At 37.5% G+C, this 72,089-nt stretch overlaps 3 protein-coding genes and 2 long non-coding RNA genes across 5 annotated transcripts; 3 read left to right on the top strand and 2 right to left on the bottom strand.

Annotated features, from left to right (window-relative positions):
* Positions 1 to 2,419: 2,419 nt before the first annotated feature.
* Positions 2,420 to 3,074, bottom strand: LOC149933593 (uncharacterized). The gene is made up of 4 exons (XR_016473085.1): positions 2,945 to 3,074; positions 2,783 to 2,893; positions 2,539 to 2,679; positions 2,420 to 2,479 (listed from the first exon to the last, which is right to left on the bottom strand). It is a non-coding gene; the product is annotated as an uncharacterized LOC149933593 (long non-coding RNA).
* A 15,686-nt stretch (positions 3,075 to 18,760) lies between these two features.
* LOC149933592 (uncharacterized) lies at positions 18,761 to 19,909 on the top strand. The gene has a single exon (XM_090157350.1). It carries the CDS (start codon positions 18,761 to 18,763, stop codon positions 19,907 to 19,909), a length of 1,149 nt encoding a protein of 382 aa, XP_090013476.1.
* Positions 19,910 to 23,991: 4,082 nt separating this feature from the next.
* LOC149933591 (uncharacterized) lies at positions 23,992 to 37,621 on the top strand. Its single transcript, XR_016472939.1, has 3 exons — positions 23,992 to 24,110; positions 25,740 to 25,910; positions 37,460 to 37,621. It is a non-coding gene; the product is annotated as an uncharacterized LOC149933591 (long non-coding RNA).
* A 4,041-nt stretch (positions 37,622 to 41,662) lies between these two features.
* LOC149933590 (uncharacterized) lies at positions 41,663 to 43,132 on the bottom strand. The gene has a single exon (XM_090157349.1). It carries the CDS (start codon positions 43,130 to 43,132, stop codon positions 41,663 to 41,665), a length of 1,470 nt encoding a protein of 489 aa, XP_090013475.1.
* Positions 43,133 to 58,188: 15,056 nt separating this feature from the next.
* On the top strand, positions 58,189 to 70,892 carry LOC149933589 (uncharacterized). The gene is made up of 4 exons (XM_090157348.1): positions 58,189 to 58,372; positions 61,265 to 62,581; positions 62,627 to 62,833; positions 70,423 to 70,892. The coding sequence occupies exons 1-4, from the start codon at positions 58,189 to 58,191 to the stop codon at positions 70,890 to 70,892; spliced, it is 2,178 nt and encodes a 725-aa protein (XP_090013474.1).
* The last annotated feature ends 1,197 nt before the right edge of the window (positions 70,893 to 72,089 follow it).

Below are 72,089 nucleotides of genomic sequence, written 5' to 3'. Positions count from 1 at the left end.
GTGGAGATTTTATCAGCTTCCCTTTATCCGAGGAAAGTTAAAGTGATACCGGAACTATCGCTCGCTCAAGCCAAGGCGCTACAATATGGAACCGCTAAATATCCTGTAACTCGTTCGGAGTGCACCTCATTTTCTATACCCGCTGGTCTTATGGCTAGTGTGCAAGATCATTTATTTACCGGACAAGCACCCAAGAAAGTTGTTATCGGGCTTGTGGAACAAAAAGCGTTTCTAGGAGATTTGAAAAAATCACCGTACAACTTTCAACATTTCGATTTATCAAGCATTGGATTGTACATTGACGGTAGCAGCGTCCCTCATAAGGCGTTATCTCTAAACTTTGAGGAAAATCAATATATTCAAGCGTATTGCAATCTTTTCATTCAAACTAATCAGTGGAACGTAGATGAAGGGAATCAGATAAGTCGACAAGATTACCCTAACGGAAATTGTTTATTCGCGTACAATTTAACCTCGGATCTTAATAACAACGCTAATCACTTGCATCTTGTAAAAAACAGTAACCTGAGATTAGAATTAAAATTTGCAAAACCGTTACCGGAGACGATTTCCATTCTAATTTACGCTGAGTTTCAAAGTTTGATTGAAATTGATAAAAATCGAACCGTGATTTTCGATTACAGTAATTAATGGATTCGCTACAGATAACTAAAATACTTGAAAAAGATTTAAGTACTAAAAGTATATTTCGAGGCGTGTTCGCGGCTGACAAGCTACCTAAATACGTAAAAATATTCCCTTCTCTATTTATTGTAAATACCGATACGAGTGCTGAACCTGGAGAACACTGGGTTCTAATATATTTTTCTCAACATAAAAATTGTGAATTCATGGATTCCTTTGGAAACCCGCCAGATTATTTTAAATTTAATGACTTTATTGAACGAAACAGTAAAACTGTTACTTTTAATTCTAATCAATTACAGAGTAATTCTAGTAATACGTGTGGAGCATTTTGTATCTATTTTGCTATAAACAGGTGTAAAGGAATAGAAATGTATAACATTGTGTCTAGGTTTAAGAAAGATAAATATGTAAACGATAAAATGATTAAAGAGTTTATGTGCAAAATGTATTCAATAAAATAATTTTTTATAATTTATAGCAATAGCAGTTTTTTATATATACATAAATACAAGCATTCATTATAATTTTTCAATATCTTTATGACCGTGCGCTAATGTACGAACCCCGCAGGGTAGAATATATCTCTTATCATCATTTGGTGATAAACAAAGTTTTCTAGTATTTAAAGTAAATAGCTCATACTTGAAACTAGCTATACGCATCATCTCGGCTGACATGGTTTCTTGATTAAAAAGACAACGTTCATAGTCTTCGTGGCGGATGACGTTTCTAATAACGTTCATGACAACGCCCTTACAAACCTTTTTATGGTTTAAAATTGACTCTAAAGATTTCCCCAATCGCAACTCCTTTTCTATCTCTTCAGCGGTCTTAGACTCCCCGTACAATTTAATAGAATAAAGCTTTGGACGAAGTCCTACAAAACTTTGAATTAACTGTGAATTTTTCTCGTCTTTAAAATAGCCGAGAGCTTTTTTATTCTGATTAGAATGAAGGAAATGCGAAGGTGGATAATCAGAGAAGTCAAAGCGGTTTTTATGAACTTCAAAGTCTTTATAAACATCATCCGTCTTAATGTTGTACGTTAAACTGTCTGTAAATATTTTATATATTAGTACTATTTAAATAAAAAATTCATATTAAATTAAATTACCAGTGTCTGTAAATAATAGTGATGCTTTGTTCCCGTACGTATTTTTTATGAATCCATAATGGACCCGATACATGAGCTCCTTGGATAAATCTAGAATGGTGAATCCGGTAAATATAGGCCGGTTAAGAACAATTTTAGCTCTCTTCTTATGAGCGCCGGCTAACTCTACATTAAAGATGGTAAAGTGTTCAAACTGCGGGGAACTTGTAACTTTTAACATTCTTTCTGGTTTATGAATCAACTCGAAATTTATATGCTTCCGTAAATTTTCCATTGTTTTTCTAAAGAATTAAATGAAGTAAGGGAAAAAAACAGCAATAAATTATTTAAATTGATTTACCCGAAAACAGAGTTAACCATAAGTTTCTAGAAATTCTTTTCAAATGAGCTCTTGGATAATTTCCTCTGTTCAGTGTTGAATCTAACATATTTTTCTAACCATTTTCCTTGAGTGAAGGTTAGAGCTCGATGAACCTTGGTTATTTTCAAACCTAATTCTACATAATATTTTAAATTGCGGTAATGTACTATGTATTTCTCTTTATTATTTAAATTAGGAAGAAGTTTTGGTAGACTTTGATTCTCCTTAATATTTAATTTTCCTAAGAGATCTTTGGAGTATGGAGATAGCATATCACGTGTAATAACTTTAGATTCCACCGCTACTGGGAGATCGTTATGTAAGTCATGCAACTCTGGAGAATATTCAAGATCCACCTGCAAAGGAAACAATTCTTTAAAAATATAATTCAATAATTATAACACTTGTTATTTACCTCTAAAATGTATCCGTTTTCAACGTTATTGGGAATACTCAGAATATTTTCACCGAGTGTTTGCAAATCATCCTCCTGCACCCACTGGAAGTCGCCTAGCGGTAGTGGTTCACACAACAGCACCGTACAAATTATTCGCATCTTCAATTAAGTTAAATTAAGTTAATTAAAATAATTAAAATTAAAATAATTAAAATTAAAAAATATTAAAAAAATTATTATTTTTTTTTAAAATGTAAATTACCTAAATAGCATATATAACTGCTCTCTTTAGACGAATCATATGTGTCGGGCATATATTTGTTATTCGCTTCAGAATAACGAGTTGAGATCATTGAAACACCGCCTCGAATACCTAAAAATTCAATGTAAATACAATAATATTTAAAATATCAAAAAGCGTTACCCTTTTCAATAAATAAGTGTTGATCTATATCAAGTATGAGATCGAGGCGAACATCGGTCATCTTCAAAGCTGCTTGCCAGGCTAAACCTGGTGCGGTGTAAGCGTGAGCGGGATCTAATTTATAATGAGTTATAGATAATGTTCTAAAATTTTCAAAAATGTCGGCTAAGAGCAACGCATCGCTTTTCTCATAGAGGTCGGTGTATTCCCCTACGAAAACCGAGGTTAAGAGATTTGAAATATTCATACTATAGTAATTTTACCTAATGTTTGAATATTAAACGCTGTCCAAACATTTTGGGCGTGTAAATAATCGGATTCTAAAATATTTTGATTTTTCAATGAACTGAAAAACCCTTCTCTAGATGGTAGCATCGTCTCGTCAAATTTCTTTTCATCGTCCATATACTCGTACGGGTAGACTCGCTTCCGCAAGAGGAGCTGAACTTTATCACTTTCAAAATATTTCTTAACAATCTGAAATTTACTGGCTCCTTCCAAAACGAGATTAGATACTAGAGCATCGAGGCTATCACTTAGAAATCGATAAGAGTCTAAAAACCGAAATCTCCCTAAAATAATAATAAAATTAATGTTAAGGCTAAATTCATAATTAAATATATTTTACCTAGTTTCAGCGAAATATAATTTTCACTAGTGGAAGGAATACAGTCAAGTGTCTGTTCCTTAAAATGACCAATCTCCTGACATATAAGATGTAAATCGTATCTATGAAGATGAATTATTATTATTATTATTATTACTATTCCTGGTTAATTAAATTAATAAATTTACCTGCTAAGGTTATGAAGGAAAATGGGAATAAATTCTGGAACTTTCTTCTGAAGATTACAGATGTTATGCGCTGGCCCCCTATATTTTCCGCTGAAATGACAATGATCTCGAACAGCGGGCATATTTCCCTGATTTAGCTGCTTCTGACAAATGTAGCAATGCGTAGCAGCTTGAAACTGCTCCTCCTCCTCCGGGGTAATAATCATTGGTACATTTGTCTCAATTAGTTCCATCAACTCCTTCTCTAATTCCAGAATAGACTCCAGAAATCTTCGGGTTGCATCTTGTCCTCGATAGCAATCGGTTCGAACAGGTACACCTATAAGTATCCTATTGTAATATGTCTAAAAGGGAATTTTGTCAAATAACTTACCGTTAGGTCCAACAAGCACCCACGAATACGTGCAGCTGATGTGCATGTTTACTTTGCTGGTATTTAAATCGGGATCTAGATCACATCCTTGAACTCTCGGTAGGATTGCTTCAAAATCGGCGTAAAATACATACTGCACCTAATAATTTCATTTCATTAAGAGTTAAATTAAATAATTTTTATTTTTACTTTTTCCGTCCACTCATATTTATCAAAATAAAGCGTCTTCTTCTTGGTAGGGAAAACTGTTTTTTGGACGCCGTGAGTGGCGCATTCTTCGATATGCGCATCACGTCGCTGTTCAGCGTTGTTTCCGCTGAATCGGTGAAGACACATTCTAATACAGACAATAATTAGTAGATTGCAAACTAATATATTGGAAATTAAATTACCTGCAATAATAACTTGTACTTCTGTGTTTTGTTAGATGCTGTAACAGTTTTCCTAGGTCTCGTATAAGACAGTAATGTCTATTCCCATCGTCAATATCTTTAGTTTCGTCGGTGATGTATAGCAAATCAACCTCCCTTTCCTTACCACACTTGTTGGAGCTTACGTAAAGAGGGAATATGTCTCCCGAGAAGCCGAACACAGATATTGATAAATTATTCGTTAATTCAAATTTTTTAAGTTCCGTAGCGTTTAATTTGAAAGGAAAAGATATATCAGTGGTATCAAGTTCGTTTTCATAATGTGTATATTTGGAAACCCTGTTAGCGTGATGAAGCTTAGAAACTGGGTGAAGTTTAGCTAAAATTGACCAGAGAAAACATTTCTCATCATTTTCGTTTCTAATATTAAGAATCGCACGACGTCGAGATAGTTCCATATACGATGACCCCCGCAACGGTTGGTAAGATGCTACATTTAATTCTACATACAGAACACGGTCAATTACCCAACCCGATCCTATCAAAAATATAATGTTTTAGTTCAAAATATAACTTACAAATTTAAGTACATACCTGTCGCTTCAAAGTTTTCCGCTGCTGACTGTACTGTTTCAATGCAGTCATTCAGCTGGCTTTCAATGACGTCGGGCGTTAATGTTGTTTGCATAGTGCTCCGGAAATATGGTCGTACTTCCGCTCTTTGTTCCGCACCCCCTAAAGGTCTCATATAAACGGATCTTACGAGTAAGAACCATTTAATTCCACGTTTACTGGTGAGTCTTTCCATTAGAAATTTACTGAAAGCGGCTCGGTAACGTCCGATAAACATCGCCGCATCAATATCATAGTCTTCGGCATTATAACGAATAGACGCTAGCGTATCATTCAAGGCCTGGACCATACTTGGGGATGCTGGTGGTGTTTCATCAAGTATTGGTGAGGCGGGAACCGGTGATGGTGTTAGGTTGTTGGGTAAAGCTGATGTAGATGGTTGGATAGATTCCAGTTGAATGTCTTGAAGCAGACTAGGTGATGGTGTACGGGAAGATGCTGGTAAACGTTGCATTGGTGACGGTGTGCGAGACAGGTCCATGGGTTCGGAGGGCCGGGTGCGTTCAAGTCATGAGTTCGTTGATGGCTCTTGAAATGTTCCAATCTAGCCACATTCTTACCACATACTTCACAGACAAACTTATGTCTATCACCGTGTACTTCTCTAACATGCCGATTTAAGTGGGACTTGGTAGAAAAACTTTTCGCGCATGTAGGGCAAATATGTTGGGCTTTAGGCATCTTGAATATAGCTACCGCAGTTAACCGTGGAATGACCTCCCACAACGCTATACAACCCCTTTTATAGTATATTCAAGTATCATTTGAGAACGATACGTTTCTCATACTTAAAATATTCGTTTGAAATAGTCGTGATATAGATTCAAGTGTCAAGTGTATTTAAGTACTACAATGATATTAAAATGAAGTAAAAAAATATTTCCATTCTACTTTAACAACGAATATTCAATGACGTCAAAACACTCTTAAATTCAAATTAACCGCGTCCCCCGGGTAATCCACGCACGCGCCGCCCAGGTTATCACTTTCACATCATTTCAACTTATTCCGTACGATAAAACGTGATAAGATATACGTTCAAATGTCTTTCGAGATAAGCGTAGATAAATAAACAAGTTGACCTGGACACAATATGTTGATATACGGGAAAACAAATCGTCGCGAGAAATACCTCAAATACATTGACTTTTCGACGATTTTACCCCAATTTCACCCCTTAAATCCCGGACCCCGATCCCGACCCCGGGATCGGCGCCAGACCCTCACTTTCCTTCTACTGATGTACTTTAGAGAATGCTGATTAAAAGTGTTGCTGGGCCGAAAGCTCAAAAATCTATATTTTCGTCACCATTGCCATGTCAATGTCATTAACTCGCAAGAAGCCTCTTTGCCAAACCCATTGTAGCTTCGGGGACTAAAAATAAAAGGATTGCGCACACGGAAAATACGATAAAGCAACCTCAGGCTGCGATTAGTTAGAGAAAGAGAGGAAAAATAGCTTTTTAAATGGTATTAATAATAAAAGGGGGATAAGATATTTAATGCGTTGTCTAGGGAATATTTAATTAATTAGCCTTATAGCTTAGGTTAATGAAACTGTCGACATTAAGAAATAATTAAAGGTTTATTTATACAAACATATTAAAACTAACTTAAAACTAATCTAACACCAACAGTAAAATAATTTACATCTAATCTTAAAACAAAAAGAGAATTTTTGGCTGTTTCCCCATCTTAATTAAAAGTTTATACGGTACCGTAGCGTTTATCGTTCGGCGGTTGGACGACGAACTCTTAGAGATGATCTCTCGATCCGTAGCGTAGAGGTCCAGTCATAATGGCGGCTCGTTGGCGTAGAGGTTCAATTGCAGTCGGTTCCGAGGTTATTCTTTTGCGGGATACCACGTATCACTCTTTCTTTCTCGCGCATAAATTTAACCACGAGTTCGCGAGAACATAGCTTGACTTTTCAGTACTCCATCCAAACCTCAACTGCCTGACCCTTTCTCCTTTTTGGTCCTTCCTTTCTGACCTCCTGCTGGGCGCTCGGGGATGACCGCGCGTTCGCCAAATATCTTGGTGTCCGAGGATTCGAGGGAGAGCGGAAATTTACTCTCCAGGTGCGGATGCGATGCGTTGACGTGTCACTTGTCATCACCAATGTTCGGTTGATATATTTTTAAAACGTTTAAAGGGAACCAGCTTTTAGGGGGGAAACTTACTTAATATATCCATAAAAACCGTTACAAGGGATTATTTGAGGGTATTAAGAAAACAATAATAAGAGCACGCGTGTTCTAATTAGTAGGTTGCTTTATCGTATTATACGTGTGCACTATCCTTTTATTTTATTTTTAGTCCCCGAAGCTACAATGGGTTTGGCAAAGAGGCTTCTTGCGAGTTAATGACATTGACATGGCAATGGTGACGAAAATATAGATTTTTGAGCTTTCGGGCCAGCAACACTTTTAATCAGCATTCTCTAAAGTACATCATATCCAAATTTCAGAAAAATGGTTGAAAGACCATTGTCTATAGACGGTGTGCGGTGTCCTTTTTATGGGGGTGTTGTGGCCGATTCTATTTTACGGGTATGTATGAGCGATCCTGTTTATTGTATTATACAAAGTATATGAACCCAAGTTGAATTTCGAGTTTACTAAGTGTGTTGTGCGGTGTCCTTTTTTATGGGGGTGTTGTGGCCGATTCTATTTTACGGGGTAGTTGTGGCCGATTCTATTTTACGGGGGTGTTGTGGCCGATTCTATTTTACGGGGGTGTTGTGGCCGATTCTATTTTACGGGGGTGTTGTGGCCGATTCTATTTTACGGGTATGTATGAGCGATCCTGTTTATTGTATTATACAAAGTATATGAACCTAAGTTGAATATCGAGTTTACTAAGTGTGTTGTGATTAGAAGTAAATAATCAGAAATTATGGAAATGACTGCGAGAAATATCCTCTCATTGTACACTGTTAGGAGTTATAAGTAGCCTAGCTGAAAAAAATTCACCAAAAGAGTTTGTTTGTATAGAGGGCTGTAACGTAATTGATTTAATTTAGATTATGTGAACTCCGTTCCGTGGGGCTTGAATGGAATCTAAGAGATACTTTTCAAAGAGTATAACGTAATAGAATTGTACTGGAATTGATAACACTATAGCTACGGTTAAGGATTAGGTTTGAAACGGTTTGGAGCGGTGATGTACGTGGGAATTGAAGTCTTTCTCTTTTGTATCGGTTCCGCAGCAGTCAGCACGATACGATTCCAGAAGGTACAAATGTAAAGAATAAATTTGGCTGTCGGTCATATGGCGGAAGAAAATCAAAATATGAAAACGAACTAGCTGTGGCACGCCGCACGCCCGTAGGGCGGGCCTTCAGCTAGTTGCTTCCATTTAGTCGAATTTTCCCTAAGCGTTGTTTCCCTTAGTTCCCTCGTAGAAGTGTAGTCAACCGGGAGAAAAGTCAGATAGAACAAAGGCAGTTCGAATTGCGTTAAAGTATCAAATCGCTGGCGTCGCACCGAGAAAACATCGGTGACCCACGTTACTTACTGCTAATTTACTTATGACACAAAGGAAATACGTTACTTAATATTTAAAGTAACTTACGTAACTCTTTTTGAACATTTTTTATAAATAAATTAAAAACGCAAATCGTAGTATACGTAAAAATACCACGCGTACGTAACGTGCGCGCGAATAAAGAAACAAAAATTGTCGACGACCTGACTGACGAACGAACGAACCACCCTACGTTTATTATATATAAACGAACAAACCACCCTACCAACAGCTTTTTATTATATAGATATTATATAGATGTATCTTTCTTTCTATTGTTATTTTTATACTGACACGGTAGAAATTAAACGTTTAATTGTTAGGCCAAAAACGCATCGCAAATCTCGTGTGAACAAATCAGATTTAAATCGTTTCGGAAACGGTTTTTTCCCAAATCGATTCAAACCGATTCAGACCAATAGTCTGTTAACGGACCAAAGTCGGACCGGAATTTTTAACACTAAACGGTACCGGATTTTAACAAAATATGAAACGGACCGGAATGCTTTTTTCTCAACGCGTAGCTTTCAGCCCTCCACGATAAGCAGTTGCAGTCAAAATATTCGAGTAGAGCTCAGGGGCGGATCCAGACCCATCTAGTAAGGAGGGACGATCATAGGCGCCCGCAGACAATTTTGTAGGGTGGGACAGAAAGGCTGAGCTCGGCGACATATAATTGCAAAATAAATGGAAAATTCAATATATGGAGCGCGAAATTGTAACAAGGGCTGGGGCTCTAATTTTCGTTAGCAAATAGTATGCTCTAGTCTTTAAAACTTGAAAAAATTTAATAATAATAATAATAATAATTAGCTAGGCTAATACCCAAGGCACCACCTTAGGCCTAAGTCATCAAGCGACTTTTGAAGCCTTTAATTCAGGTGGCCGGGTTACAATGCGTAGGAGGGGGGTGGCAAGCCCTTCGTGCCACGCGAGCCAACAGCTCCCTACACTAACTATTACCCTTAACCTCAACAAGTTTTTGTGGAAGGGGAAACCGAAGAACTCGGGGGAAAACCCCTTAAACCAGTGGGGAAAGAACTTGCAAACTCAACGCAGAATGAGTTGTTCCGAGTTTTCACTCAATGCCACAAGCTGGGATCGAACCCGGCTCCTCTTGCTGCGAGGCGAAAGTGCTTATCTTATTTAAAGATAAGTAGACAGAAAAGCCGGAACAAGTCACGTGTTTGGCTGCCACTTTACTCTGGTATTTGCCTACGCAAATACACAACCACAACCAATCAAGGTTTTAGACACATTACTACATTGTAACAACTTAAAACTAAACTCTGTAGTCTTCATCAAATAAATATACTTCAATAACCTGAAAAATTGATAAAAAAAATGTTTTGCAAGTATTCTAAGTGGGGATCGAGAAGCTAAATTATGTATTTCATGAATAATAGGTTTGAAATTAATGAATTTCCCATTTCGTCCAAGTACTATATATTCTTTTTAATTTTAGCAGGTTTCTTTGAAACTGAATAGATTGGAAAACTACTGCTAGTATTCCTGTTTTTATTTTGCCATCTCTTACCAATGAGGTTTTCAGTAAACTCTGCCATTCCTAAATGTTTCCGAGCAAAACATTTATGGCTACATGGTAGCTGATTTTGGTAATGAAATGAGCATGAGCATTGGTCTATCTGATTGGTCAATGTATATTCAACTCACTTTTTACATTTAACTGTAATTGGTTTATGTTTAATGTGTAAGCATCAGTCCGAATTTCCCGACTAACTGTTTAAAAACCATTCGCGCAACTTCAGATGTACAGCATGTCGCAATTTGTTTGTGAACAGTACTCTGTATACCTAACATCTATAAATTTCTTAGTTTCCCTATAATTTTGATAACTTATGTCATACTCAATGGCTTGGTAAATTAAATTAATTCTTTAACTGTTTGTTGTAGTTTAAGAGTTGACTTAAGAATTAGTTATAATTTTTGTTTATTTCTCTCTAACCTATTAATTATTGAAAAAAATGTTAGAACTCAAAGTATGTAATGGGAATCACGAAGAAATATACAAAGATATTTTTAAACAGAAAGCCGTCCCAAATGGTGTAAATTGGTGGTCTACCAATTCCATCCGACACATTTCATGTTGCCTTCTAAGCCAAATGAAGAGATGTGGAAGTTGTATTAAACTACAAAGTTACTTTCGTGGTGAGATATTTCGGCAGAAAAAGGAGAAACGTAGAATATCATCTTATAAAAGTATAGGCAATGAATCAATCCTCGGTGAATTGAAAAAGACAAAGGCAGATGTAAGAAACCTAAAGAAAAACTTAGTCGAAGGGAGAAAAACAGGAGAGACTACTGGTGAAAAAGCTGATGATTGGTTAATCAATGTTCTTGAAAAACATTTCACGGAGAATACAGAAAACCTGGACTTTCCAAAGCTCTTTTTGGCAACTCAACTGAAAATGAACCAGTTAAAAACTAAGAAATGTAGGCGATGGGACCCTGTGGTAGTTCATTGGTGTTTGTACATGTACCATAAATCACCAACGCTATACAAGTCACTGGACTCCTCGGGTATTCTTAGCTTACCAAGCTATTCAACTTTGCTTCGACATACACCTGATGTAGGGAGGAAACCCAACTTCCAACCAGCTACGTTTAATAATTTAGCAGAAGACGTTAAATAACATACGCTGTTAGACTACCAGAAATATTTTTCGTTAGTGATAGACGAAATGAAGATCAAAGAAGATTTGATTTAGAGCAAGGAAACTGGAGACTTAATCGGCTATACCAAAATCAGCGATCCATTGGTAAAATTGCCACAGTTGAGTATGAACTATTTTTTAGGAAAGAAAAACCAATCGCAACACATGCATTGGCATTTATGGTTAGAGGAGCCATGACGAATTTCAAATTTCCCTTGGCTCATTTTCCGACAGATACGCTTACCGGTGATGAACTTCATTTTCTTGTGTGGGGAGCTACATGTCTTGCCCTGCTCGAACTTAAGAGGTTTAAAATGATTGCGGTGCGTCCACAAATAGAAAGGTTTCCACGAAGCATGATCAAGGAGGAGATTGTTACAAGTGTACAAACGTTCGTGCTTTTGAGGAAGATAGATCAATTTATTTTATTTTCGACGCCCCACATTTCGTCCAAACAGTTCGGAACTGTCTACTAAACAGCAGAGATGGTTGCAAAATTCATTTAATGTTTAAAAATGGACAAAATTTAGTATGGAATACTATTATGGATTTATTTGAACGTGAACGTAACCACTCAACACTGAGGGAGGCCCATAAATTAAGCGATAATCATGTTTACCCACAACCTCAAGCTAAAATGAAAGTGAGATTAGCTACACAGGTTTTGAGCGAATCAGTGGCAAATGCAGTTGAACAAGAGTTTGGTGAATCAGTGTCAGAAACTACATTATTTCTGAGAACATTTAACCACTGGTTCGACTGTATGAATTGTAAGAACCTCAAAAAGGGACACTATTCACGTAATCCATGGGTAGGCCCATATGAAAGTCCAAATGATCCAAGACTAACGGTAAGATATTGCCATACGTAACTTAAACACTCATAAGTATGTCACAAAGATGTTTCTTTTATGAAACCTTGATAAAGAAAGAAATATATGATTAACTTAAGAAATGGGGAAACTCTCAAAAATTCCTGAAATTTCTATGAAAATGTTGAATAAAAGCATACTAATGAGTCATTATGTTTCATGTGATATTAAAAAAACCATCACGGTATGTGTTTTTACCAATTAATTTTTTTTCAAAAGTGGTTAAGAAATGATTTTCTGAAGTACCTCGGCGATTGGGAGGATGATGTCTAAAATAGAGAAAGTAACCAAGACAAGCCTTACATCAATGAACAGAGAAAGAAAATGCTATTAAGTCAGGAATCACTTTCTGGATTGCAAAAAACAAGTTTGTGATATAATATACTTCTGACTTTAAAATGTCATAAAAAATAAAAAAATTACAGCTACAGGAATGGTGGCAATTATACCCTTCTTGCTTTCAAAAGTAGCTAAATTTATACTGACTGCTAATTTCAACCAAGATCCTCTAGAAAACGAATTCAGCCGCCATAGGCAAGCTCTTGGATCCGGTCAGAATCCCACATATCAACAATTTTGCAATAATGGGCCTAAGCTATCAGCGATTAAAATGGGAAATATTAAAATAAAAGCATTAGGGAGAAACTGCAAATGAAAAGTTAAAAATAAGAAATAGGAAAACATTGAATAAAAGACTTTGATTTAAAAACGTTGCTTTGTTGACATTTATTTTCGCTGTAAATATATCACAGAATAATATGACTTGGAACTTTTCATTTTAGGAACTTTGTTATCACCATTTTTCCCTATACCACAATTGCTGACATCGGCTAATCCTGAACGTAAACTTGTCTTTGATCTTGCTTTTGTATTTTATACTCTCTGTTTCTCCTTCAAATCATCTCTTTCATGTTTTACATGCCCATTTGCATCTGTATTTATTAATTTGCCAATGATCTTCTCTAAAATATTTTTTTCTTTCGCTTCTGGCACCCCACACATTTTGCAAACATGTTCCCAGTGATTTTGAATTTCATCATTTTGATCCAAACTTTTTTTAGCTAAAGATTTTCGGTCAAGTTTTTGCTTGTTGGTTTTAGAAAATAAGTTGGAAACTATCGTGTGCATTTTTAGAAAAAAAAATGTAGGTTTCTTGCTTAGCATAAATTAAACCGCCCCGATCTTGCATTTCCGTCCATTTCCTAATTTTAATTCCAACGCAATCTTTGTCATCTTTATCACATGACATTTCTTTAAAAATTAGCAGACCTTCGGGAGTTGCTCGTAGGGATCTAAGTAGACTTCCAACAACGCAATAAAAAGCGCCAAGGCTTTTTCCCTCATCAGTTTTTTTCCATTTGTCACCAATTCAGGGGGTCCATCATATCTTAAGCTTTTTACAAATATTTCCCCTAATACATACTGGATTGCAACACACTTCTGCTGATTAGTTAGTTCTTGCTCCTTAACATGACACATAGTTATCGATAAAATTGGTTGAGAATTTTATGGCATTTGTTCTAGCCACAAATTTGTCTATACTTGTGTTTGTAAGGAGCTCCTGAAGAGCATATTTTAGGACTGGCTCACTTACATCATTTTTTAATTTTAAGGCCCATGAAAGTGCATGAACAATTTCTGTTCCTAGTTCCATACTTTCAATTGCAACTTGTAACGATCCCAAAGCAAAATTGAAAACATTATGAAACATTCGGTCATAATCTTTTAAATCCACAATTCGTTCTTTCGGTTTCTCTTTCTTGGCTTTAGGTGGTGGTGATGCAGGTGATGGTATATGTTTCGCTTCATTGGGATCTGTCTTTGGTGGATCAGTTCTATTTTTTAGGTTTAGTATTTCTGGTTTTCCTGGTCTGTGGTTTCTTCTTCTCTACAGTCTGGTCGTTTTTTATCCTTTTAGGCTTGTTCTTGGGTGGAGTGTTTTCACTGGAATTTTAACACTATCTTAAAGACTAAAAACCCCTTTTAAACTGAAAACTGCCATTCCTTTATAATTATATTAAAAATTGAGATGAAGAGTTGGGTTGCTCATTATCGTCAGATAAAAGAATTCCAGTTGAACTCTTCTCTGAACATTTTCCTACATAGTAATTAGTTTGACTTCTTACTCTAAAATGAGTGTTAACGTAATTAAATCCATCAGGAAGTCGGACGGTAATCTAACGTCTGATCAATTTGAAATTCTCTCGGAAGCTTCAAACTTTTACACTAACCTCTTTCAAAAATTTCAAATTGATCGCGATAAAATTTTGGAATATACACGAATTCTACCAAAACTTGATACCATTAGCAAAGCCGCTTGTAATAGCGACTTAACTATAGAAGAAATTGACAAAGTACTTAGCACCCTAGAAAATAATAAATCGCCAGGGTCAGACGGTATTACAAATGAGCTTTTAAAATTTATGTGGCCAAAAATTCGTATCATCTTCTACACAATTTACAAAGCTTCTATCCAATACGATACTTTACCCGACAGTTTTACAACATCAATAATAACTTTAATTTATAAGAAAGGTGATCAATTGTAACGACTTAATTTAATGTCTTAACACTTTCTATTAATTTCGCCAAAACCTATATGTCAACAGATTCGGCCTTGTAATTCTTTAATTTAGGACGGTGGATATTTTCAGGCGACCCCTAGCGGCGGCGCTGGCCGTTGCGGCGAAGGGTATCCGTGGGAAGGTATTTGAAGTCTTGTCTCTTCGGGGGGGTCAAAGGTGACCTTGTTGCCACAGGTAGCCCGAGCACCCCCACGTTTTCTCTCTCTGGCTTTCTTTGGGATTAGCGAGTTTCGTTCCTTTTATGAACAACCGCCGCTGGTTTTGGGATACAGCGAGGTCCCGTCCATTTCCGTATATTCCCCCCGAGCCCATTAACCCTTTCACTCTTTGCCCCAGCTCCAATATTTTTACTGTCCGTCCTAATTGAGGGTTGCCAATTATCAAGTGTTTTCTTAAAGTGACATGTTTTTATTGTGAATAATGTGTGATATATGACTGGCGTCTTGTTGGCGCCAGCTTTGACATAATTTGAACCAAAGATTTATTGGTCAGGTAACAACTGATCCTTTGAGGTGTCCCGCTCGTGGGAACGAGAATAAGAAGACGAAAGTGGTGACGCGCGTGAGGTGATTGGTTGCGTCCTCTCAAGACGTTTGGTCCCGAGCCCGTTGATTGGGGTGAAAGTTCGCGCCATCACGAGACACGTGACTTTGGCCAGAAACAAAACTAGGGTGTTCGCCCTTTTTGAGACAGAATCGCCCTGGATCTCAAACGTGCCGAAAACTAAAAAAAAATCCTAATGTTTAAAAGGTGCGGACTTCGAAAATCGAAGCGGGAGATGGCAAGCTGCCTAAACCCGCGATAAACTCTGTCGCGACTAACGGGTAGAGTTGTCATAACCGGTAAACCGAGTGATCGGGCGATTATGGCCGGAGCCGGGTTCAACTATAGTTGATACCATATACGGTAAAGCCTGCGCGAATTGGTGCGCGTTCCGGACATCAATCCTGTGCGGTAGAGGCCACCTCGAGCAAGGACCATCCACCTGGACCAACCACTTAAGTATTTAGTACTAAACGTAATTATTAACGCCGCCTAGCGTCATCCAAAAACTGTCTTTGTCTCAATTATGTACATTTAAAACTATTAACGTTCTATCATTTATTGTGTTTTTAATATGTCGTAGTATTGGTAATTTTTATTTGTAACAGTGCATTTAGTCTTGTTTTGCTTTCTGTCCCTAATTAAATGTTTACGATTATTTTGGAACTTCAATGGCAACTTTCAATTTAGCAAATAAGCAAATAATGACCCCTAGACAACCCTATTCAAACTCGCTAACCCCGAAGGCTACGCGGGAGGGAGGACCTTTTTTTTAATTAATGTAGGAGTGGTCGCTGGGTCTCCTTTAGGCTAGGAGGGCGACGTAGGATTTTGGGTAGAAAATCCCCTACACCCCATGATTTACAAAATTTCAGACCAAACAATGATTCTAAACTGCTTCCCAAATGCTTCTCGTTAAAATTAGGCCCAAACTTGCAAAATATTATCCATGAAAACCAAACTTACTCGCTACCAAATAGAACTATACATAGCAACATCAACACTTTAAGAGACGTACTAGATTACATATCCGACAACCCTGATGAAGAACTAGCCATTGTATCCCTCGATCTGGCGAAAGCCTTCGATAGAGTGGATCACGAATACCTACTAAGCATTCTCTCGCACATAGGAGTTTCCGGTCATCTATTTAAATATATTCAATTGAGTTACAATAACGCCGCAGCGCGTCTCAAAATTAACGGTACTCTCATCTCCAAATTCGCTGTTAAATCCGGCATCAGACAGGGTGGCCCATTATCAAGTCTCTTGTTCAATTTATCGCTTGAACCATTCCTACGAAACTGCAGCAAATCCCTCGCGAACCTAAGCTTTAAGCCACCTATGCTTTGCTGATGACCTTAACTTACTGATAACATCAAACGAAGGCTTTTTTGCGCTAAATAAAGAGATCTCACGTTACTGCGCGGTAAGCAACGCTCTATTTAACATGGAGAAAAGCTATGGCCTTTGGCTAGGTGCGTGGTCAAATAGAACAGACTCACCCCTCTCTCTTTCTTCGTCCAGTGAAAAAATTAAAATTCTAGGAATAGAATTCTCAACCATCGAAAATTGGCAAAATAAATTACTAGATAACTTTCTTGAAAAATTTCAAACAAATTTATTATCAAAAACCTCTTTCGTGGAAAATCTGTCCTATAAAAGCAGAGCCTTATTATGTAACAATGAACTATCCAAATTATGGTATCTCTTACCTGTATTAACCTTCCGGAATCTTCAATTAAAAATATTAATTCCACGTGTAGTCGTTTCGTCTGGAACAACAAAAAAACACTGGTTACCTCTAAATATCATTACTGGACCTAGTAAAGATGGTGGTATTGGCCTAACCGATCCACTTATCCAATCTAAAAAATTCCACATCCAAACAATAAAACGAATCATCAATAAACAAAACCTAGCAGAAACATAATTATTTATTTACAATGTCAAAAAGGGTAACCAATACTCTTACGGAGTAGAAGCCCTAGCGTATAAACTTAATTACTCAATGAAAAACACTCAGAAATTTTATTGGTCGATCATGGATACGTGGAATAATTCTGGCCCGGACATATCCCTCCCAACCGATTTTAACGAAATTTTAAGCGAACCTCTACACTGTAATCCCTTTTTAGACGTCCACCTGGAGCCAACGTGGCTTCACAACAAAATTAACTTTATAAAAGACTTAATCAACGTCTCCGAAAAATGTTTCAAAACGTTCGAAGAGATCTTCCTAAAAACTACACCAAGGGCTAGACACGCCAACAATCAACTTGACCATATTATTACACAAATATCCATATTAGACCGTAATTTTAAAACACTAATTAACGCAAACCATTAAACCCATCACCAATAAACCTAGAAAAACGCCTTATATACTCCAAAAATAATAATACGAAACCTATACATTTCATAACAATATCAAAAAAACAAATCTCTAAAATCTACTCAAACCCAACAAACCGAAGAGACCATATCTTGCCAATTTTCGATATAGAATACGATACTATCCAATGGAACTATTCCTGGTCTAGCTCATACAATGCCCAAGAAAATAACCTAATATACCGATTTTTCTTTGGAAAAATTTTAACCCCTCAAACCGCGAGTCACTTTATTCCAAACTTATCTGATTCATGTCCACTCTGTCGCACTGAAAAAGATACAATAAAACATCTTTACTTTACTTGTAATATAACCTTAGAATTTCTAGACTATGTTAATAAATTTATTAAATCTTTTGACGGCAACTTTGGGATAAACCCAAAAATTTACTGGCTTCTCAGCAAAATCAGAGAACCCAGCACTTCCGCTAAATTTTTAATACTAACCTTAGCTAAATTAACTATTTATTCACTATCTCTCTGCAATAATCAACTTATCAACCCGCTTTCATATTTAAAAAATCGCTTCAAAGAAAAATTAAATAATCATATCAGTATTGAAAAACAAAAGAGAAATCTCAATTTCAGAAACTTTTATAACGAACTCGAAGATTTTATAAACATCGATCCGGGTTAGAAAAAAATATAACTATGTGCTACAAGTAACTAAAGTGTAAAAAAAACAAAAGTTAAAATGTGTTAAATTGTAAACTTAAATAATCTAAGACTTTAATCTTAGAATGTGTAAAAATGTGAACTTAAGATGTGTTAAGATTCAAACAAAAACTATGAAAATTGAACTGTAAAAATATGCACCTCGAACTCTATATATATGTATAGCATCAAACTGAAATAAAACACGTCCTAACAAACAAAAAATAATCTAACTCTCATTAACCGCAGCTTAAATTGCATGAGAGGAACTGACTTGGAGTTGACTACGGAAACAGTCTGGGTAGAACTAGAACAAAATTTTATCCATACTAAATTCCTATCCCCACATCATTCTAATTGTTGGAGACTTCAATTTGCCAGGTGTACAATGGGACATGCTTAACATCAATAATTGCAACTCTGGCGTGAAACCCAGAGCCCAAGCTCTGATGGAAGTAATTGGTACTCTTAACCTCGCACAAATAAATAACAAGCGGAATAGCTATGGTAATATTTTGGATTTGATCTTAACAAATAACGACTGCGTCTCTGTAACAGCAGACGTTCCCGAAATTCTGAAAATAGACGAATTCCATCCGCCTCTGGAATTAACCATCTCTATAAAACTAGCGCATTCCAACTGCCAGAATCTGGACCGCAGCACCCAGCTGGACTTCAAAAAGGGGGATTATAACAGTCTGTACACTGCCTTGAGGCTCACTGATTGGTCAAATCTTTTAAATATTCGCGACATCGATACGGCAGTGGATTTTGTAACAAACACGCTCAATTCAATTATAGAAAAGCATATCCCCAAACGCAAGCAAAATAAAATTGGTCTCACCAACATTACTAAAGGAAAGTCGCGTTATCCTGCATGGTTTAGCGACGAGCTAAAGAAGATCCTTTCTCGAAAACTATATTTCCACAGGAAGTTTCGTAGAAAAGGAAATGACGGCGATCTCGCAACTTTTAAGGACGTCCGAAAACAATGCCAACAACTCTTAAAAAACGACCGACGGAAGTACGAAGAATCTATAGTAAACGACTTACGTTCGAACCCCAGCAAATTGTATGAGTATGCCAGTGAAAGAATTAAAGGCAGCAGGAGAGACATCATTCTAGAGAAAAAGGGCGACTTTATCACGGGTAACTCGGAGCTCTCCGAAAAATTTAAACATTACTTTTCGAAGCTAGGGGAAACGGACTCCAATCAGGCCAGCTTCGTTGAAGTAACGTCAGAACACTGCAACGCGTTCTGCAGCCTTCGAATAACAGAAAACGATGTCAGAAAATCAATTACAAAGCTTAAACCGAAGAAATCAGCCGGCTTTGATTCCGTACCCGCAGTAATTAATAAAGGCTGCCAAAACATATTTGTTCCCGTCCTTTGCTACCTCTTCAACTTATCGCTGAAAACCGGCAAATTTCCTTCTGCATGGAAGACCTCCATTATTGTTCCAATTTTTAAAAAGGGTTACAGAGGCAGCATCGACAACTATCGACCGATCTCAGCGTTTTTTCTAAAATCTTCGAATCCATAATTCATAACTATCTGGCAACCTGGTCTACACCTTTATTAAATCCTAACCAACATGGTTTCTGCGCGAAACGCTCGACGAATACTAACCTGATTTCATTTCTGAATGACATTTTGCCCATCGTACAAACCCAAGGGCAAGTAGACTGTGTATATTTAGACTTTAGTAAAGCCTTCGACCGTATGAGTCACTCAATACTTATGCAAAAACTTGAACAATATGGCCTGGGCGGCTCTATCCTGAACTGGGTGTCCTCATATCTTTCCAGCAGGCGTAACATAATTAAAATTAATGTCTCCATTACTAACACAAGTTATGAATAGTAAAACGATTTAAGTCCATGGTAAATATAATAATTTAAAATCTTAAAAAGAAGAGACTCATGGATAAAGGTTAATTAATTCCTTTAATTAAGGAAACAAATAGGGTGTACAGAACCCATGTTAAGAGAGAGTAAAATTGGTCAGTAGAAGCTCTAATACTCTGAAAATATGTTAAATAGACCGGTTAAAAAAGATACCCCTGTGAATGAACGGACTGGTGTAGTGTATAAATTTGGTTGCAGTTGTTCTAAAAAATATGTTGGCGAAACTAAACGGAAAGTGAAGACGAGGATGAAAGAACATAAAAGATGTGTATCTACGGGTAATTTTGAGAACGAATTGCCCACCACATGTGGAACTGTAATGGAGACAATCAAAGCATGGATTGGGAAGGTGTAGAATGTATTTACTCTGAGAAAAATTGGTTTAAAAGGAAATTTGTATATATTAAAAAACATCCTAATAATATGAACCTAGACGAAGGCTGTATAGAGGCCAGATTATGGGGCGACATTGTATATAAAAAAAACGTACTTGTATAAAAAAACATTGCTTTGTATAAAAACCTGACATTATTGGTATTGTAATTTAGATTGATAAAGGCCTTACGAGGCCGAAAGCTCTCTCTTAACATGGGTTCTGTACACCCTATTTGTTTCCTTAATTAAAGGAATTAATTAACCTTTATCCATGAGTCTCTTCCTTTTAAGATTTTAAATTAACACAAGTTATATCTCCAATCGTGGTGTCCCGCAGGGCTCATGCCTCAGTCCGCTGTTCTTTATAATATTCATTAACGACATTAACCAATCTATTATTAACCCCACCAAACTACAAACATACGCCGACGACAACAAAAACTACAGCTCCATTCAAGCATCAGACGACTGCAAGCTCCTTAACGACAGTATTGGAAACATTTATTAATGGGGAAACGCCAACGATCTGCCTCTAAATAATATATAAACGGAAGTAATTACAATCACTCGGAAATCCAATAATATTTTGTATCCAATAATATTTTGTATCCATACAAAATAAACGACGTCTTATTAAATCGCAAAGACTACATTAAAGACCTGGGAATCTATTTCGATAGAAAGCTACTCTTCGCGCTTCAGATCAGTAATTTAAAAATAGACTGTACGAAAAAGCTATACGCCGCTCTAAAAATTTCCCGAAACTTAAAGTCTCCCAAAATATTCTTAACACTCTATATGTCATTAATCCGCTCCAAAATTGAATACTGTTGCCAAACCTGGGCTGGTAGCAGTCTTTACTTACGTAATGTCGTCGAAGGCATACAAAACAAATTCGCCAAACTCTACTCCCTAAATTACCTTCCCGTCACTAACTACAGGTATAAAACTATACTAGAAAATTGTAACCTCCCGTCAATTGGAAACCGAATCCTTTATCACGAAACTATGTTCCTTTATAAACTTATAAATGGACAAATAGTCTGTGCAAACTTACTGACTCGCGTTAATTTTAGAGTGCCGACTTACTGGTTAGAAGTGTAAATTCATAAAACGCCTGCAGGAAGACCAATTTTTAGGGTGTTTATAAATATGCACTGTGTTCTGCAAAAATTGCTTTCTCTTTGTTTGTTACACTACCGTTGTTCAAAAAAAAAACGTTTGGTGGCGCCACAAGTTCGGTTGTTTCTCCCGCTAAGCGCTTATAACTCGATTTGAAATGTCCTGTGTTTCCTGGTCTGTGATGAGGCTCAGAATGATTACCCCTTATCCGTGTGTTCTTGGCCATTATTAATTTATTGGCCAGATTGTTTTTTGATATTCACCTTCATATTTTGTAATTGATAAATCGATTAGTATTCCCTAACTAAATAGTGGTTAGCTGACCACTTCTTATTAAAAAAGAGTAATGTTACAGAGTTTGTGTTGTGACGTGTTTGGGTGTTTGTTTGTTTGTACGGGGTTTCTTATCTACAACTTTTTTTTAACTTTTGGGACGGACCTTGCGCTAGGGTTACACATCGAAATGGCAGGGTTTCCACCAAATGTTTACGGTATACGTCTTATTATCAATTTGTTTAGCACCATGCGGATTTCGAACCCGAGCCCTCCTGCATAGCACTACCGACGCTTAATATACAGTGTAGTTATTTCATATTTCAAAGAAACATCCTTTTAACTATCATCAGCTCGTTTTTTCTCATTTAGCGTTTCATTTTAATGTAAGCATATGAGAATTTTCTGATTGGTTTCCAATTCTTACTCTAATAACATAATAATAATAATAATCAGCTAGGCTAATACCCAAGTCACCACCTAAGGCCCAAGTCATCTATATTATGCCTTTAGACAGGTGGCCGGGTTACATAACATTCGAGTTGACGACGTGTGGGGAATGAACTAAATCTCGTATTTTTTAAATACTTTTTCCCTGGCACATTGACCTTAATTTATTAGCACGTATCACATTTATAAAAATTTTCATTATTATAATGCTTTTTACTCAATGTGAGTCGTATTTACCCAAAATTACTCGCGTATGTGTTGTAAGTCGGAAAATTTTCCGCTCAGTTGCTTATTTCCAAAATTTCGGATCATGTTTAAGACTGCCGATTAATCTCGACTCTTTGAAATAATGTACCTGGGAATAAATAAAATCATTGTGGGATTTAGCACACTTCTGCTTGTCAATAATGCACTTTTGGCATTTGCTATTGGGTTTTTCACTTCACCGGTAAAAAAAATGAATAATAATTGGATACAATTGGGCTCAAGGCAGAATATCGAACTTCATATTACTGGCTATTTCGTTGCTTCGGGGCCCTGTTTTTATGGGCCTTAAACTCTGAAACAAAGCATTTTGAATAATATGGATCCAAAGAACACGCACTATAATTTATGACCTACTTATCCGTAACAACCTGGTATCTTTTTATCTGTATCTTCGTTCTGGTTACGGATAGTTATGCGTAGTGTATAGTTTTACATCTAAAACTGTTTGCTTTTCCGAGTGTACCGTGCTCGATCATTTGGGGGCCAACACTTGGTCCCCAATATACCATGTCTTAACATTCGTGGGCCCCACAATGTCATATACCGTGCTTTATTGTTTTTTGAAGCCCGTGCTTGTGGTCAAGGTCAATAAAGATTAGGCTTTCTTAGACTCTTGCCTCGACGAGCGACCTTCAAAAGGTCTCAATAAAGGAGGGCTGTCCTAAGGAACCGGTTCGCGAGTTACCCGCGGCCGCTCAAGGGTGAATTCCCTTCGCGAGACTCGGCCACCTATTCGGTCTCTTCAACATGCGCATCTCCATGGACCCTCGTAATCACGGTATCGTGTGAACTTTGATGTATACAATATTAGTCGGCCACAAACTAGTACCAAACGATCGCTCAATTATTTGCTTCTCGTTATTGTTAACTGAAGCATTAAGTAAGGAGTTATAATTTGAAACTATCGTATCTATAGGGCAATTTTAAACATTATTAATTAGCGTATGAAAGTGGTTTTAGTACCTCAAGGAAGTGCTATTATATATTTTTTTCTGGGTTCAAAATTGTTTTAGTTACTTTAAGTACAAATTATTTCTAAAGTAGGGTATCAAATTGATTTAAAATGTAAATTGACAATTCAATGAGTACAACTTTATTAGTTTTTGTTATTTTATATTTTATTGAAATAAGTTTTGAAAAAGAAGTGGTGATTTATATTGTTTCGTGGCTTTAGTCGTGGCGTTTTTTGTTTTGAGTAGAAGCACTTGACTTTCAATTCGCTCTTGGCATATAACGCTTCCAAGTGCCAAAGCTCGAGTTACAGAAAGGGGTTTCAAAGTATCTTGGAAATGAACGGTGTGGTAATCGCAGCGGTCATTTTTAGCGCCCTCTGTCCTACGAATGCTGGAAGTAAGTTGTATTGATAAGGTTTTTTCTAATATGTATTTCCAAATGTCTGCCTTTCTAAAGACTATCCCGCATTTTCCCTAGTGCGCCAAACCTTTCAAAATTGCATTCAATGTCAAAATTACGTGAATCGCTCTAAGGTTTTCATTTATTTGCGTGTGAATGGAGAATTTGAAATTGGAAACCATAATAATCTCTAATGACAGCCTTCAAAAGCACACTCTACGATATAAGAGACTTTAAGAATGTAAAATCTAGCCACTTGGATTTCACAATTTACTTTTCGCCTGCCAAACTCTGCTTATTAAGCGTTAGTCTAAAGCCCCGTTTTCAATAACGATAAATTTTAGGCTTTTCGCTTTTGCTTTTTGACGCGCTTTTATTTCAAAATAAGCCTATATCAAATCCATTTAGATATCTGCTTCTCGTGACAAAAAAGCCGACAGAGAAGCTTCTCGCGGTTGGTTTTGACGCAAAAGCATGATTTTTGTTCGGAAAAATAGTGAGTGAAAACGGGGCTTAAGTAGGTTTTTGTTAGTGTTATGTAGCCTAAAACTTTTAACTCGCCTGTTGATGAAATGTATCGAGGTATTAATTATAAATAAAACTGAAAGTGAAAAGAGTCCGGGGAGGATAACTTTTTTCGTCCCCGATATTAATGAAGGAGAAAAATTGCGGCTAAATTAGTTAAATTTGTTTTTGCACTGGCAGCCGCAAAGGGAAGCGTATTTTCAGGGTAGGGAAGCGAATGGCACGTGCTTTCTGCTTTTCTCGCTGTACTGGCAGCCGCAAAGAGAAGTGCGTACACAGAAAAGGGAAGCAAAAAGCGTGTGCTTACATATCAGGTTTCATCGCTGGCAAGCTTGATCACTTTTGTTGAAACGAATAAACATTCAATTTATTTTGTAAAATTTTAAAAAGCATCTTTTCGATTGAATGAAAATAGAAACTCTAATTAATGACAAATACGTTAATTTCCGATTATCAGCTGACTTTGTAGTAAAACTGCTGTTTTTTAAGAAAAACAAGGAATTTTCTTGAAACATTTTGTGGATTGAGTCAGCGACAAAAGTTTAATTCGGCTTTGTTTTAAGTAATTATATAAAACGCGGATACGAAACGGACAGGTTAATGGTGTAGTTCGTCGTTGCTGGTAGAAATGAATGCATTCGGGTTCAATGTAGTTATTTTGGTCTTTATATCGTCTGCGTGAAAGAAGCACAAAGCAGGGAAACTGAACAAGGTCCTTTGTTAAGGCTTCTACGGAACTATTCTCGATGACCTCTCGGATCAAAAAACTATCTCAACGTTGGCCTCCGCAAAAGTTTTGCGTGATTTAATAAAATATTTAAGAAGGCTCTATAATGGACATTAATACTTACTCGCTATTCTCATAAAATCATTCTACTACTACAAAAAATATGATTTTTAGTACGCTTTACCATTAATAAATGGAGGTCATACCACTTTCGACCTAAATATTGGCTGAAGGTGCTTCTACATAAAAGCGCTTTCTTTAAACGTTTTGTCAATTTGTGTGTTTTTCACATTTTTTTACCGGAGCCGAGATTGGCTTTAAATGTGTTTTCAGCTTAAGACAAAGCGTTGATAATTTCTGTTTTCATTAAATAGACTGTCCGGATCACGAATTCCACAAATACCCCAAGCATCGTTGTACGGATATGCATCATTCCTGTTATGGACGGACGATGCACGTATGCACCATTCCGTGTAAAACTGGGGGAATCAAATCTATAATATGCGACGACGGAAAGTGGCTCGGACCCTTCGATCACTGCGGGGGTAAGATTTCACACTGAATGGCGCGATAGTTCGGAGCCAAGTTCGGAGCCAAGCACCACCATTTTCATATTTGATCATTTCTATATAGATTCATTGATTCATCTCTTAGAAACGTTTCGAATGCTTTTTTTCATTCTCTATTGCAGCAACTTAAATTATTAGATTTTGAAGATCAGTGGATGAAAATTACATCCCCCTTTTCGAGCGAAGGCTCACTTCTCATACGTCACGACGTCGTCTGCTCCGTCGTCTTCTTCGCTTCTGTTACCAAATTTTTGGAATACGACGGAAAAGAGGACGTTAGACGTAGGGGAACAAGCTCTTCACACGATAGGGAGAAGAAAATTTTATGTATCAGACTTTTAGAATCGACCCGTAGTGTTAGAAATCTGCCACATTTCAGGCTCTATCTTAATTTTAGGTCAAGAGCGCAATCTCTTGAACGGGTTACGAAATATTACACTTCAGAATTATTATAATAATTATTAGTTATAAATTTAATTTTAATAAGCCTTTGTTTTATGTGAATTGAAGTCTTCAAAATATATTTAAGTTAGAATTACAAAATTTTCATGGTTTGGGTTTTTATTAATATCTCAATTTCAAAGAAATTAAAAGGTTCACGATTTCACCAGTAGATGGTAAACTAAAAGTCAAAAAGAAAGTAATTGGGTATACTCAAAAAGCTGAAAACGAAATTACCGCTATGGAACATTTCCGATTTCTCACTAGATTATGAAGTCATAAAAACATTTTCATTACAATTCAACCATTTCCCATTTAATCGGAATGTAGGCAAACTTGACTTCACAAAACCAGTTTGGTCGCGTTGCAACGCTGTGTACAACGGATAATTTTCATTTTTAAAGCGAAACCTTCTTTAGCTTAAATCAGTGGCAAATTACTCGAGTCTAATCAATATTATCAAGTACGCTTCTTCATTCTAACTATTAAAAAAATGGTAGAATCATTATTCAGCTATAATTAGTCAATACTAAATACAGAAATGAACAAATTTCGGGGGGACTAAGGTGATAATCTTAGTTTGCTTCTAGTGATGGTTAGACCATCTCTACTATGGTTCTTTTAGCTTTTTCCAACAAAAGAGGGGGAATTAAAATAGGAAAATATTCACTCTTTGACCATATATTACTTAATGAAACTATCGCTTACTATTTTCTAGGCAGTCAGTGAGAGTTGTTTCGGTCATGATGGCTGCATTGAGGGTTAACTAATATCTAAGCGCGACTTCATCGCGCATTATTCTATATTTATCTCGACATGGTCTTTCTCTCGCCCGGGAAACAGAGTTCTCCGGGTAATGAAGGCGGACTTCCTTCCTTCCTGGTACAAGTTGAGTTCTCTCCAGAATCAGAATTCTGTCTTTTTGGGGCTCTGTCTCTTGGTTTTGTTCCAGGGATTTTTGGGCGGAGTTGAAAATAAAAAGCAATTGGTGACCTCCCATTTTATTTGGGTCATTGGTGCACCCAAGACTCGTGTCCTGACATGGGACGCATGACTTTGTCTGACTTGCAAAAGGTCCCTTGGGGTTGGTTCCGCGTGATTGCGGGGGTCTCAGTGTTTGTGGGGGAGAAGATGCCAGGAAATCACGAGGTTATATTTATTTTGTTGTCAAGCGAAAATGTCCAGGCACACTTTTCACCTATGACCTGGCCTTGGAAAACGTGCACTTTTTGTTGGATTCGGGTTAACTGATAGTGGGCTAGAGGCCCACTAACATGACAAAGGTTCCATGGGAACGCTGTGAGTTGAGGGAATATTACTGGTATAGTTCGGCAAAGCTTCTGAGAAAATTTGGGTTGGGTCGGTTCGGAGAGAGCTTTTCACGGTAATAAAATGACAAAAAAGACACCAATTATCTCCATATGTCGAGGGCTCTTAATTTTAACATTGCTAAAGGCCGGGATTTAGTTTATAACTTATATTAAGTACCCTGCTGTTTAATTAATTATCTCAATTTTATAGTGGGTGTTCATTGAGTTCTATTAGATTTATAAACTATATTTAATTTGTATGTATGGTTCAAAAGTTATTTAAGTTTTTAATTTATCATTAATTTTAATTTATATTTAACACTGTGATTAGTTTTATTAAATAGAACTTAAAATTCTAAGATGTTTGATGTAGGGGGCTTAAAGGATACTTAACAATAACTGTCAATGTAGAGGCTCAAGAGTGCGGGGGAAAATGTAATGACAAAAGTAAATAAAACACAGAAAAAATAAAAAAAATATAGGTATGCGGGGAAAGTTAACCTGAAGGGTTACAAAACATACAAGGTCTTAGAACTATAAGCGCAGTCATAAGTTTTTTTAAAAACACAATACTAAATAGCTTTTAAATGTAGGTTATAAATGAATTTAATCTTATAAGACCCTTTTTTATATAATGTTAATGAGTTTATTTTTTTTCGTTTCTGTCTGTACTCTTTTGTTCTTTTTTTATTTTTTCAATTTTGTGATATTTTTATTTGGCGACAAATAAAATATTCCCGCCTCCCAGAACTAGTTTCATTCTTAAATTTACATGTACCGACCCACGCCACTTGCAATAAACAAACTTTTTCTACGCGTCAAATTCTAACGCCTCTGTTGCGTTTGCAACAAACTTGCAATTACGCTAATTATCGATTAATTTAATTGCTTGTGTTATTCCTTTATGGCGATAACTTAATTTCATCACGCTCTTTGGTTTTTTTTTAAACTATTGCATTTTGCTCTGTATATATTCACATAATTACTGTATTTGTTTGGGTACAATGATCTGTAGTGTTCTACCTTGTTGGTGCTTTTCTATTGTTGTAGTACAGTCTGTTACAAAAGTCTTCGACAAAGGGAGTTTTTGCATTTATCCTAAATTTTCTCGGAACGTGTAAATGATAGCAAAATGAAACCACCCAGCAAACACAAATCGTCCCTGGGACGTCCCAGCATGGTACATAGAGCCCAGCTTGGTCCCGTCCAAAATTCGTCCTACGGGACTAATAACGGACGTCCCATTTTAGTCCTCGTAGTACCAATTTCGCGACATCCGATATTCAGCCCAATCGACGTCGCATGGATATCCACTATTCGTCCGAAATGTTTCGTCCATCAATGCTATCTAGAGGCGCGTTTATCAGCAATTAATTTTAATTTGTTTCACCTTTATTTGTATTTGAGCTGATAATGGTTAATGAACCACAAAATATTAATTTTATTATGAATATTATTATTTAAATTTACGAGTTTATTTAACGTGAATTAATGAAATTACGTGTTAAATCAAAACTACTTAATTATTTAATTAATTTTATCTGTTCTTATTTTTTATATTATTTTTTTTAAAGTTTTATTTCCATTATTTTCATTTGATGAATTATTTCTACAATGACAGCCAATTACAGCGAAAAAGCTGATCTAAGTTGGCCGCGCTAAAGTCCTTTTAAAATATCTGGTAGCCCAGTTAGTAGTTTCTTTTGTACGACGCCATTACTCGATAGTTTGTCCCGCGGAAATGGAGCTGGCTGGCTAAAAGTATCCGCACATTGTTTTTCTTTTATTGGTGGCTTTTGAACGCTATTGAAGTTTGCCGAAGTTGCGAACTCAAAGACTGCCCCGTAAATAAAGGTACAGAGTTAAATAACTCGTGGATTCAGTGCATCATGTGTCAATTTTGGTATCATGCTGAATGTGTGAACATTAAACCTACTGCAGACCGGAGGATTCCGAAAGGTATTGCAAAAACGTTTAATTGCTCTGTGTGTGTAAAGGCAGATGCTGCTGGTCCCATTGTTATTTCTGATACAAAATTGGATTCTAATAGGGCGATTATAGTTGCTGGTAATGCCAATAAGAAGTTGAACATTCACTTCCAGCGGGTCTAACACTAGAAAGCATCATGGCTGGTATGGAGTTAATTATAGATCGAAAACTCAACAACCAACAGACAGAGGTTTTGGCACAATTTGAGGAGCTCAAACAAGACAACAAAATAATGGCCTGTAATTTGCAAACTTATGTGGACAATATACAGAAACGTATTACGACGGATTTAGTACAAATGGATAATGCAATCAATAAAAAAATTATAGCCATAGAGCAGCAACTACATCGAAAGACGGATGATGATGCATATCAGCAATACATGGGAGAAATGTCAAAAGACCTGGATAAGTTGAAAGCAAGAGTAGAGGAACAATGTCGTACAATACAAGCTCTCCATAGTAATACAAAAGTAGAGGGAAACGGAACTTCTGATGAGGATCTCTCATGTAATATTATTGCGTACAAGGTCGAGGATGAAATTGAGGAACCAGATGATGTTAAGAAGTGGCTCATTGATAAACTTGGACTCAAAGTTAAGTTTGATGTTGTAAGCAGTTGTCGTCTGGGACATAGTCCATCTCTCAAGTATCGTCCAATCAAAATTACTGTTGACTCTAAAGAAACTAGGAACCATATTTTGGAGGAAGCTCGCAGGGTGAAAGAATCTGAGGGTGCCAAACCACTTCCATTTTCTCTGGCTACTGATCGTCCCTTGATACAACGACTTAGCCATCGTCTTCGACAATCCTATTTTCGAGTTCGTGGTCAGAAGCCCCATCGTCGACCAAACAGCAAACAGGAGACAGCCATCACGGAATGAAAAAAATGCTCAACAGGGTCAACAACACCAGTCGTCATCGTTGAAGACCCTGAACAATCATTAGAAGTTAATGCTCAGTTTAGTACTCGTGCTCCCTATAAGATTGGGGAGTACAAGCTTAGTAGAAATAAAAATGTATACAAGACTGTAGTCAGGGTTAATAGGATAGACTCTCCGTTTTCCATACCTAGTCAGATAAGTGATATTTGGTCCCAGAGAAGAGATAGTAGACCCATAAATGTTATAAATGTTAAAGTGCAAGATCTATCAATTGAACCTACGGCTCAATGTGGAGTCCATGCTTCTTCGAAGGTCGGAGAGTATGACCGAATTAACTGTAAAAATATTTCCCCCCCCCCCCAAATCCCCTAGTGTTTCTAGTGTTTCTATGTCTAGTCAGACAAATGTTTTCTATACCTCAAAGGTAACTAGTGATAGTACAGAATGTACAAGTGATAAGTACCCTGGTAATTCTTTGATAATTCATTCCCAACATGACTCTAATACTCCCTCTAAGGTAGAGGAAAAATTTCTAAATAATGTTAGTAAAAGTGTTGTTAAGAGTGTATATACGAATGTTAATACCTTATTTCCTCCAATCGCAGCTAACTTGCCTACCTGTTTTGATCTGGCGTCCACCTCCCAACTTCCTACTGTTTTTGTACCTAGCCAATTTAATAGTGCTTGCCCCCTTATGGTATCTAGAGGTCGTACAAATCTTATTGTTCGGAGAGGACGGGATAGTCGTCAACGTAAGAAAAGCCGCTCTTTATATATAGGTCTTTTGAACATCCAAGGTGGTAGTGTAATTAAATGGGCGGAGGCTGGGGAGGAATTTCGCGATGGGAGATAAGATATGTTACTGTTGACGGAAACCCACCTACGTGATGGCCAGCTTCCTCCAATTGCCGAGGGACTGTGTTGGGCAGGTTTGAATCGTAAAGATAAAGCCAAGAAAGGTGGAGGACTTGGAGTTTTGTCCCGGGATAATGATATGGTACATATCTTGTTAACATGTTTTGAGCACATGTGGATTCAGCATAAATTGTATCCGGATTTGGCGGTAGCGGTTGTATATTGTGCCACTGGTGAAGGGAGCACTGCTTGGAATGATAAAATTTATAAATGCCTTGAAGAGGATATGATTAATCTGCGTCATAAAGGTCTTTCTAAGTTCTGTATCCTTGGCGATATGAATGCCCATCTAGTGGAGCTGGACCAATACGAATGCTCAAATGGTAGCTTACTTCGGGATTTCTCGAAGCGACATGGGTTAACGATCGGCAATCTTTTAGACAACTGTTCCGGCAAGACTACTTGGAGCCGAGGGGACAGAGCTACTTCAATTGACTATGCACTATTTAGTGAAGACCTCACCCCACTAGTGAAGAGCATAGAAATCGATGAAGGAGGGCAGCATAGTCTGGGCAGTGACCATAATATGATATCAGTTCAAATAAATTTCAAGCCGGGCCCTCTAGTAAAAGTTGACAAAGTGGTACCAAATGGATCTAAGAAAGAATTTTGGGACTTTGAAGATCACGACAGGCTTAATGATTATACAGTCGATATGGAGAGCTGGGTAAACTCTTTAGAGGATTCCCCAACATATGATCAGTTTACTATGGCCATAAAAAGGGTAATGGATAAAAACTTGAAGAAAAAGAGGGCTAGCCCAATTATTAAGCGGGGTATAATTCCAAAGAAGTGGTGGGATGCAGAGGTAGCTATGGCTATAAAAGAGAGGAAAACTGCGTGTAAAAATCATAGGATTTCCAAAAAAAAAGGAGAGCCTCCTGATATTATTTTACAGAAATGGCGAGTATATCTCCAAAAGAAAAGAGATGCTAAAGAAGTTATTTTAAAGAAAGTTAAGAAAGTTAATAAGAAGGTAGAGAGGGACATTTTAGAGGCGGGTAAAACCCAGGGTCGAAAATTTTGGAAATACTTGACCGGTCTACGTAAATCTTCAGAACAGACTAAACATAACCATTTCAAAGGTTTTTATTCTAAACATGGGAAACTCCTGATGGCAGATCGACTAAATGAATATATCGTAGACTTAGAATCTGAATTATTAAGGTGCCCTACCTCTGAGGAGGCTTCGGACCATGTACCTCCAAAATCATGGAACCATATCTCCCCTGACCGACTGGAGGATCCTTTTCATCAGTGCGAACTTGACATGGCGATGAAAACACTACATAGAGGCAAAACTGCGGGGACAGATGGTATATACCCAGAAGTCATTTTAGCATTAGGACAAAATGCAAAAAAAATGTTTGCTAAAGATGTTAAATAATGTTATGTGCCGAGAAGATATACGGCGTACGTGGAAAGAGTCAAGGGTAACTATGGTTTTCAAAGGCAAGGGTAAAAAGGAGGAAGACTTAGACGCTTATCGTCCTATAGCTGTTACTTCGATTTTATACAAACTATACGCGATTTTATGGAAGGAAATAATTAGTGGCTACTTTGAGCTCAATGACTTGCTACACGAGTCTCAATATGGGTTTCGCAGAAACCATCGAATGTCGGAAAATCTCTTTATCCTGTCCCAACTCATAGAACTCTACCAAGCAAAGAAGACATTACTTTATACGGCTTTTCTTGACCTGCATAAAGCATATAATAGTGTTCGGCAGCCAAAGTTGTGGGAGACGCTGGAAGGATTTGGGTTAACGCGAAGTGTTATAACTCAGTTACAAAAATTGTACGCTGATAGCTCGTGCGTCTATAAAGTTCAGGGAATAGAGAGTACCCCGTTGAAGTCCAATGTTGGTCTACGACAAGGTTGCCCTTTGTCTCCGGTTTTGTTTATAGCCTATATCAATGGACTTGCTGAGAGCTTGACTGATTCTGCGGTGGGAGCTGAGGTAAATAAGGCCAGAGCAACAAGGAATGAACCAACTATGAAGATACGTATACCTTGTTTGTTATTCGCGGATGATATTCTGCTCTTGGCAAACTCCCCGAGTGATTTACAAATTCTGCTGGATAGGTGCTCTACATTTGCCAATTCTAAGGGGTTAAGGTTCAGTGCAGCCAAGTCGAATGTCATGATCTTTGGTGAGCATTCGGAATCTGATGTGCCAAAATTCACACTACAAGGTGTTGGTCTGGATCTAGCGAAAAATTACGCCTACTTAGGAGTTACGTTTTGCGACAAGACAAATTACACGGAGAAGTATGAATCGATGTTGGTTGCCAAAGCAACCCGTATGCAGTGGGCAGTGAAAAATATGTCTAGCCAATCGTACAATAAATACACAATTTCTCGTACCCTTTGGAAGGCTGTTGCGAACGATGTGTTGACGATTTCTCCGTCCGCTTTATAAGCGTTTGACTATGCCCAAAGGGAGGTTGGGCGTTTTGCCCTGTCTGCGGGTCCGTTTGCAGCTAACGCAGCTATCAGGGGCGAAATGGGCTGGAACATTATGGAAGATAGAGAAGCGGCTAGTAAGCTAAAATGCCTTGGTCGGCTCATGATGATGCCCCCGACCATGTTACCTGGGGTGGTATTCCGCTCGCTGAGACAAGAGGGCGTTGAAACCCGTTTATTCAAGAGGATTGCTCAATTAGATCGTAGTTATGGCAAGTTGACGACACGGGGAAGTGCTTCTACAGAGAGCCAGTGGTGTAGTATAATCAGTCGTGAAGTTCGGAAGGCAGCTGAGCTACGTTGGCAAACGAGGTAAAAAATAAGGAAAGCTTGAGTTGCTATAGGGCGAAGCCAAAACCCAAAGCTGAAACGTTTTACGATGGATCGTGGAGAGCGACAAAAGAGATTGGCGGGCATCTCCCCCGAGTGCAAACTTTGCGGATACGAATCGGAAGACCTGGTCCATGTACTGTTCAACTGCCCTATAAATGAAGTGGATGAAGATGTCAGAGAGTGGCGAGCAACTAATGTTGGTTCGTCCTTGGAGGAAGTCGTGGGTCTATCTGAGATAAAGGTGGAGTTGGATCTAGTAAAACATATTTTGGCCAGAGATGGGCAAAAAATCATTTGGCGAATAACGAATAATTTTTTTTCGTGTCAGTTGTTATTTATAAATAACGTTACAATTAATTTATTTAGAGAAAAATATTTTAAATAAATGTAGGAAAATATTTTTTAATAAAATAAGTTTATAAATAAAAAGGTCAAATATCTGTTTTATTAAATCATTTTGAAATAAATGCATTTTGCAAATAAAGAAGACTGCAATATTTTGTCATCAGATATTTCGGGTTGGCGTAGTTTACAAATAGATCGTCAAAAATAGCATCCGTTTATTTTTTATTTAGTAGATAACGAATTATTTGAGAGGGCTAGACTCAAGGAAAATAACTGAATATATGTCCAATTTGTAAGAAAATACAATACAAATTCCAAAGACTAAAGTTAATTCTGGTGTCAGAGACGAAATACCATTTTCAACACTATTTTTATTTTAACAAAGAGTATCAATATTACCCAGCAATGGTGGTCACTATTTAATGGCACAGCGAAGTTACAGCAGACCTGTCGGAGGGGAGGCAGCGACATGTGAGCGAGGCCCCTTCTCACAACACACATGTTTTGCGAAGGAATAAATGAGGGGCCAGAATAAGTGCCTCAAAGTACGGGAACCCCAAAAAGTGCCGGACCTCAATAAGTGCCGCTAAGTAAGGGGACCCATAAAAGTGCCCTTAGGTGGGGAGACCACAAAACGTGTCGCTAACGAGGAGACTACCCGAGGTGATAATCACCGATTTTGTTGAAACTAGGTAGGTACGTAGACCTTATGGTAACAAGAAATTTCACAAAGGGAAAAGTTGCAATGGACATTAGTTTTGCCATGGCAACCTAAAATGTTTTTGACAACACAGTATGTATATTTTCCCATTGAAAATGACATGGGAATCTGAGCACTTCTAAAAAATAATGATAATAATTCTAATTAAAATTATTAATTTTGATCAAATTCAAACAACTAAATTCTTTTTTATTAATTTTGATAAAATTCATTTATTACCGTCGATTTGGCGATTAGTTGGTAAATACAACTTTTTATTTTTATATTTCGCTTTTCTCCATTTTTACCGATTCTGATCAATTTTGATCAAATTGACCAAAATTCATCAAAATATCATAAAATTAATTTCATTTGACAAATTTTGATCTATTTTTTTGGTTTTGAAAATTTTCACAGGACCCTTAGAAGCGCTCAGATTCCCATGTTATTTCAATGGGAAAATATACATACTGTGTTGTCAAAAACATTTTCGGTTGCCATGGCAAAACTAATGCCCATTGCAACTTTTCATTTGGTGAAATTTCATGTTACCATAAGGCTACATACCCACCTAGTTTCAACAAAATCGGTGATTATCACCTCGGGTAGTCTCCTCGTAAGTGCAAGGCCCTAGACGCTCGCCTGCTCTAGCGCCGGCCCTATAGCTACACCACTGTAGCTATTAATTATTTAATTAATGCTACTAATTTTTACTTGAAACCATCATTTACCTTTACTATATACACAAAGATATGTGAATTTGGTTTTCACGCGATAATATGACATTCCAAGATTGAAACTCGTAGATCACGAGAAAAGGATTGTAGCAGCACTTGGTGGAATAAGGGGGAGGACTGACCGCCTCGGGTGCCAGGGTAGCTCGGGGTATCATTTACCCAAGGCAAAAAGTACGGAAGGGCAGTAAATTAATATAAACATTAATCTAATACTGCCGATCCCATAATTTACGTAGCATCGTCCAAACAGTGGCGTAACTAAGGACCCGCAGACCCAGGGAACGCGGGGGGGGGGGCTTTTCATTTTCACAAACTTGGGGGCCCTTTCGTTTTAAGTATTTTTACAAGAAAATCTTGTAAAAATGGAGAAAATGGGTTACGGGACGAACAAAAGACAGGCTTTAAACAATACTAAAATTCAATCTCACTCAATATCCTACGGTCGAAATCGTAAAAAAATATCTAAAGGTAGCTTTTGAATATAATATTTTAATTTTCAAATTTTAATAAATGAAATTCGCGGTTTTTAATTTAAATAGACATATAATATATTGCATTCCGTTTACTACGACACTACCAATACTTTATAACAAATACATTTTTTTATAAAGGGGCCTTTTGATATCCTACGGGGGGCTCGAAATTTGTCATTACGCCACTGCGTCCAAAGCTTCTAACTGGAGGTGCTTTCTCGGTGGCATTAGCGTTAAATGTTGCCATTATCAAGAAGTCAAATATCCCGCAACAGTTTAGTGCGATAAGCATTTTTTACGAACCTTGCGTTTACTCGATTAACTAAAACAAAGAGAACAAAGGTCTCCTTATTCGTTATTTAAATTAAAGAAAATATTTCAATTTTTTTATTCCGCGAAAAAAATGACTGAAAATATTTTGTAAAAAAACAATTTACCAAATGAATGTTCATGAAATATTCGTAAAATATTATTTTCCAGATAATAGTCGAAAATATTATTTTTTAAATTATTTACCAAATAAGACCATGACAAAATATTTGTTTAATTGCCAAATAACTATACCTAAAATATTTAGCCCTGTCAATCGACGAATAAATATGATTAGATATTTTGTTATTTAGTAATTTATTCGTTATTCGCCAAATAATTTTTTGCCCATCTCTGATTTTGGCCTCGTGGAAACAAAATAAAGAAAAGTGGCGACGAATAAATTTACCCAATTAAACATGTCTTTGGGTGTGTTTTTCTCCCTAGCCTCTCGTCCCTTTAATAGTTAAATTTTATTTTTGTTTTTTGTTTTTTTTCCTTTTGGTTTTTGCTAATTACTTAGCCAAATGTTGTGTTGATTTTTTGTTAATGTAAACAAACCACAGAATGTGCTTATGTCCTTTTTCATTGTTTTTATTTTTCTCTAACTGTGCTCCTTTAAGTGATGCCGCTCCGATACAAAGGGGTTGTACTGTTGTACAGGTTGAAATTAAATCTTGAATCTTGAATCTTGGAATCGGTCACCATAAAGTCCATAATGCGTTCTACACAAACGTTAAAGATTATAACATAGTAATCTCTAGTATTGCTGATAATATATCATAAGAGTAAGTATTTTATTAAAAAACTGTTTCATTTTTTTAATGATTTTAATTCGATTTTTTTTAATGTGTCTTTTACAAAGGTAGGAAGAAAATATGTTTGATCAAAGTCTATTTTGACTCGTTACCTTTATGGAGTATTCATCTTCACTCTCACTGAATGGTGGACTTATAGCTCAAATGTGTTCCGTGAATAGTTTAGTGAATTTGTATTTCCAAAAGTAAAATTTGCAGTGTATTCTCCGAAAGTTAAGGAAGGTTCGCTGTTTTTAAAGTTCATTTTGGACCTGTACATGTTTAATTTAACTTTTTAAGTTTATTATTCATTACTCTCACTGAACGGTTCGCCTAAAGCTTTATTTCATACTGTTATATTTTATATATTGAATTTGGAATTCCAAAAGTAAGATTTGCGTTGAATTCTCCGAAAGTTAGGGAAGGTTCGCTGTTTTTAAAGTTCATTTTGGACCTGTACATGTTTAATTTAACTTTTTAAGTTTATTATTCATTACTCTCACTGAACGGTTCGCCCAAAGCTTTATTTCATACTGTTATATTTGATATATTGAATTTGGAATTCCAAAAGTAAGATTTGCGTTGAATTCTCCGAATGTTCGGCAAGTTTCGCTGTTTTTAAAGTTCATTTTGGACCTGTACAAGTTTCAATTTAACTTTTTAAGTTTATTATTCATTACTTTCACTGAACGGTTCGCCTAAAGCTTTATTTCATACTGTTATATTTGATATATTGAATTTGGAATTCCAAAAGTAAGATTTGCGTTGAATTCTCCGAATCTTCGGGAAGTTTCGCTGTTTTTAAAGTTCATTTTGGACCTGTACAAGTTTCAATTTAACTTTTTAAGTTTATTATTAATTACTTTCACTGAACGGTTCGCCTAAAGCTTTATTTCATACTGTTATATTTTATATATTGAATTTGGAATTCCAAAAGTAAGATTTGCGTTAAATTCTCCGAAAGTTAGGGAAGGTTCGCTGTTTTTAATGTTCATTTTGGACCTGTACATGTTTAATTTAACTTTTTAAGTTTATTATTCATTACTCTCACTGAACGGTTCGCCTAAAGCTTTATTTCATACTGTTTTATTTTATATATTGAATTTGGAATTCCAAAAGTAAGATTTGCGTTGAATTCTCCGAATGTTCGGGAAGGTTCGCTGTTTTTAAAGTTCATTTTGGACCTGTACATGTTTCAATTTAACTTTTTAAGTTAATTATTCATTACTCACACTAAACAGTTCGCCTAAAGCTTTATTTCATACTGTGATATTTTATATAGTTAAATTGTAATTCCAAAAGTAAGATTTGGATAGATATTAAAATTAAGCTTCGAGAAACAGCAATTTCTAGAGTACATTTTTCATCCGATAGTCTTAATTTTTTTTTAAGGAATAGTATTAATTGGCTTAATTTTATTTTTTTTTACATTTGTAAAAGGAAGGTTATTTAATTTTTTAATAGTTTAGTTCGAAATTTGTTTTGTTATATAAAAATTAAATAACTATATAAGTTTTGTAATAAATTAAATAACCTTATAAAAATTAAGAATTTAAATTTATTATATGCAGAGTTCGTGTTAATACAATCACTTGTTGCTGGATTTTTCCCATTATCTTGTATTTTAATGTTTTGAATAAAATTTTAATATCAAGTTTGGCTTTTTAAATTATTTGTTCGGAATACGATATCCAACGAACGTCCTAGTTTCATCCCTATTGAGCCATGATTGAACCAAATTAAAGGCCGAAAGACATCTCTAGGTTTTATAGAAAGACATCCAGGGGACGACCGCCGTAATCGCCGTTGGACGTCCGAAAACTCGTCCCCGGGATGTACTACGGCTATAGACAAACCGGACATTTGGACGTCCTTTAACGTCCAACCGACGTCAACCCCGGATTTTGGGATGTTCTACGGACGAAGGCAAGATCCGAGTGAGACGTCTATTGGATGTCCAAAGGACTTTTTTGTGTTTGCTTGTGCACAAGCAATTTTTAATACTTTTTATTTCCTTTCACGTGGAGTTGTCGTATTTTGCAAAGCGATAATAGTTACGTTACGGCGGAAACGCCAGATGTCGTTTTTGACAACTTTTCAAATAATAACGTTACGCCCCTGAAACCAGCATTTTCGGATTCAGGGTGGTCAATTCATATTTAGAAATTGTCACTGTCTATGCTCTACCACCTACGGTTTAGGAGCTATAGCCGGTTGCAATTTTCGATTCTATTTGGGAAAAACTAAAAGACGTCAAATATCCCTTGTGGCATTAACCCGATATTGCAGAACCAAGGAACAATTAATTCTTTAACTAAAAGAGGAGCAATTATTTCAACTCAGTTCTTACTCTTGACCCTAGAATGAGCAGTAGCCATAATCCAAGCTTACATTTTCATTGTTTTAATCTCTTTATACTCAACAGAAATTCACTATGAAGAACTTTCACCCCTACCATATTGTAGATCAAAGCCCATGGCCCTTAACAACATCATTTAGTATCCTATTTATAACTTCAGGTATTATTAGATGGATATACCTAAAAGTTAACTTTTTGCTATTAACTAGACTAATAATACTATATCTATCAGCCTACCAATGATGACGTTACATCACTCGAGAAGCCACATTCCAAGGAATGCACTCTAACAAAGTTATAATAGGGCTCCAATGGGGAATAATCCTATTTATTATGTGAGAAGTATTTTTCTATATCTCTTTCTTCTGAGCTTTTTAACATTATTATCTCTCAATATCGAAGTAGGAATAATCTGGCCACCACAGAGAATCCAACCTTTTAACCCTCTCCAAACCCCCTTACTTAATACAACAATCCTTCTATCTTCAGGCATCTCAATTGCATGAGCACATCACATACTACTACATAATAATTTTTCACAAGCTAAATCAGCCCTCAGAATCACCCTAGCACTGGGGGTATACTTCACGCTACTACAAGCCTGAGAATATATTGAAGCTCCTTTTACCATCGCGGATTCAATCTATGGGACCACATTTTTTGACTCAACATGTTTTCATGGATGACATGTAATCGTGGGATCAACTCTCCTACTAATCTCTTTGCTACGACATAACAACCTTCATTTCTCAAGTCTTCATCACTTTGGATTTGAAGCTTCAGCTTGATACTGGCATTTCGTAGATGTAGTTTGGTTACTACTTTAATCAATAATCTACTGATGGGGCAGTTATCTAATTAGTATAATCAAAGTACAATTAGCTTCCAACTAAAAGGTTTAAATAAATTAGATAATCATTGTTATACTAGTTTTAATCGCTCTAATAAATATAATCTTAATTATATTTCTCACCTCTAATTTAGCCTTTACCCCCCACAATGCACTAGAGAAGATTTCTCCCTTTGAGTGTGGATTCAACCCTCTCTATAAAAACCGAGTCCCGTTCTCTACAATTTTGTTTTAATTGCATTAATTTTCAACGTATTTGATATCGAAATTGTCATTATAATCCCTATCCCTATTTTAGACTTTCTATCAACCTTAATAGTTACATCTGTTATTATTCTAATACTCATCTTAATACTAGGATTATTGCACGAGTGGAACCAAGGGGCACTTAATTGAACTTAAGGTTAGTATTTAAAAAATAAAATTTAATTTGCAATTAAAATTGTAAGTCTACCTAGCCTTAACCCTTTAATAGTAGTATAAAATTACATTCAGTTTCGGCCTGAAAAAAGGATAAACCCTATTAATTTAATAGAAACCAAATAGAGGTATCTTATTGTTAATAAGAAAATGGAAAACACTCCTATTAAAGAATTAAACGACAAAACTGGTAAAAAAGACCGTATATTTAATAAAAATAAATCGCAGTACTTCGGCAAAATATGCCTTCAAGGCGGTACAAGATTTGAAAGAAGACTAAGATTTGAAAAATTAAAAGCACGCGCGGTGGAATGCCTAAAGAACGCGAGCCGTAAAAAGAGAGCTAGAAATAACTACACAGAAAAACTAAAGGGGGAAAAATATTACAGAAATAGAAAATTTAACGGAACGAAAGCTTTTCGTTCAGTCCGGCTGGGAATTCCGTTCCGAATTTGAAAATCAGTCGGTTTTCTTCAGTAACTCTAAAAGGTCGGTCACCGTTAAGAACCTTGAGAACGCGGGTAGAAACGGCAGATATGGTGTGGACGTCGTTGAAGTGTCTAGTTACATGATTTTTGTCGCGGTTGCTTCTGATATCAAGTAAGTGTTCGCGGAAACGATCAGCGAGGCGTCGACCAGTCTCGCCGACGTAAACTTTGTCGCAAACTTTACAAGACAAAGAGTAAACGAGGTTGGATGTTATACAGGAAAAGGATCCTTTAATATGATAGTTCGATTTAGGGGTTGTAACCACCAAGTCGGAACTAACATAAGCGCATGTGTTGCAACGAGGGCGATTGCATCTCGTGGTGCCGGAATGAGTGCCGGATGGATCATCTTCGGGTAACGAACTAGAAACGAGAATCGACCGAAGATTCTGGTCGCGACGGTAACAGAACCTGGGCGGTTCAGTGAAAACATCCCTCGTGTCTTGGTCGATCTGTAGTAGGTGAAAGTTTTTACGAAGGATGTTTTCGACCTGTCGAACTTGTGGATGGTAAGTTAGAACCACCGCGGGACGATTTGTTGGTTCAGGACGAATTTTGTTTGCGAGAGCTTCGTTTCTAGTTGTCTTGGATGCACGATTGAGAGCCGATGTTAACACATTCTCGTTGTAGCCTCTTCTCATAAAACTATCGCGCATTTCCAAAGCTTGGCGTTGAAAATCGTCGTTGGAGGAGCAAATACGTCGAAGACGTAAAAACTGGGAGTACGGTATGGACCTAGTCGAGTGTCGTGGGTGACAAGAAGATGGTAAGAGGTAAGAGCGACTATCCGATGGTTTGCGATAAATGCTCGTGGAAACGCCGTCCCCATCGACAGAGATAGTCATGTCCAAAAAAGATATTGAGACGTCTGATACGCTGATAGCGAATTCCAAAGAGGGGTGCATGTGGCAAAAGGCGTCTAGAAAAAGATCAAGCTCCTGGCGGCTACAAGAGGCGAGCTGGGCGATATCATCGATGAAGCGGGCGTGAAATTCAGGAATAGGTTCCAAGTAACTAGAGAAGAAAAGTTCTTCCGCCCAACCGACAAACAAGTTTGCGTAACTTGGGCCCATTTTCGTACCCATCGCGACACCTCTGACCTGCTTGTAGAACTTTCCATTGAAAGTGAAAGCGTTAAGAGTCAAGACAAGCTCAGCCAATCGTACCAACGTTTCTGTAGGAGGGTAACGGTCGGGACGACGGTCGAGGAAATGTTGAAGCGCTAGTAAACCATCGTTGTGCGGAATAACGGTATATAAAGATTTTATGTCCAAGGTAATGAGCCACCGGTGAGCCCCGATGAATGAAAATTCCGATAACTTACGAAGAGTGTCACTGGCATCCTTCACGTAACTTGGCAAGGCAGCGACAATTGGCTGCATAATCTCGTCCAGGAAACTCGAAATTAGCTCTGTCGGGCAAGAGCAGGCCGATACAATTGGACGTCCGGGGTTCCCTGGTTTGTGAATTTTTGGAAGGAGGTAAACCGTGACGTTCGGTAGTTTTCCACAATAAGTTTCTTAGCACCGGTAGGTAACTCATAACTCTCTATACACTCGTTAATATGACTTGTAACCTGATTTTGAAAATCGGGAGTAGGATCCGTCGGTACTTCCAGATAGAAATTCTCATCGGAAAGTTGATGAATGGCTTCAGCGATGTATAAATCTTTATTCCAAACGACGACAGCGCCACCCTTGTCAGCTGGTTTGATTACAATGTCCGATCTAGCACGAAGAGAACGGATAGCAGCTTGCTCTTCTCTTGTCACGTTCTGGCGATTCGAACCGGAAAGGTCTAAATTCTTGATTTCATTTTTGCAAGAAGCGATGTACAGGTCCAAGGATTTATGTTTCGTTGTTACAGGATTGAACACTGATCTTACAGGCTTAATCTTCTGAAAAACATTAGGAGGCGCTGGCGGAGGAGGATGGTGATCGTGAAAATGTGAACGAAGACGTAGACGTCTGTAAAAAGCTTCAAGGTCATGAAGTATCTGGAACTCATCAGGTTGACGTTTTTCTGGTACGAAAGAGAGGCCTTTCGAAAGGACGAGTCGCTCACTTTCTTGTAGAACGAGATCACTTGGTATAGTTACCACGAGTCTATTCAACTAGTCTGGCGGTTTTACTCATCTTGATTTCACGCAGATAATTGTAAATAACCCGATTGAAAGATCGGACAAAAACAATCACTGTGTGGTAAAGAGCCTCGTTAAAGCCACAAAACGTTTTTAAGTTAATTTTCTCAGCGACAAGATCCCGTCGAAGTTGAAGTTTCTTTCTGTCAAGATCAACAAGGAAAGATCGTACAAGTCGTTTCGATGTAGCATGAAGAACTTGAGAAGAACGTCGTTTAAACTGATTGAGGTTCGTACCGTGACAACGTAAACGGAAACCGTTGGGAACAACGTTTTTCATTAGGCAATTACGTAAAAACGAAATATGACTCGATGTCTTGGTAGAGGTAGTAGTTAGACGGTATATTTCAAGTGCTGAACGAAAGACATTCGGTGGAACTGGTGGAATTCCCGGTGGTGGTCCAAGATGGTGAAGACAGTAATCCGATACTTTTGATATCACTCCTATTAAAGAGACTAAATAGTAAAAGCCGCTAACTTTAAAAATGTTAATCAATAACATTGTCTTTATTTTTATGGTGTAAAAACACGTGGGATTTTCAGACCCAAACTACCGCCGGTTAAAAATTCTTACCCTGGGCTTCAAAACTATATTATAATTAAACTATGCATGTAATAAAGAAGACAGCAAACTATAACTAATAAAATGAGACCTAGCTGTGCCCCTAAAAAATGAAACTGGTAATTTTGCATTTTTACTCTCATTTTACCTAAAACCCTAAATACACCTACACCCCCTATCAATTCATTTCAACCTAAATCCCCTCTACCCATTAATCCCCCAATTTTACAGGGGGTAAGAACTAACCCAGCTTATAAATCAGATTCCCAAACAAAAATTTAATACCAGATTTACAAATTTCATTTAAAAACTCCCATAAAATACATTTAATACTACCAAGAAAACACAAGTAAGAGTTAAAAAATTTCTTCAAAAAGATAAATAAATACTGGAAGCATAGTCTAATTAATGACTTATATTAGACTCCAATATAAGTCATTGAACTGCCCCCCCCCCTAATCACATCTTATAGCCCCAATTGTAAAGTTTATAGTACCATCCTCCTTATAGCTAATTAGACATCCACCTTGGTAGGATCTTATACATAAATAAAAAACCAAACGAAATCTGTAAATTATAGTCATAAAAACACCAAAAAAACCCAAAAACAATTAAAACATTTTTAGATCCTATAAGATTCAACTCAATAATTAAGTCTTTAGAGTAAAACCCGCAAGAAAAAGAATCCCACATAATCTTAAAAATCTTACTAATAACCCTAGACCAACAAGAGGGGAACTCTGTATCAACCCCACCAAAAGTCGAATATCCTGATAGCCGAATATACTATGAATAACAAAACCTGCACTCAAAAATAGTAAAGCCTTAAAGATAGCATGAGTCAAAAGATGAAAATAAGCTACTTCTCAAAGAGAGCGTAAATACTATCAACCCTAACTGACTCAAAGTAGACAAAGCAATTACTTTCCTAAAATCCATTTCCACACAAGCAACTACACCCCCTATAATAAGAGTTAACAAAGAGACCACAAACAAAAACGCCTTTAACTCCAAACTAAGCATCCCTTCAGAACGGATTTATAAAAATACACCCACAGTCACTAAAGTAGAAGAATGTACTAAAGCAGAAACATGTTGTCAGAATTTATAGCCCGGTGTACCGGTAAAGAGAACCACACCACCGGAGGCCTATCATCAGAATGCCCTACGCCAGCGTCCACAAGCCCGGACAGGTGACAAAACCAGCATGGGTAGCAGAACCCCACTACTGATGGTCGCACCCTCGACGCAAGCCGCTCAACCCAGCAGAAGGTGCAACAATGGGACGACCAGCCCGCCACTTCGCACACAGCAGTGGGATAGAGAACGGATGCTCTAGCAACTCCGGCCGACACCCCACCTACAAAGGCAGGGAGCCAAGCCCTTTGGAGAGAGCTCCTAAAGGGGAACGGCGGGCACACAGCAGCCCGCATAACCCGGCACAGCTGGCACCGGAGATCCCGGTGGGAGCCCAAAAGGCCGGGAGATGGGTCCGCCGTGCCCTCATACGGAGGCCCGCAGCCCCACAGCAGGCTACTCAATCCGCCGAGGCGGCCAGTTTGCCCGGCCCCTCTCCATTAGCCTGGGCCGAAGCCCAGTATCCAGCCCACACCTGACCGAAGTCGGAGGTCGGAGATAGGACCCTTTGGACGGAGCTAACATCTCCCAGTGCGCCACCGCCCTTACGGGTTACAAGAGCCGGACCCCGACTCCCCGGTAAAGCCACCAGTTATTGCACACTCCGACCCCTTGAGGGCCACTAAAGCAGAAACAGGAGTAATGGCAGCTATAGTTGCGGGCAACCAACAAGAAAAAGGCTTCTGCGCTCTCTTAGTTATAGCCCCTAAAATAATTAAAGCCCCAACGATACTTAAATTACTACCCAAATCTTCCGGAAAAAGCCAAATAAAATTCCATCTCCCTCTTGAAGCTAGAAAAGAAATGCCCAATAAAATACCTACATCCCGCACACGATTCACTAGAACCGTGATTATCCCAGAATTATAAGATTTCATATTAGGATAAAAAAGTATTAAGCAATAAGAAATCAACCAAGCCCATCCCACCCCAACAACAAAGATACTAAATTAGGACTTAGAACAAACAAACCCATTCTTAAGACAAATAAAATTACCAAGTAAGAAAACCGCCTAAAATTTAAGTCGGCCCCTATATTTCTTCTATAAAAGAGGACAAATCTTCTGATAGTCAACACAACAGAGAGAAAAAATAAACCTAACCAATCAAACCGGAGCATAAAACTTATCCCAGCACTACGCTCATATAAAGAATACTCTAAAACAAAACTTTTACCACTTATTAGTAAATTTATCCCAAAAAATAACACCCGCAAACAAAACACGCTCAATAACATAAATCAAAATTTAAAAATATTCACTACCTAAAAACCTCATATTATCTTCAACACCACAAATTTGAAATTTTTCTTAAACTATTTAAGGCTAAAAAACATCTAACTTCAAAATTAGGTATAAAAGAGGAATAATATGTACTAAAATAATAAAACTCTCTCTCTTAAATCAAGACAACCAAAGAAACTATAACTACACAATGTTGGACCAAAGAAAAAAAACAAAGAATATGCTGCACCCAAAAAAATATTAGGCCCAAAGGGACTATACAGGGTCTTTTTTTTTGCTCGGAAAAGTGTTTTTTTTCAAAAACTATTTATAGTACCGATTTCAAATTTGGAAGGTCAATTCTCTATACCGGGGGACATCAGTTTGAGAAATTTGAGCGTTTTCGGTAATGTTTTTCACCAATTTTGAAAAATTATTTTTCGACCACTAGGTGCGAGATAAAAAATTTCTATTATAAAGTTGTAGGCCGTCATCGAAAACCCTTAAAAATTGTTCACTCGACGAAAAACAACTTATTTATCAGTGAAAATTCGAGCTTGAAAAATTTACAAGTTGGTGAAGCCAAATTACGATTGTTTGAAACGATAATTGAAAAGGGAACAAGTCTAATACAAACGTAGTAGAGTTTTCACACTTGAAAAAATGTACACGTTTGGTTTTTAAATGCAGATATTTTATTCACATAAATTTTTACAAAACATTTTCAATAATATCACCATTGGCTGCAACACAGGTTTGTGCGCGGACAATTAAGCTCTCAAACGCTTTCTCTACCATTTCTGGTGTGACGTCTCGGCAAGCACTGATTATTCGTCTAATGAGTTCCTCCCTAGTTTCAATGGGCGTGGCGTATACCTTTGCTTTAACGAATCCAAAGAGAAAATAATCCAGCGGTGTTAGGTCAGGTGACCTTGCTGGCCAATGCACTGGACCATTTCTCCCTATCCACCTTTCAGGAAACTCGTTGTTGAGGTGCTCAGTTACTTGCCGGGAAAAATGCGGAGGGGCGCCATCTTGCTGAAACCACAACTGACGTCTTTCAGCCAATGGAAGGTCGTCGATTGCGTCACTCAGTTCGTTCTGTAGAAAATGTAAATACCTTTGGCCGTTGAGGTTCGTCGGCAGGAAAAAGGGACCAATCAAACGGTTTCCAACAAGTCCAACCCAAACATTGACCCGTTCAAATTGAACCTGGTGATGATATTCAAAACCCCAATGTGGGTTGATGTCAGACCAAAGATGGCTGTTTTGATGATTAAAGGGCCCATCTCTAGAAAATGACGCTTCGTCGGAGAACAAAACATGGCGCAAAAATTGTCTATCTTCTTGGACAGCATTTAGTAACCAGTTGCTAAATTCATAACGTCTTTGATGGTCTCCGTCAATTAGTCCTTGGTGGAGCGTAGCTCTGTATGGGTGATAGCGATTCTTACGAAGAATTTTCCACACACGATTTGCAGAACAACCCAAATCAGCAGCGGCGTTAGCGCAACTGTGACGAGGATATGCCACAAAGTACGCGAGTACATTGTTCTCGAAGTCTAAATCCGGTTGACCCAATCCGCGAAACCTAGGTTGCAAGTTACCAAATTGATTGAAATCGTGAATTGCTCGTCCTACTGTATTTACAGATGGTGCTCCATTTGGATGTCTTTCTGCGAAGATTTCAGTCACTCTTCTAAGGTTTTGCGCTGCTTCTCCATAGTAAATGGCAACTATCTCGGTACGCTCAGCTACTGAATAACGAGGCATTGTTCGAAATATTATCAAACACTGATAATAATCTCCCAAAGTTTTCCTTTAAATACCCAATGCATGTTTAGGATTGACCTATAGCCTCGTGTTTTTTAAATCCGGTCGTTTTTTTAACCAAAGTTTCAACTGGATTAGGTAATTCGGTTTCAATTATCGTTTCAAACAATCGTAATTTGGCTTCACCAACTTGTAAATTTTTCAAGCTCGAATTTTCACTGATAAATAAATTGTTTTTCGTCGAGTGAACAATTTTTAAGGGTTTTCGATGACGGCCTACAACTTTATAATAGAAATTTTTTATCTCGCACCTAGTGGTCGAAAAATAATTTTTCAAAATTGGTGAAAAACATTACCGAAAACGCTCAAATTTCTCAAACTGATGTCCCCCGGTATAGAAAATTGACCTTCCAAATTTGAAATCGGTACTATAAATAGTTTTTGAAAAAAAACACTTTTCCGAGCAAAAAAAAAGACCCTGTATATAATCTTTCAACACCCAAAATTACAAAATCAACTCTCCCGCCAAATTCAGAAATGGGGGAGCAGCTATATTTCTTGCACTTAAAAGAAACCATAATAACCCCATAAAAGGGTTTACCAACAACATTTCAGGAATAAACATAAGACTACGTGAGTGTAGCCGTTCATAGACCATATTAATTAAACTAAATAACCCAGAATATGTAAACCCATGGGCAATCATCATAATCACCCCCCCCATTATACCCATATACTCTCAAACTAAAAATTACCCCTAAAAACATTATTATATGACCAACAGAAGAATATGCTACAAGAGATTTTAAATTTCCCTGTGACAAACAAATAACTCTAGCCAAAACACCACACACAATAGAAAAACTTACTACTAACAATTTAAGTCTAAAGAACCTTTAAGTACATTTACAAAGAAAGGTAAAAATCGAATAAGACCATAACCCCCCCCCCCCCCCCCCCCAATTTCAATATAACACCGGCTAGTACTATATACCCAAAAACCGGGGCTTCCACATGTGCCCTAAGGAGTCACAAATCTACCATATATGCAGGCAATTTAACTAAAAAAGCAAAGAAAATTAAAGGAAATATAATTAAATCAAAATCACAATTAATATAATACAGATAGCTATAACCTAAACTCCCCACATCTAACCCAATTAATAAAATCCCAACTAACAATGGCAAAGATCCAAAGATAGTATAAAATAGCATATAAAGGCCAGCACCAACCCTCTCAGGCTGTGAGCCATACCCTACAACAATAACTAAAAGAGGGACCAAAGACACTTCAAAAAAATATAAAATAACATTAAATCATTCACGCTAAATCTCAAAAATTAAAAAATTATAAGAACAAGACCCAAAAAAAGAAACGTCTCCCCCCATTTAAAATAAAGAGTAAGAGCTCAATAAACTTAATACTGTGATTATAACCGTTAAAAACAAAAGAATACAACCTATACTATCCAACCCAACTCCAAAGGAACCCCACTCCCCCAAAGGATAAACGGAAACTATCAATATTTGTCGTGAATAGTGAAATAATAGACGCGCGTTCCTTGCCAATAAAACAGTAAACCTTTAATTATAACGGAATTTTATGGAGAGTCAAAAATCTACACTTCTTATTTGGAAGAAAAACATTTTGTATCTTTTTAAAAACTAAAAAACGTTAGCTGAAAATACACGCGATTTTATCCTCGCATTTTTAAAACGTGCGCGATATAAATGTAAGATCGCGCGGTGGATAAAAATACGAAAACTTTAGGTACATGTGTTTGGAGATTATAAAGTTATATATACAATACTAAACAATACTGTTAAAAGTAATAGATAGGCTACAATAATATAGTACTCTAACAAACCTAAAAAAGGGTCAAAAATAATCTGCATAAAAAATCTTTAACATTGTAACAAACTCATTAAACCAATTATCTCTCCCCCAAATCCTTTAACTAAACTAATCAAAATACCTAGCCCTAAACAGCCTTCACAAACAACAACAAATAGCTACAAAAAGAGAACTAAGCTATCTAACAATATAGGTATAACCAACTCTATTCACAACTATAAGATAACCACTTAATATTAAAAACTCCAATCTCAAGATTATAGATAACAGATGAGAGCGACTTAAAACTAAGCTTATAAACCCCCCAAAAAATTAAGTAAACAAAAAGATTGTGATTTTCCATAATTCTGCTCTAGTAGTTTATTAAAAACATTGGTGTTGTAAACCGAAATTGGCCTTCTAGCTAAACTCAGAAAAATCTAAAATTACTTCAATCCCCAAAACTGATATTATATATTAACTATTTTATGATATTAATCACCCTTCTTATTACCTTTACTCTTCTACTAATTTTATTCTCAAACCACCCTATTACACTAATTGTAGCATTAATTCTTTTTACAATTAGTTTAGCTGTTAAGGCATTTTTTTAACTAAAATAAGACTTATCAGCTACATTATCATCTTATTCCTACTAGGAGGACTAATTATTTTATTTTTATATATAGCTTCTCTTTCACCTAACGAGCCTTTCTCAACAGCACAAAATAGGTACCTATTAATAACAACACTCTTCCTCACCCCTACTATTACAATCTTCTATAAACCTCTTCCTTTAAATACAATCACAATCATTAAAATTAACTCCCTAATATTACACCTTGCATGGATAACAAACACACCCTATTCTAAAAAAATTAAATTCCGCATTAATTGATTTACCAGCTCCCTCCAACATTTCTTATTGATGAAATTTTGGGTCACTCCTTATTCTTTGTCTAACCATTCAAGTAGCCACAGGTATTTTCCTCGCAATACATTATACCCCTGACAGTAATAGAGCTTTCAATTCTATCTCCCATATTATACGAGATGTCATCTATGGGTGACTTTTCCGTTTTTCACACGCCAACGGCGCAAGACTATTTTTTGTATGTATTGATATGCACATTGCTCGGGGCATCTACTATGCTTCCTATAAAAACTTAATTACATGAGTTACGGGAGTTGTAATTCTTCTTCTACTAATAGCCTTCCTAGGGTACGTTTTACCATGAGGACAGATATCTTTTTGGGGGGCAACAGTTATTACTAACCTATTTTCAGCAATCTCTTATATAGGACCTAATCTGGATTTGAGGGGGATTTTCAATTAATAACGCTACCCTAACTCGATTCTTCACCTTACATTTTCTATTTCCCTTTATTTTAATTGCCCTAATTTTATTCATATTGTATTCCTCCACCAAAAAGGCTCTTATAACCCATTAGGACTAATTAGAAATTAAGACAAAATTCCATTCCACCCTTATTTTTCAATTAAGGATATTTTAGGCTACACAATTACACTCTCAATTTTTATTATAGTCATCCTAATTGATCATAATTTCTTCAATGACTCAGAAAACTTTAATCGAGCTAAACTCCTTGTTACACATCCCCATATCCAACCTAAATGATATTTTTTATTTGCTTATGCTATTTTACGCTCAATTCCTAATAAATTGGGGGGCGTTCTAGCTTTAATCTCTTCGATCTTAATTTTATTAACACTCCCTCTAAGCAGGGCCGGCTCAAGAAATTTTATACACCCGGGCAAGGGGGATTTTAGGCGCCCCTTTTATTTTGAGACTAAATTAAACTACCCCCCCCCCCGGTAAAAAACATTCATTGCGGTAAAGCGGCGGGCTCTGATGGAATTTACGCGGAGTGTTTAAAAAATTTGGGTCCCAAAGCAAGAAGCTGCCTGTTACGTTTGTTAAATACGTGTCGAGAGGACCGAACGGTCCCCACTGAATGGACCGAAGCGCGAGTTACACTAATCTATAAAGGGGGCGACAAACCCAAAGACGAATTGAACTCTTATAGACCAATAGCTGTTACGTCGGTAATTTACAAGATATACTCTATGATGATACGGGAGCGACTGAGCACAAAACTTGAAGACAACAATTTATTACACGAGGCGCAAGGTGGTTTCAGAAAGGACCGGCGTATAGCGGACAATCTTTTCGTGCTCACTCATTTAATCGAGATTTCCAGGCACCGCGGGTTAAACCTTTTCCTAGGTTTCATTGACATTGCTAAAGCGTATGACAGTATCGACCGACCTCGCCTATGGAACAGTCTCGAAGGGAAGGGAGTTACCTCGGAGAGTATAGAGTTATTAAAAAGTCTCTATAGTAGTTGCAGTTACACATACACCCTTGATACTTTCTCCACTGGACCCATTGAAAGCAAGATCGGATTACGCCAAGGGTGTCCACTCTCCCCGTTACTTTTCGTCATTTTTCTGGATGAACTAGCTATCAAATTGTCCTCGTTAAGAGTGGGTGCTTCTCTTCCTAAGTACGACGACCAGGAATACTTAGTTGATGGCGAATTCACTGTCATACCATGCTTAATGTATGCGGACGATATAGTTTTGTTGGCCAACGGTAGTGCTGATTTACAGTTGTTATTGGATGAGTGTTCAAGGTTTGGAGAGGCGAAAGGGTTGTCTTTTAGTATTGAAAAATCGAACGTTCTGCCGCTCATTTCAGCGTCATCTACCTGTACTCGCAATTTCGTTCTACAGCGGAAGGAAATAAAAGTTGTTGATTCGTATAAGTATCTGGGAGTCGTATTTTCATCAGGAATAAATTATTTGGAAAAATGGGAATCAGGCTTGGTGGCTAAAGGAAACAAACTCCGCTGGATGACTCGAAATTTAGCTTCAAATTCGTACAATTCCTATTCGGTTGCGAGAACTCTGTGGAAGACTGTCGCTGTCCCCGTGCTCACCTACGCCAATGAAGTTCTTGACATTTCGAAAACGGTGCAAGACTCTCTCGACTACGCTCAGTGCGAGGTCGGTCGTTACGCGTTAAGTGCTGGACCCATGGCGGCGCACGCGGCCATCAAAGGTGAAATGGGCTGGAGCCTCATGGTTGAACGTGAAGCCCGAAGCAAATTGAAATACCTTGGACGGTTGAAGTTTATGTCCCCAAGCCGGATTGCTAAGAAGGTTTACATCGTCGCGCGTAACACGAGCCATTTTGTCCCCCGTTTTAAACGACGAACAGCTAATCTCGATCGGGCTTATGGTGTTGGTACGGAACGGTTTAAGGCACTCACGGAGGCTCAGTGGAATGTGTATGTCGATCGAGACGTAGACAGGAACGCCGAAGCAAAGTGGGAAAAAAAGGTCGCGAATCACAGGTCTCTCCAGATTTACAAGAACAAAGCCAAGCCGAGCAATGAAGATTTCTACGACGGGAGTTTGTCGAGTGGTCTTCTCTTTCAAGCGCGGACAGGAGCCCTTTTAACCGGCGATAGGTGCGAACAGCTCTTTGGCAGCTCCAGTCGTTGCGTACAGTGCGGAGCTGAAAGAGAAACGCTAGAACACGTCCTTCTGGAACGCCCGGCCCTGGCGATTTTTCCGGAGATCGAAGACTGGAGAGAGGGGTCCTTTTATCTGCCCTTGGAAAACATCATGGGGTTTACGGATAGCGAGTGGAACCCGCCATTTTTAAAACATCTCCTCACTAAATGGTTCTGGCAAAAGAAGTCGGCAAGAGATCTCGCTGAGAGTAGCGGATGAAGACTCTAAATATTTCTTTTTCTTTTTATCAATTGTTACGTATTGTATTTTTTAAATTTTGCTCCTCAAAATAATTGCTGGTTGTGCTCCCCAAAGCGGAGCCGCCCTGTTTTAAAAGGGCGCGTTGTATACCGCGAACCGAATAAATCCATTCATTCATTCATAACCATGTCCATGTTATAAATTTACCGTTTTCATAACAATAAATAATCCCTTTAATCACTTTCTCAATACTTTGTGTAAATAAGCAAAATACTAGTCTCAAATCCATGGGTTTAAAAAGAAACTTAGATCATGAAAATATTCTTAACCCCAAACGTACTTCAATACCTAGGGTCCCTCCTACAGGCTACCACTCCTAAAAGCATATGTAACATAATTACTCATAAGTATGCCACTAGCATTATTTCTTCACTAACGGTTTGTTTCACAGATATTGAGTCATACATACCCTTCGTAATATTTGATATCATATTTTATGTCATATTTGACGTCATCGAATCTCAAATGCCGATAATACCGTCGCCCAAATAGCTTTACGTCTGATAAACCGACGGCCATTATTTTAGTAAACAAACCGGTTTGAACAACCAAGGCTTGGGAGCTAAAATATAGTGTCAAGTTCTGCTAATGTAATTATTTTGCCAATTAATTAAGTTCTAAAATAAATTTGCATTGTCAAATAAAAGAAGCAGGTTTATTGGAAAAAATAGTTGAAATTCAGGTTGATCTTTTCTGGCGCATTTAAAAGGTTGGAGTCTTTGCAGATTCTTTTGAGCCTAGGCCTAACCGGGCCTAACTCTTCTAGGCTTGGTATGGGATTTAATAACGCTGGTGGAATATCCCACTTCGACTACTTATTTCATTTTCGGAAAGTGATCTCTGAACCGAACCGTATTGGTCATTTTCCTTTTATTTTTCTAAACTACTCAGTATTTAACTTCATCCGCACAAACCGAGCGAGTTTATAAATTTCAATAAAGCTACATTGGGCTGACTAAAATTCCGACGCAAAAAATTCCTTCTCAATTTAGAGGTTTTCCATTGGCTTAAATAAATATTTTAGTAGCCAATAGTGTGATTCCCAAAATTACTGGGATGAATAAAAAGGTTAAAATCTAACGTAGACACGTAGTCCACCTTTTTACTGGTTCGTGGTGAAACAAACCGTTAGTGAAGATTTTTGAATGGAATAAAGGTACAGTGGCATACTACTGAGCAATTATGTTACATATGCTTAAAGGTACGTCTCTAAAATATTCATATAAAGACAGGATATAAGCCAAATTCTCTTAAACCAAAGAATAACAAACTTTGTTAGTCCTGATGAACTAGCTCTATAGTCTGTATGAAACGTTTGGCCGGTTTTGGGCCTATTTGATAGAACGCTTTATTGCTTTAACAACTTAATTAAAACAGTATTTGGCGGGATTTTTTAAGGCCTACACTTAAGAACTTTTTTTAAGCTGTCGCTTTCTTTTCTGCTTCAACGGATTCTCTTAATTTCCTTTTTTATAATCTTAATTCAATTCAACGTGTCTCTAATTAATATCTATCTAACTAAAACTATTTAACTGAAACTAATAAATGGCTTTCTGTGCGTGCGCGTAAAATAGAAGTGACTAACGCTAACCACGGACACACGACAGATTAAGGGGGAAGAATACAGTAAAAGCCTCTTTTTCGTTCAACGTTTAACAATTACATAATTGAATTATATTTTTATTATTAGGCTGAACCTTCCTCTAGTGCTTAAAATAATTTTGATAATTCTGTTCCTGTTTCTCGGCCTTTTGGAGTCGCACCGGGATCTCCGGTGCCAGCTGTGCCCGTTTTATGTGGACCGCTGTGTTCCCGTCGTTCCCCTTTAGGAGCTCTCTCCAAAGGGTATGACTCTTTACCTACGTAGGTAGGGTGTCGGCTGGAGTTGCTATAGCATCCACTCTTAATCCCACGGCTGTGTGCGAAGTGAGGATTGGTCCAACCATTGCTGCACCTTTTGCTGGGTTGAGTGGTTTGCGTCAAAGGTGCGACCATCAGTAGTAGGGTACTACTACCCGAGGGGCTAACCACTTCCCGTAATCGGTGTTCACCCTAACTGTAATCTTCGGTAATCTTTTGAACTCATTTGTAATCCCGTAATCATTTGCAATTTTCGTACTCATCTGTAATCACGCGTATTCATTGGAATTACCCCGTACTTAATTACTCATCTGTAACAATTTTAAAGATTTGGGTTGCCTGTTTACTCATCGTAATCATTATGTTCTCATCCTAATCATTCTGTACTCATCGTAATCATGTGTACTCATCTGTACTCATTATTGATTACGTAATTGGTGTACAGGCAAATTCTTACTGGCTAGCCCCTCGCTGGATTTGTCACCTGTCCGGGCTTGGGGACGCTGGCGTAGGGCACTATGATGATAGGCTTCCGGTGGTATGGCCCCTGTTGCTAGGTACACCGGGCTAAAAATTCTGACACCCTTCTATTCTTGTACTATCGCCCAACCACTGTTTCTTCTTCATATTATATTCCCTGGTTTATAATGAAAATACCAGGAAAATGCTTTATCCGTCAGAACTATGCACCGTAATTTTATGGTTTATTTACTATTGTAAAAAAATAGTCGCAAAAAACGTTCATCGACGATGTTGGACATTTTGGCTGGTAAAACAGTTTGTATTTCCAATTAGCTAAAGATTTTTCAAATTGTTATGCTTTCATTAAAATTTTTATAAACAAATCCGATTCTTGGTAAACCAAAAAGGCTCACAACTCAATTTCGGCGCCCCTCTCAAACCGGCGCCCCGGGCAGTTGCCCGGCCCTTGAGCCGCCCCTGCCTCTAAGAAAAAGAAAGTTTCAAGGGCTTCAATTCTACCCGTTAAACCAAATTATATTCTGAAGTTTTCTTACGCTATCGCTAGTTATTCTACTAAATGTATTGGGGCCTCCCCAATTGAAGAACCTTACCTCAATTTAGGACAAATTTTTACAATCGCATACTTCGGCTTCTTCTTATTAAACCCTCTAGCTAGAAAAATTCAAGATAACAGACTAAACTAATCGTTTAGCTTAATAATAGCAATTTGCTTTGAAAGCAAAATATAGGTAACCTAATGATGTATATGATTTCAAACTAGATCTCAAAACACCCTCAGGAAAAGAGATATAGGAAGGAAAAACATTCTTATACTATTACCTGACATAAGCCCTATTTAAATTCTAAATTTAACTCAATCTATCTGACAAAGTAATTTAAGAATACTTAAACTAGCACCCTATACAAAAATCCAAAATAACCCAAAACTAAAGGTAAGATACACTTTCAAGCTAACATTATTAATTTGTCATAACGATAACGAGGAAAAGAACCCCGCACCCATAGAAAGAAAAAAATAACCATGAATAAAACTAAAAACAATCCATATTAAAAAACAAGTAGCAGCTAAGCAAACTTATGAAGATAATATGACCATACTCTGCAATAAAAATTAAAGCAAAACCCCCAGAACCATACTCTACATTGAACCCAGATACCAGTTCAGATTCCCCTTCGGCAAAATCAAAAGGGCTACGGTTAGCTTCTGCAAGACAAGATAAGAGCCACACACCCAATAAAACTAATAATATATAATAATATATATTTTTTTCTATCAAACGTCCGAAGCTTACGCAATAAGATCAAAGACTAGACAGTCTTCAATGATGAACATTTTGACGTATTTGGTCTCACTGAAACTTGGCTCGACTCCTCGGTACTGGACTCGGAAATCTTCCCTCACGACTACGTTACCTTTCGTAACGACCGCCCTACACGTGGAGGTGGTGTTCTGCTTGCCATTCATGACTCGCTGCATCCTCTTCCAGTCGAAATTCCCGCCGAGTTGCTAACGACTGACGATGGCATTCATATTGAGGCGGTTTTCTCAACGTGTACATGTGGCACACGTACTGCTGTTGCCGGCTGCGTTTATTGTCCACCTCGAGCTTCCGTCACTTACATGGCCGTGCTGTGTGACCTCCTGGGCTACCTGCATGAGGCACTTCCTCCCCACGACGTTTTCATCTTATTGGCAGATTTCAATCTCCGTGTTGACTGGTCGAATCCGAACCCTCATACGGCCCAGGAGAAACTATTTACCGATACTGTGTTGGGCCTTTGTCTTCAACAAACTGTAGCGAGTGGTACGACTCATAAATAAGTCTGCCTAATATTTAAGTTCAACTGAAATTACGCTTAATCTGGATTAGGCAAATCGATCCCTGCCACAAAAGGTAATAAAATCCGGGTAATAGCCAGGCTTTCACCATTTGGGCCTGCTACTAAATATAAAATAATGTCTAGGGGTATGTTTAGGTAATAATAGAATACTAGTTATATGAAGGTTGCCAAAATACGTTTTAATAAAAAGAAATAATAAAGTTAATTAACATTTACGAACATAAATCCTACTTCTAAAAGCTAACTTAAGAACAACGAGCATTACGCGACATTTAAATAGAAATACCGACAATAACTGAAATCAATTAATATTTAAAACATTTTAGAATGAATGGAGTTCGATCGAATTAGTTGAAATTGGGTTACGCAGCTTAACCAATGTAATCAACGTGTGTGAAGAGTGGTTTGATACTTAAGTTTGCACTGTGGTCATCTTGAGTTGAACGCCGTCCCGTAATCACTGAAATCCTCGAAAGTATGTCGGGTTCCACGGCGGTTGAACACGCTGGATTCGGCGTCGAGGCGTAGATCACCGGTCGCGTCTTGTAGGATCGCGAGGGTTGTGGTCACTTTTCGTATCGTCCGGCCGACGGCGAATTTTTAGAAGTCCCGAAATAGTTCGCGGGAACATCCGCGCGGCACTAGGCTACAGCCGCAGTCAAAGAATTAGCACTCAACTCGAACCAGGGCAAGACTCTTCTTCCCTTCTCTTTTGTAAAAAACCACCGATCAAGACTCGGTTTTTGTTATTACCCCAATCGGCCTTCCCGTTGGACAGGGGATTTCGGCCGATTGCAACACAATACGGGTGTCTGTGTTTCCCGCGTACTTGAACTCTGGTAAAACCACTTTCTCTTTACACACAATCACGCGACACTCTTTATATATATCTACAACAAAATACAGAAACGGTTTGGCAACCTTCATTTCAAGGATCTAAGTATACGAGGGGGGGAATAGCGAAAATAGTAAAGAAACCGTCAATCCCAGAAAATACCCATTAGTACAGGAAATTGACGCACCTGGCCAGATAAGCGTAAATTTCCAACAAGTTGGCAAGCCAAAATATACCTCTCCTCGGAAGAATTGTCCCTAGTGGTATTAATTTCTCGAGATAACCCTTAAAGATATATCTCCGCAATTTAGAGTTATTTGTTAAAAATATTAACCCATTTCTATCCCGCCCGGTATAAAATTTTTATTATAATTAAAATAATTGAGACGAAACGACCAATTTTAATTTATTCAGAATATCATAAGTTAAGTAGTTACAACAGTAAGTTAGACGTACTATAACAATGCACAATTGAATTAAACCCTTTTACAGAACAAGTTTATCAGTTAAATATAATACGAAGCAAATTTTAATGAAAGAAATATCTACAGAGGCTTTTTGGAATTACTCGCTTACGAAATACTTGCCGCATCTTTAACGCTCATTTTATTTCAACACTCGCCCTTGATGAAGATACCGTAGATATCTGGTAGTGGACGACTCGTTCACTTCCTGTTGACGTTGTGACGCATACCACATGAAAAAGACCAATGCCGTCCAATTTCCAATATCATATAATGACTCGCACACCCAAGAAATCATTGACTGCGTTAGAAATCGTAGATATCCAAATATCCACACCAAATGTATTTACAAGAAGCAAAAACCTTACCATCAACAAAGCACAGAGAGCCACTTGACTAACCGCCAGCTCTTAAAGCAATTAACGTTAAATTATCTCCTTTGAATTAACAGAACTATATATAGGTCGTTAAGAAAGTGGACCACCCACAGGGTCTACCCTTTAACCCTCTAATCTCGGCTGACTGCGCTAAAACAAGATTTAACCTTTAAAAAATACCAGATTAGGCCTTCATAAATTCATTAATAAAATAAGACTTTATTACCTATTATGCTTACGATGCCTGTCTTAATTTCAGTGAATCTAAGCAGCTATCGGTGGTTCTGTGGTAGAGCGCTCGACTGCCAAGCCGAATGGTCTGGGTTCGAAACCTGGGTGGCGCATTTGTTTTTAATCAATAGAGAAACGCTAAATTAGAATTTCTTCGATGCAATAATTTCAATTTCAATTCTATTTCAATTAAACCAAAATTTCGTACTCTATTAAATACGCTTCCGATAAAGCTGAAGGTCTAATTTTCAATAAGGCGTAACAAGTGTCGGTGGTTCTGTGGTAGAACGTCCGCCTGTCAATCAGGAGGTCTCGGGTTCAAATCCCGCCCGATGCGATCGCAAATTGATACTAAGACGAATACCGTGTACAACTGGTGGAAACCCTGCCATTGGACGTTGAGAGGTAGCATTACACTCAGCACTCGGTCCGTCCCAAAGTCATTAAGAAGAAGTTGGAGAGAAAACGCCCATATAAACACAACAGACTCAACATGCACATCCATCAGAACACAAACACAACACTCACAACCTACGCATAAACATTACAAAAACCGTAATACACCAAACCGTCACGACGGTGAGCGAAAAAACACCATCCAAACCAAACCGCAAATGCATCCGTTAACGCTCACCGTCACACGGTGGTTTTGCCAACCCTTTGAGAAACTGGGTACGCAGTGATTACACTTTGCACCGAAAATGCGAACGCGTTCGCAGTCCTGACAGACAGACAGACCCACCCACAGACCCACCCACAGACCCACAGACAGACACGGTCGTTGTATAACCCCTCCTAGGGGACTTTGTCCCCTCGGAGAGGTAAAAAGGGGCTAAGCCCAAAATCTCTTTCAAATGACCAGCATTCAGAAAGAACTAAAATAGGCCTAGTCCAGTAGCTAGGATTTAACTCTGATTTAATTTGACCTAATTTCACGTTACAAAACAGTAACTACGCCGACTCGAGGCGTTAATTTACTTGACCTGGTTTTCATTAACGACCTGCGATTTATCAATGACGTTCACACAAGAGACAACCTGCCAGGATGTGATCACTTTGCGGTTTCTGGGACCTTAAACTTCCCGCGGCCATTTGTGCAGAAAATTAATCGCACTATCCTCAACTACAAGGATCTATCACCGGGTGACCTTGTTTCGACCGTCTGTTACACTCCATGGGACATTGCGTTTTCCTCGAACGATATTGATGAAACTTGGGAACTTTGGCTCGACATCTTTTGGGCATGTGTCCAGGACACTTTACCTTCTGCTGCCATTCGCGGGAAGAAACGTTCGCCCTGGATTACGGGTGAAAGCCACGTTAAAAAATCGCTCTTCACGAAAGCTAAGAAAACACAAAGATATTCTGATTGGCTGCGTTACAGGAACTTTAGCAACACCCTACGAAGAAAGTCCAGAGAAGCTTATGACCGCTTTGTGTCGCACCTTCACGACACTATTGCCACGTATCCGAAACGATTTTGGAGTTTCGTTCGGTCAAAATCCCAGCTTCCTCCTCCATCGTCTTTTAAAGTTCAGGACAGACTACTTTCGTGTCCGCTGGCCATTGCGACGGCCTTTTGCGATTTCTTCTATCGAAGCTTTACTAAGCCGGACCTTGATTTGACTCTCCCTAGTCTTGGGCCGAGTACGGATAGTTTCTCAATTGGTTCTATTGAATATTCGGATGTTGCATCTGCCTTGAAACGTTTGAAAACCGGATCCGCCTGCGGACCTGATGGTATAACTCCCAGGCTTCTACAGATAATGTGTCCTGCTACATGTATAATTGACCCACTTGTCAATTTATTCAATTTGTCTCTCTCAACGTCATCCCTTCCTTCGGCCGGGAAACTGGCTAACGTCGATCCAGTTTACAAGAGATCTGGCAAGCGAAATGAGATATCCAACTACCGCGCGATATCTCTGACCTCCGTTGTTGGCAAATTACTGGAGTCGATTATTAACGATAAGCTAAATAAATACCTGGAAGACAATTCGGTTATCCCGGCCTTTCAGTATGGTTTCCGACAGGGTCTATCGTGCACGCGTCAGCTCCTTCACTCGTTCCACGAATGGTCGTCGTTACTCGATGAGCGTAACCCGCCTGACATACACGTGGTCTCATTTGACTGGTCAAAGGCAATTGACTCAGTTTGCCATAGGCGTTTTTTGTTTAAACTCAAACGAGCTGGTGTCAGTGAGGTCCTTCTGAAGTGGATTAGAGATTTCTTAAGCAATCGCTTCCAACGTGTTGTTTATCGCGGTGAGTTCAGTTCTTAACGACCGGTTATTTCTGGTGTACCTCAAGGCTCGATACTAGGACCACTACTATTCAACTTGTTTGTCCCTGATCTTCCATCAGCTCTGACTGGTAACTGTTCCCTTTACCAATACGCCGACGACAGTAACATTTCGATCGCGATTCGTTCTGCGGCTGACCGTATATTGTTGCAAGATATTGTTTCTCGGGTCTTTCAATGGGGAGTTGCTCAACATCAAGAAATGCAATTTCATGGTAATCACTAGAAGAAATACGCAAAAGGACGATGTCTCCTACAAAATCAGCGGTGTGGCTATTACTTGCGTTAATAAAATGAAGATCCTCGGCGTCTTAATATCGAGGGACCTTAAATGGGCGTCCCATGTCAACCACGCTTGTAATCGGGCCCGTCGTTTGTGTGGACTCATTCGTCGTACTACCGGTCATACCCGCGCATCCGTCACGCTCTTTCGTTCAATGTGTTTACCAGTTCTTGAATACGCCTCTCCTGTTTGGAATTCCTATCTGAAAAAGGACGTTGCCGCGTTGGAACGTGTTCAGCGATCGTTTACTCGTTTTTACCTGAAGTCGCCGTAACCAAACTACCCTGGCCATGTCTCTTACGATAAATCACTAGCGACCATTTGTCTTTTACCATTATCTGTTCGTAGAGATGTTTTTGAAATTGATCAGAGATACGACTTTCTATCTAAGCGACTTTATGACTGTCAGTATTCGACAATCTGGCCCTTCATACTACATCAAGTTTGCTAGATGCTTAGCCCTGGATCACTCATTTTTCTTCCGGAGTGCTAGAACCTGGAACACGTTGCCCACAGACATCATTGAGGCCTCTGCTCAGTTATCTATCCTGCATTTTCGCTCTTTAGTGTCTGAATTTCTTTTGACAAATTGGCTGAATCAAAATTCTTAACTTGCACTCTCCTTTTTTATTTAATTCTTAAATTATTTTTTAATTGATTTTGTATCTATTCATTTCGAATATTTTTTTTATCTCTTGTTTGTTTTGTCCCGGTAACCACCACGAATAGGCTTTGCCTCTGTGGTTGCCAGCAATGCTTATGTTTTTGCAAAATAAATATTATTATTAAAAGACCTAATACTAAAGAGAACTCCCAACTCTCTACCAAATTAAAGCTACCAACTAACTGAACAATACTTAATAAAATTAAAGCCAAACTTACCTCGTAAGAAATGGTTTGAGCCACAGCTCGGTAGCAACCTAACATTCTATAAATAGATTTAGTTCTCCAACCAGCCCCCAAAAGAGAATAAACACCCAAACTCGACAAAACTAGAAAATAAATAAAACAATACTGGTAAAAAAAACAACGCCCCCTAAGCTAAAAATAAACCTACTACCGGTCTTAAATAAAAATTCATTTTATTTGAATACAAGGGCCAAATCTGCTCTTTAGTTATTAATTTTAAACCATCCGAAAAAGGCTGTAAAAGACCTGAATATACCCTAAAACTTTACGTTCCAGTAAAGTAAAGAAAGCCACACTCACTAGAAGACACACTAATATCCCCACTGGTTTAAGGGGTTTTCCCCCGAGGTCTTCGGTTTCCCCTTCCATAAACACTTGTCGAGGTTAACGGTAATAGTTAGTGTAGGGAGCTGTTGGCTCGTTCGCGTGGCATGCAGGGCTTGCTACCACCCTCCTACGCATTGTAACCCGGCCACCTGAATTAATGGCTTCAAAAGTCACTTGATGACTTAGGCCTAAGGTGGTGCCTTGGGTATTAGCCTAGCTGATTATTATTATTATTATATCGAAGTATAGCTTAAAATTAACAAAATTATTATAAATGAAGCTAAAATTCAACGCACTAATCGGCCATATTAACCAAATAAATTTTTACTAATTAGTCTATAAATAATTCATAGATTCTGGTCCTTTCGTACAAAGAAACTTTTTAAAAACTATAAATAGAAACCAACCTGGCTTAAACCGGTTTGAACTCAAATCATGTAATTTTTTAATAGTCGAACAGACTAACTAGTAAAGCTTCTTCATCTTACAAATTAATTAATTCAACATCGAGGTAACAAACATACTCTTCGATTAGAACTCCAAAAATATATTATACTGTTATCCCTAAAGTAACTTAATCTTATTTCATTATCTTATCTTCATTAGTTTTAATTGAACTTAGTTTATTAGCTACCGCCCCAGTATAATTAATGTAGCTATAAAACTAAATCAATTAAGCTTTATAGGGTCTTATTGTCCCATAGACTAATTCTAGCATTTAAAAAAAATTTAAGTTCAAAATATTTGAAAAAGACCAGATCTCAATTAAAAACCAAATGATTATGATACCTTAGCACAGTCAGGCTACTGCGGCCCTTTAGTTCAACCAGGGGGCAGAATTTACTTTAAATAACTATTCTTAAATAAATGTTTTTGATAAACAGTTAAGGTAAATGGTTGCCGAGTTCCTTTATTAAACTTAAATTAAAACTAATTCAACTAAAACTTAACCAAAAAATAGCAAGTTCTTATCTCTACCAATTAAATCATTATGAACAATTTTTTTAAACTAAAATCTTCTCTTTATAACCCTTTAATTCTTAACAAAAAAAATGTTATTAAACAACAAGCCACTATTACAATATTTTGATAGAAACAGTGACTAAAGGTTTTAACATTGAAACAATACTAATAGAGATTATGTTACTTGTGGTAAAAACGAATTTGGCAGAATCTGTTGAGGGGTTAAAAGGCGGAAACCTTTTGCTACACCAGTGATTACAGTTTTCTTCACCTATTATCTACTTTAATTGCTTCCATTCTCGTCTCTTTTCCTATACAATATTAATTGTTGTTGAAATTCTCTGCTTTATCGGAGGAATGCCACAAGTTATATTTGACGTCTTTTAGTTTTTCCCAAATAGAATCGAAAATTGCAACCGGCTATAGCTCCTCAACCGTTGGTGGTAGAGCAATGACAGTGACACTTTCTAAATAGGAATCGACCACCCTGAATCAGTGGCGTAGTGAGGTTATTTGGCGCCCAGGGCCAAACTCCCAAATTTGCGCCCCCCTCCCCCCACCTACGCCGGCCCCAATTTCCACCATAAAATTCCTTGTTTTTAAACGAAACCTAATCATTATCAATAACAAAATAGAAGTGAAGAGAAGCACATTGTGAAAAACTAAATGAAAAGAGACTTAAACGGTTTTAAAATTCATCGGGGATTTTTACAAGTCTTGTAAAAATCCCTGAAGAAGGAGGAACAGTTCCTCCGAAACGTTGGATTTTTAAATAAATATATTGTGATTTTTAAAACCGTTTAAGTCTCTTTTCAATAACAAAATAAATATTAATTTAATTGATATATTAAAAAATTTTCAAGTTTCCAATATCCGCTTTTATACTTTAGGCGCCTCTTTGGCACCCCCCTGACCATTGGCGCCCAGGGCGTATGTCCCCCCCCCCCGCCCCCACTCAATACGCCTCTGCCCTGAATCCGAAAATGCCGGTTACAGGGGTGTAACTCCATTATTTGGAGAGTTGTCAAAAACGACATCTAGCGTTTCCGCCGTAACTATTATCGCTTTGCAAAATACGACAACTCCACGTGAAAAGAAATAAAAAAGTATTAAAAATAGCTTGTGGTTTCATTTTTCTATCGTTTACACGTTTCGAGAAAATTTAGGATTAATTAAAAAAATCCCTTTGTCGAAGACTGTACACTCTAAATAAAGATTTCATTTTATTTCATGCCTTTAAAACTATTTAAAAACATAATTTTGGCCATTTCTAATATTTAAACTATTAAATTTTTTTGTTATTGTTACAAATTTCTTTATTTATTTTATTTAAATTAAGATTTAAAAATAGTAGTTAACAATTTTACCGGGATTTAATTGCATTATCGTTATTAATCGCTTGTAATGTTCTCTCGCTAATCATTATTTAGACTTGGCTACGATTTTCGGGTTTTCGGATTCGGAATACCGAATATTAAGTAGTGGATAATGCGAATATGTTCCGGACTTAGGGTCACGCGTGTGAGTCTCCGTTAGGGATTAAAACTAATTAATTTTAAGGGGGATTGTGAGTAACGGTAAAAGGGTGTCTTAATAAAGTCATTATCTCTTACAACAATTTAATATATTTTTGTTTGGTAGAAAATGTACTTTCTCCTTTGTGGCCGCTGCCGTGTTCGAGCACCGTACCAGGTTGAGAAACTATTTTGGGGAAACGACTTTTTCCAGTAGAGATTTGTATTCTGCAGTACCGGTTGGGAGACATTCTAGGTCTGGTTGCTCCCAGTATTTAATGCCATAAATGAGTTTATTGATTGAGAATAAGCCGCTATATTGCAATCTCACGCGTACCAAAATAATATTTCATATGCTTTATAATTACGTTTTCGAATAGAGGTAAAAACGAAAGGGCTTAATCAGTTTGTCGGTTAAGATAGTCAAGAGGAAAAGCTCACTGGCAACTCTATTTTTCGGGAAATATTTAAACGCCGAAAAGCATTCTCAGGCTGAATAATTACTTGAGAAACAAAGTGAGTATTTGTTATTGGTAAATTTTATTTTCCGATTCAATGGAGCATTATTATTTATATAATGAAAGAAAGTAAGTGTTACTTTTTTAAATCGTTTTGATTTTCCCTTAAGCTTTAAGAAGAAAGATAGTTTCCATCGGAATCGAGAATGAAAGACATATAACCATGGACCAAGAAACTAAGTAGCTCACTGTTCTCGGAAGGAATGGCCTTAATCGGAGAGGTAAAAACTAGATCCGAAAAATAAACAATGGAAAGAAAGAGGTGCAAGTCGGAACCAGCGGGGACTCTAGCATCCACTCTATGGGTATCCGTAATGGAGGGTGGTGCTGAAACGGGAGAAAAGAGTCGATTTAAATAAAATTGAATAAGTAACCATGTCAGGTATTTTTAATTAGGCGCGTTTAGTTGGAAATCAGGCCCTGAGCATTGAGTTAAATTTCAAAGCTCCAGAGCTAACCGTTCTCGAGTTTTTAGGAACAGGACACTTATAATTATAGATGCCACAGCTTAATTAGAAAGCCGCGAAATACAGGCGTTTATGGAAGCCTATGATTTCTCCTTAGCAGACAACCCCGCAGAAATGGAAAGCACTGTCAACTCTGAAATTGATGTACTAATCGGGGGGGGGGGATTATTACGGGGAGGTAGCCTCCTCAAATTTTCATAGGTTTAACCAAAGCTAAATAGACCAAGAAACAAAATTGGGGTGGGTAATTAAGGGTCCAACTGGAAGATCCGCAGAAACCACGGATCCCAAATCCTCTTATTTGACAACCGTTATGAAAATTATGATAAAATACGCAAAAAAGTAGATTAGTCCATAATTAAAAGGGACAAAATAGCTAAACCCTCAACAAATTTGAAGAAATTAAAAAACTTACTAATAACTCGTACCAATAGGTCTTCGAGCAAACAAAAAGACGCGAATCTCGGATCAAATAGATCTTCGAGTAATAAACTACATAAAAACTAAATAAAATAGCCAGAAATTCCAACGGTAGACCGGTTTTGTTCTATTTGAAACTCATCAGTACCATGCGGGAAATCTGGCTGGCGACTGTTATATCGAAAATAGAAACTAAGCCTAAACATTAAAAATTTCAAAACGCGTTGCATAGCAACGGAAAGCCGAAAAGGGGGGAGTGTATTCATTATGGACTAATCTACATTTTCGAGTATTTTATCATCCTTCGCAAAGTCCATAGGTGGTTTCTTCTAACTTTACTTATCGTATATACTATTCTCCACCCCACTCCCCCCTTTTCGGCTTTCCGTTTCTATGCAACGCGTTTTGAAATGTTGCACATTTATATCCAACTAAACAACGCCCTCGTATTAGCCTGGCAGTAACCAGTTAGCAACGAAATAATTGTCTCTTTCCAGTCTATTCTAGGAGAGCTTTTCCAGTACACAAAGTTAAATTTCCGCTTTACTTAAGTGAGAACGAGACAAAAGTCCTGTTTCTGCTTGCCACGACCCTTCAACACGGTTTAACCCAGCAAATTAAATTAATGGCCTTCATGACTTAGGCTTAAGGTGGGGCCTGGGGTTTCAGACAATCTGGTTATTCTTATAAAGCACCTCTGCTATAATTTATACATAATATGGTTATTTTAATGTGCGTTTATTTCCAAATTATTAAATTTCAAAACAATTTGGACAAGGCTAAGTTGTAATGAACTTTAAAGCCTTAGCTTATTTCGATACAAATACCAAATTGTGCATTACTGAGAAAAAATTAAAAAAGGGAGTTATAAAGCAAAAAAATTACATGATTCAAGATTCCATTATTGGTCTTTATTGAAATTTACGCTGATTAAAATTGATATTGTGTTAAATTTTTAATTTGTTTGTTGAAAATAAACAATTTTATGTAAACTTTCAATATTGTATTTTAATAAATTCAAATTCACTGTTGTAAATGTTATATTATATTTGTAAAACTTTGGTGTATTTCATTGTTAAACAAAATATATAAAATTGGGAAATTCTGAAAATCTTTGGATGGAGTGTTTCATGCATCTGAGAATGTTGGGGTCCGAAAACTTTCCATCGATAGATAACCGTTTCGCCAAGGGGGAAAATCCCAAAAATTTTCGCTAGTGTTGTACTTTTGTTTGTTACCCGTTCGAAAATTGAGCCAGTATCGAATAGAGCGCGAATCCCAACGGATAGAAAACTTTGTAGTGCTTAAAAACCTAGCAATCGTATAGTTATAGTAGAAATTGTTTAAAGTTTGAATCAAATTTCGTTGTTTAAATTTAAATTAGTTCTTGCCAACTATATTTTTAGTTCGAAATCATTACCTGATAAAGACATACAGTAACTTACGCGCGAAAGAGGAAACGCGAATTGAAGTTACAGACGCCAATGTAGGGGTACACCTTTTATACCCATTATCGAGAGCTTCACTTTTAAAAGATTGATGTTTTAAGGTCCAAAAAGATACCAATTAATATTTCATTTTTATCTTAAAGGGCTCCTTCGGGAGCTTGGCGGAAGTTGGCAGTTGGCCCCGCGGTTTTACACCCCCCCCCCCCGCGTTTTTACACGTCGGGTACTACCTTTCTGAGTGGATGGGGACAAAATGTTTTAGGTAGTGAGTAGGCTGATTGCGAAACGTTGCGAAACATGTGGTACCGGCAACGTGGGGTTATACTTTTGGAAAACAAAACACGTCAAAATTACGGTATCGCGCCATTTTTATATTTGGTTCCTTAGAAGTTATTACATAAAACGTGGAGAATTGTGTACTTGCGGAGAAGCTATTTCATGTTCTAATGGTAAATCAAGCTATGCTGAAAATAAACAGATGTCATGTGACTACTAAACAGTCCAAAACTTCGCGACAGATAAACGTGGATAAAGTTGTATTAAAAACAGATGATAATTATGAACCACTAAGTCAGATATCACCACCGAAGAAAAACTAACAGGTAATCAAAATAATGTTTTAATGGGATTACATAAAAATTTTAATTTCGAATAAATACATTTCCGGTTCTTGACCAAGAAACTCCCAAGGCAGATGATAATTATGAACCACTAAGTCACATATTACTACTGGAGAAAAACCAACAGGTAATCTAAATGTTATAATGTTTTATGAAATTACGTACAAATTTGAATTTCTAATAAATACATTTTAGGTTCTCGACCAAGAAATTCCTGGGGTAGACAGTTTAGACGATTTGAATGTATCAGACTTGACAATATCAGAAATGAAGCTAATTTTGAAGGAAATAAAAAAAGAACACCCATATATCCGCTTACGTATTTTTTTTGGAAGATGAAAGACACAAATCAGATGCACCCAATCAATGGGAGAAAGAGGTCGATGAATTTCTACAAGCCGAAACTGATAGAAATCCTCCTCCACCTGCACCAGGTGGAGATACTGCTTTTCGGTGCAAGTGCAAACCAATGCCAACGCGGCTAGAAAAGAAGTGTTGCGCTAGACGAGTGGGGGAAATTTGCATAACCAACTATGAAAACTTTGACAACATCATTCTAAATAGAGAAGTTCTAGAAATACAAATGGAGCTGCGTCAAACTCTGCTGCATCTTCTAATAGAAGATGGTGATTACAACAAACGTTATCGTTACGCAGCCTACCGACAATATATTTATTGGCAATGGGGTAAACTCGGTGCAGGAAACAAAAAAGTTATTCCTTCATGTGATGTGTGGAAAATACGCGACCATTATCCAAACCCAACTGGAGAGTACACTGGCTACAAACCAAATAGAGTATTGTAAAACATTAATGATGATTTATTTCAATTCAAATAAAAATATTTTATAGCATAAAACATTACTCTACTTTTAATTTGTCAATTCACATTTTGTCAAAGTCAATTTCCTCGTGGTTCATGGCAGAATCAAATTTAGAATATTTTTCCCGTGCTGAAATCAATTCGCATTTAGGAGGGCAAGGGGTCTTTGCAATGTTTTTACGGTTCATTGTTGGTGCGGGATCTTGGGGAAACATGTCAGCAACATTACGTACAACTTCCCCGACATAGTCAGATGCAGCAAATTTTTCGCATATTGGTGGGTTTTAGGGACTTTTACTGGCACTACTGTCCATCTCGAAGTTACTTTTGAAAATTTGGCTTTGGTTCTGAGAAAAGAAAAACCACTTCAATTTGATACATACATTAGGTAAAATTAAAAGTAACCGAATTATTCCATTTTTGTCAACCGCTACTGGTCGGAATATGTTGCTGTTGTAATCAAGAACAGCCAAGACATTTCTGGCAATATATCCTTTCCAACTAAATTACATACATATTAGAATTAAATATAGATTATATATATATATAGAATTAAATGTTTTTAAACAAAAAACACCTACGGATAGTTAATTCTTTTAGGAACATATTTCAATAACATGCTATGATAAGATTCTAGGGCCCCGGTATGTCTGTAATGGAATAAGAATGAATGAGTACTCGTCTTACTATCTTCAATCCTTAGGTGAAACCTATTCACCAGTTTCCCAAAAATCTAAAGACAGTTCATCGATAGTCAAGAGATTTCAGTGTGAATAGTGGTATTTCTTTAATAATCTTTAACCTGAAGTTTATACATATAATAAGGAAAATCTTTTCAAAAAGTTTTGTCACAAATTATTTTTTGGGGTTCCCTGAACGGTACGCTTGATTTCTGTAGCCAGGGCTTTGTACGGTCATTTTCATCCAGTTCATCATGCCTGCATTGACCCAATGGAAAATCATGCACATTTTGTACATGGTGCAAATGAGAAATCCAAAGCATCTAAATAAACCATTGCGAAGATTAATGAATTAATATAGTTAATGCTTTAAGGGATAATGAAAAGCTAATAACCCTTTTTAAATCAATTCCGACCCTAAAAATTAGCTCAGAAATTTGAGTTCCTCGACTAAATCTACAGAGAAGCACCACTGATCAATAACGAAGGACCAATAATAT

This window comes from Leiobunum rupestre, chromosome 8, assembly GCF_980474605.1.
Source record: "Leiobunum rupestre chromosome 8, qqLeiRupe1.1.hap1, whole genome shotgun sequence".
Lineage (NCBI taxonomy): Eukaryota > Metazoa > Arthropoda > Arachnida > Opiliones > Sclerosomatidae > Leiobunum > Leiobunum rupestre.
This window is presented reverse-complemented; position numbering and strand designations above follow the sequence as displayed.

Excerpts from the sequence above, each read along its gene's own strand:
- LOC149933590 (XM_090157349.1), bottom strand. The coding sequence starts at position 43,132 with ATGCAGCCAATTGTCGCTGCCTTGCCAAGTTACGTGAAGGATGCCAGT.
- LOC149933592 (XM_090157350.1), top strand. The coding sequence starts at position 18,761 with ATGCTTAACATCAATAATTGCAACTCTGGCGTGAAACCCAGAGCCCAA.
- LOC149933589 (XM_090157348.1), top strand. The coding sequence starts at position 58,189 with ATGGCCGTGCTGTGTGACCTCCTGGGCTACCTGCATGAGGCACTTCCT. Across the intron at positions 58,373-61,264 it reads TCAACAAACTGTAGCGAGTG|TAACTACGCCGACTCGAGGC; the intron begins GTACGACTCATA and ends GTTACAAAACAG. Across the intron at positions 62,582-62,626 it reads CCAACGTGTTGTTTATCGCG|GCTCGATACTAGGACCACTA; the intron begins GTGAGTTCAGTT and ends GTGTACCTCAAG.